Below are 71,516 nucleotides of genomic sequence, written 5' to 3' on the forward strand. Positions count from 1 at the left end.
CTTTTATAAAGGGTATTTATTTGGGGTAGAAGCTTACAGTTACAAGGTCCTGAAGAGTCCAATTCAAGGCTGCTTTCTAACCAAACTCGTTGCCACTTGTTGAAGCAAGATGGCGGGCGACCTCTGCCTGGTCTCTCCTTCCTTCTCCCTCCTAAGGCTCCGTGGGCCCAGCTTCCTCCCATCTCAGCTGTAGGCTACACAGGGCTCGTCTCTCTTCTTGGGGCATTAGCTGTTTGAACGATTTCCTTTCCGTCACATGGCAGGACCAAAATGACCAGGTTTTCTCCTTTTACATGTCTTCCATTAGTGTCTCTAGACCAATCCAATAAGGGGGCAGGGACTCAACCGTGAGTCATGCCCTACTGAAGTGGAATCAAAGCCCTAATCTTAACAGGTAATGTAATCAAAGACACCTCAGGTGAATCAAATACAATCAAAAGGGGATCACACCCAGAGGAACAGACCGGTTTGCAAACATAACTGTTTTCTTTTTGGGAGAATTCATAAATAATTTCAAACTGCCACAGAAGGGGGAAAAGCCACTGTGCTGCTCCTCTGAAAATCTGTGGAACCATTATCCCAGGGAGCCAAGACCTTTCCACCTTTCTGGCAGTTTACTCACATCCAGTATTTTCCAGAAACCTGTCCATTTACCTTCCCTGGGCTCTGGCCTTACGAGGTGGAGCGACTCACAGCAGGGCTACCCAGAGTGTGGGAGCAGACGTGCCGGTGGGCTGGTTACCAGTCTGTGACGAGGGAAGTGTGTCGATTGCGGGGAAGCCTGTAATCTCCAGTAGCTGAGCTGCCCCAGCCTGTGAAGAGTGGGCTCATCGCAGTGAGCAGAGCAGAGCAAGTGTGGTGTTATCAGGACTTCCAGCCGCACAGAGTAGGACCCCTACAGCCTGCACGTTGTCAAATGTACTCTGAAAGTGTACACAACTCTGAGAATAGGCAACCAATTATTTTTTATCATTTGTTATTTTTACAATCGTTTTCATTTTTAAGCAGTCAATTTTTACAATTTTTATGGTTACCATTTTTAACTAAAACAAGGAGGCAAAATCTGTATTATTTATTTTTCAGCCTGATTTACAGATAGACTTTTTTTTTTTGTCAAGAAAAGACACGTTTACTGAGTGCAGCTGCAGTAGTAAACCTGACAGAGATTTAAATAATATTAAAAAAAAGACTACCAAAAAGTTAGTACAAGTTTTCCCGAGAAATAGGATTTCTCATATACTGAGTTTGAGCCAGTATATTGGTGAAAGGCTAATAGCACAGTTCGTTTTCAGAATCGCACTGGCTAATGAAGCAGTGATGCCAATTAACCTAGCAGCATTTACAAACAAAACATTAAAATATTAACGTCAAAACCAAACTAACTCTTTGAAGAGAAGAATATAGAATTAAAAATCTAACAAGAAAATGTTTAATAGTTACCTATAACTCTAGTGCTTCAAGGACATCTTACAAAGTAATACTTGGAGTGACTAAAATTCCACATATAATTGCCAAGATGTTAGTGCAAAACAGCCTCAAAGATGTTTGCTTAAAATGTTGGGTGAATCATAGACAAAGAAAACAGCTCAAATCCCACTTTCCAATGACACTGTAGCTTGATGCATTCAGGAATTGCCTCATGTCATGGAAAATCAATTCACAGAACAAAACTATCAAAGCATTTCTTATTGCAATTTTTAAATCAACAGCTATTGGTAACATGGCAATTGTTCGGGGGTGAGTGGATTGCGATTTCCAGCTCAGCGGTGATGTGAAGGTGATGGGATTATTACAGCATCACTGCCAACAAACACAATGAATTCTGAATGGTTGAACACTACAAGGGATTACATGGGAAGGAATAAAAAAAAGTGTTTTGGATTTTAGGGTTGAGTAGACCTGTGTTCTGAGGGTAAAGCTGTAATAACAGGAAAACATTCTGTAGGAGTCACTCAGATTAAGAAGCACGTGCCAGAATGTAAATTAATACACAGCTTCTTTCACTGAAAACCTCTGGCTATGAAAAAATATCAGGTACATTTTAAAAAACTTGCAAAATGTGGAAAGGGGAATGTGTTAAATTCAAGACTATAATCTTTGCCTTGTGAAACCTTGAAAGCTGATTGCAAACAACTGTTATTGGCTGTTGAGATACATCAAGGGGGAAAGTACTGCTGAGAATGTTTGAACTATGCAGTGAAGGCCGCAGTGTTTCTGCAATATAAGAAACCGATTTGGTCACGATTTTGAAATATTGGAAAGTCAGACCCGCTTATTTATCTAATACCTTCGTAGTTTTAATGGGCTTAATACTTGCACTCATGGAAAGAAGGCAGTCTGTTTGACTGAGGGCACAAATGAAAGTGAGAAGCTTCTACAGATTGTTATGACATGTTCCATAATTAAATCACAATTAACAATTATTTAGAGGATGCCCTTAGTATTATACATCTGTAAAAAGTTATCATCAAGCTCTTTATACGTTTATTATAATGTTTCATTTGATGTAATGTTTCAAACTTAACACTCTAATTTCAAAAGAAGATCTTTGAAAAAAAATTTTTTCGAACTTTTTTTTTAAAGATTTATTTATTTATTTAAATCCCCCCCTCCCCCAGTTGTCTGTTCTCTGTGTCTATTTGCTGCGTCTTGTTTCTTTGTCCACTTCTGTTGTCGTTAGCGGCACGGGAAGTGTGGGCGGCGCCATTCCTGGGCAGGCTGCGCTTTCTTTCGTGCTGGGCGGCTCTCCTTACGGGGTGCACTCCTTGCGCGTGGGGCTCCCATACGCGGGGGACACCCCTGTGTGGCAGGACACTCCTTGCGCGCATCAGCACTGTGCATGGGCCAGCTCCACACGGGTCAGGGAGGCCGGGGTTTGAACCACGGACCTCCCATGTGGTAGACGGATGCCCCAACTACTGGGCCAAGTCCGTTTCCCCTTTTGAAAATTTTGTAGATCTGGAATAATTTCATTTAAATTTCAATTTAACTACAACTTTACAGACAAATTATTGGAACTGGCTACTCATGAAGGATGGAAGGTTATTTTTTGAAATTATAGTATCATTGCTTTATTTTGGATAGAAGTTAAAAACCGAATATCCTGAATATGTTGAAATTCTTCTAAAATTTCTTCTCTCATTCCTGTCAGCATTCCTCTGTGGGACTGATTCCTGTGGGTGCTATTAAAGCAAAACATGGAACAATACAGAAACATTATCTCTTGCAAATGGCCTTGTCAGCAATCTAATTAAATTAGAATAGCTGACAAACAGGAAGCAAGCTCCTTTGTTGGGCTGAAACTTTAAGTATTCATATACATGGTATTGATTCAAAGCATGCAGATAAGCATGTAATAGGGGAAGCATCATTCCACTCATGACTTTTTGTGCAGTTACAGCTGTGGAATGACCAAAAGTTACAAATGTATAGGTTAATTACTTATAAAAATACATACTTTCAATGGATATGTACAGTTTTTAAATTATTTTTTCCAGTATGTTTCTATTGATTACATTAATTGAAACATAATTTTACATCAAATGCCCTAATAAATAGAACCTGTTGGATGAATTAATAAAATTTGGGCCTTTATTTTGTGTACTTTCATTTAGTTTCCTTCCAGTTTTCTAGTAGTTCGTGTTATTGTGTTTTATCAAAAGAATTGTTTTGCAGTGAATTGGAAATTAAAGCTAGTTTGACAGACACTAACAGAAATCCCCACCTTTGCCCCCAGTCAAAAGGTCCCTTCTCTTCCTGCAGATGAATCAGATGACACGGCTGATACTAACCCGCTGCTCTCCTCCCCTTCCCTGCCCTCCCTGGGGTAGTGGACGTGACTTCTGTGACTCCTAACTGCGATTCAGGGCATGTCACCAGAGGGATGGGACTCCTGTTCCCAATTAAAGCAACCTCAAATCCCAAAACAGGGACTTTCTGTCGTTTAACTCAAGAAGCGGTACATGCTCTTAGAAGCTGAACACCCAGCATACAGCAGCCTGCGCCAGCTTATCCATGCGGATGGATCTTGGACAAATCAACACCCTCAGGCTGCCCACCTGTCCCAAAGAGCTCAGCGAGCCGAGCCGTCGGCCGTCAGCACAGGTGCCCGCTCCAGGAGCGCCCGAGCTGCGAGTCCCAGCTTGGGACCCCCCCCCCCCCCACATCTCCCAGGTGTGCCGGTAGGTTTCCCCCGCACTGTCGGGTGCTGACATATCTCCCCAACAATTCCTAGCGGGGGATCTAGCCCGGCATTTGTGCCCGGCTCCCCTGAGCAGGGGCCCGCACCTCCGCTTTCGGGGCCCGCCAGGCCCGGGGGCGCTGCAGTGCGGGCCCAGGCCCCCGGGGAGCAGCGGGCGGTCAGCCGCAGGCCGGGGGGGGGGGGGGGGGGGGGGCGAGGGGCCCGGGGGCTCGCCCCTGCAGCGCGGCCACGCCGGGGGTCTGCTTCATCAGCCCACCCTCGGACACCCCACCCCGCGCGTGCGTGGACACACGCCCCAGAACGGGCTGCGCGTCTGCTCGGCGGCTCACAGGACGGCGGGCGGCACGCGGCAGAGGGCGCCACGAGCCCGGCTGGGCCGTGCGTTCGGGAGGTGCTCAGCGACGTGCTCACGCGGCAGCGAGCGGAGCCGAGCGACGGCTCGACCCCCTCAGAGAAGCTCCCTCCCAGCACCGCGAGAAAAGCTGCCGGCAGTCGACCCAGACTGAGCTGAGCGAGAGCTGGGTCACTGAAAGGAAAGCAGGAGGGTGGGAGAGAAGCTTTTCCTTCACCCCTTCCCGGTATCAGCCGAGCAAGGAGCCTGTGAGCCCTGGAGCTACGGACGCAGCCCTGGCCCAGCCCCACCCCTACACGAGAGTCTCTTCCGGAAAGGACAGGAAAATACTTCTTATTTAAACATGGAAAAGAAAATCGTGATTTAACTCTGTAGAAAAACTTACGAATAAAAACATAGAAGAACATGACAGAACTGAGATTAAAAAGTCTTAGGGTAGTTTAAAATATATGTCTAATTAAACTACATGAAAAAAAGAGAACATAAATAAAACTAAGGTATTACAATATTAATTTTAAGCGAAGCGATTAAAGTTATAATTAAAAATATATTTCTTGGTGAGTGGACATGGCTCAAGCAGTTGCGTGCCTTCTTCTATTTGTTTCCCAATACCTGTGTTACTTTTTTCCCCCTGAGCATTTCTCTCCCAAGCATTTTTAAAATACAAAAGATTCTGAAGAGGAAAAACTAATTAAAGGCATCCATTGGCACGAAATTGCCCACCAGTCTCTGAGGAGGTCACCGTATTATTTTCCAAAGTATTTCACGTTATCTTTTTAACAACATCTTCACGTGATTCAGATGGATTTAAGTGCTTTTGCCACTGGTTTGCCACAGTACTTATTAAACGACAAGTCTTCATGCTTCAATACATCTCGTACTGAGATACCAGCAAGGGGAAGCTTTTAATGTTTTGTTAGTGCCTCATTCATTCCTGGCCTCCACCTTCCTCACGCTCACTGCCCTTACCTCGGGTGTTGCCTGACTGAATATTCATTTGGCTCAGCCAGTCCGTTTATAAAATCTTCTATCTAAAAGGCATGTTTTATAGTCAAAATACCTCTCAATTGTTTTATTCACCTCAGTTCTTCCAGCATATCCTTCCCTTTTCCACTTCACTCAAGATGGAAAATAACATAATTCTCTATCTACTCATCACCTGATTATTATTATTTTCAGATTTTCTTCTCTGCTTTTCTACCTCTTAATTGAGATTGTCATATTTTTTGTTCATCATTTCCCTGTTATCCTTTGATTCTTTGCATTTTCTTTGATCTCCTTGGCATATTGAGACTATTTTCTTTTTAAGTCTTTGTCTGATATGTCCAAAGTCCTACTAAGATAAAGGATTTAAAAAGACCCAAAGTCTCCTAACATAACAGTAAAAATTCCCAGGATGCAACAGAAAAGATCATCTATCATAGGAAGAAATGAAGAGATTCTCGACTTGAATGAGAAAAGACAATCAACTGACACCAACCCTGATACGGACCAGATGTTGGAATTGTCTAATGAGGATTTTAAAGCCACCCTCATAAAAGTGCTTTAAAAATCAATAGTATATTTTCTAGAAACAAATGAAAATGTAGGAAATCTCAGCAAAGATACAGAAGTTATTAAAAAGAAAGAAACAGATATTGTAGAACTGAAAAATCCTTCCTGACTGGGTGAATGGTAAAGTATAAATGACAGGGGATAGAATCAGTGAATTTGAGGCCAGTTTAATAGAAATTATAGAATCTGAACAAAAGAGACTGAAATAAACAATGAACAGAACTGTGAAAAATAACAAAATATATGATATTTGTATCATTGGGATCCCAAAAGGAGACCAGAAAAAAAGTAGAACTGAAAAATTATTTTTAAAAAAATGGATGGAGGAAGCAGATTTGGCTCACCTGATGTAGCAGCCGCCTACCATGTGGGAGGTTCAGGGTTCAAACCCTGGGCTTCCTGACCTGTGTGGTGAGCTGGCCCACACACAGTGCTGATGCACCCAAGGAGTGCCGTGCCACGCAGGGGTGTCCCCCGCCTAGGGGAGCCCCACATACTGGGAGTGTGCCCTGTAAGGAGAGCCGCCTTGCACAAAGAAAGTGCAGCCTGCCCAGGAGTGGCGCCGCACACACGGAGAGCTGACACAGTAAGATGATGCAACAAAAAAGAGACACATTTTCCCAGTGCTGCTGACAAGAATACAGGTGGACACAGAAGAACACACAGTGAATGGACACAGAGCAGACAACTGGGGGAGGTGGGAGGGGAGAGAAATAAATAAATAATAAATCTTAAAAAAATATATATGGATGGGAAATTGCAAATTTGGTAAAAGACACAAACCCACAGATTTAAGAAAGCATGAACTCCAAACAAACTAAATCCAGAGGAAATGTCAAGGCACATTGTATTAATTTCCTATTGCTGTCATAACAAATTACCACAATATTGGTGACTTAGAAATGACACAAATTTATTATCTTACAGTTCTGTAGGTTGGAAATCCAACACAGGTCTCTCCAGGATAAAATCAAGCTATTGCCAGGGCTGTGTTCCTCTGAGGAGGCTCTAAGGGAGAATGTGTGTCCTGGCCTTTTCCAGCTTCTAGAAGCTTCCTATGCCTCTTGGTTTATGGCCCCTTCCTTCACCTTCAAAGCCAGCCATGTTGCATCTCTCTGACACTTCTTGGGCTGTCACCTCGCTCTCTGAGCACAGCTGGGGAAAGTTCTACACTTTAAATGGCGCATGTGGTTACATTGGATCCACCCAGGTAACTCTGAAAACTAAATGTAAAGAAAACTATCTCGAAAGCAGCCAGCGATGACGGACACATTACCTCTGATTCCAAGGGCAGTGGACCTCGTGGGCCGCCAGAGAGCCCAGAAGGGAATGGCACAGCGCTGCTCAAGGGCTGACCAAAGGTACTGCCAACTGACACTCAGTATCTGCTGAGACTATGCTGGAGGAATAAAGGGGGAAAATACATTTCAAAGGCAAGAAACAGAGAATTTGCACTAAAGACTGCCTACAGAAATTCTTCAAACAAATTCCTTCAAACAGAAGGAATCTTGGAGCATTGGGAAGGAAGATGGAACAGAAATAGGGGTATATACACTAGATGATCCTTTTCCTAATGAATTTTAAAAATCATATTTGACGATTGAAACAAAAATTACAGCACTTTATGATATTCAAGACAATTATATTTTTAAATGGGGAGAGTAAAGGGACCTATATGGAAGTGATAAAATGTTGATTTCTGCAGAGTAAAAAAGTTACACATTACACACACACAGAGTAATACCCAGAACAACTACTATGTAAAGAGACATTCAAAAACACTGTAAATAAATCAAGATGGAAAATGAAGACATGATGTATCAAAGTTTATGGGATACAGCTAAAGCAGAGCCTGAAGGAAATTTATACTGTAAATGCCTATACTGAAAAAAAAAACCTCAAATTAATATCCTAACCATCTACCTTAAGACACTAGAAAAAGGAAAAGACTGACTAAACCTAAAGCAAACCACTTCTATTTAATCTTGTACCAGAGGTTCTAGCCAAGACAATTAGGCAAGAAAAGAAATAAAAAGAATCCACAATGGAAAGGAAGAAATAAAACTATCTTTATTTGTAGATGATCTTGCATATAGAAAATCTAAATGAATCCACTAAAAAACTATTAGAACTAATAAACAAGCTCTGTAAGGCTGTACGAAATAAGATGAATACACAAAAAATACTCAATTGTAATTCAATACATTTACAATTAACAATCCAAAAGGAAATTAAGAAAACAATTTAATGTACAATAGCACCAAAAAATAAAATATTTAGGAATAAATTTAACAAAAGAAGTGTGAACTTTGAAAATCATAAAACATTGTTGAGCATAATTAAAGGAGATTCAAATAAATGGAGAAACAGCCTATGTCCGCAGTTCAGAAGACCCAATATTGTTAAGATGGCAACACTCTGTAAATTAACCTACAGCGTCAATGCAGTCCCTACCAGAATCCCACCTGCTTTCTCATAGAAATTGACAAGTGGAGACTAAAATTCATATGAAACTTCAAAGGGCTCTGAATAATCAAAACCGTCCTGAAAAAGAACACAGTTGGAGGTGTCATACTTTCCAATTTTTAAAACTTTCTACAAAAACAAAACCAACAGTAACTAAGGCAGTCTGGAACTAGCATATAGGATAGACATATATGTCAATTAATAGAATTGAGAGTCCAGAAATCAACTCATAGGTCTGTCTATGGTCAACTGATTTTGACCAGGGTGTCAAGACCATTCAATGGGGAAAAAATAGTCTTCCCAACAAATGGTACTAGGACAATTAAACAGCCACATGCAAAAGAATGAATTTGGACACCTCTCTCATACCATATATAAAGTTAAGTCAAAATGCACCAAATATGTAAATATAGCTAAATATAAGAGGTAAAACCAAAAATTCTTAGAAGAAAGTATAGGTATAAATATTCATGATTTTGGAATAGGCAATGGTTTCTTAGATGTGATATCAAGAGTATCAGCAACTTGGGAGGCGGACTTTGGCCCAGTGGTTGGGGCGTCCGTCTACCATATGGGAGGTCCGCGGTTCAAACCCCGGGCCTCCTTGACCCGTGTGGAGCTGGCCATGCGCAGTGCTGATGCGCGCAGGGAGTGCCGTGCCACGCAGGGGTGTCCCCCGCGTGGGGGAGCCCCACGCGCAAGGAGTGCGCCCGTGAGGAAAGCCGCCCAGCGTGAAAAGAAAGAGCAGCCTGCCCAGGAATGGCGCCGCCCACACTTCCCGTGCCGCTGACGACAACAGAAGCGGACAAAGAAACAAGACGCAGCAAATGGACACCAAGAACAGACAACCAGGGGAGGGGGGGAGTTAGATAAATAAATAAATCTTTAAAATAAAAAAAAAAAGAGTATCAGCAACAACAAAAAATTATGATAAATTGGACTTTATCTAAATTTTTAAAAATCTAGCCTTCAAAGGGCATTATCAAAAAGCAAAAAGACAATGTGAATGTGAAACATATTTGTAAATTATACATATATGGCAAAAGGTTTGTGTCTTGAACATACAAAATACAATCGACAACAAAAAGACAAAGAAAAATGAGCAAAGAACTTTAATAGACATTTCTTTTTTTTTAAAGATTTATTTTATTTATTTCTCTCCCCTTCACCCCTCACCCCTGCCCAGTTGTCTGTTCTCTGTTCCATTCACTGTATGATCTTCTGTGTCCGCTCGTATCCCTGTCAGCGGCACTGGGAATCTGTGTCTCTTTTTTGTTATTGTTGTTGTTGCCTCATCTTGCTGCATCAGCTCTCCGTGTATGTGGCGCCACTCCTGGGCAGGCTGCACTTTCTTTCGCGTTGGGTGACTCTCCTTGCAGGGTGCATTCCTTGAGCATGGGGCTCCCCTACGTGGGGGACACCCCTGCGTGGCAGGGCACTCCTTGAGCGCATCAACACTGCGCATGGGCCAGCTCCACACAGGTCAAGGAGGCCCAGGGTTTGAACCGTGGACCTCCCATGTGGTAGGCGGATGCTGTATCCATTGAGCCAAGTCCACTTCCCTTTAATAGACATTTCTCAAAGAAGATACACAAATAGCCAGAATACACATGGAAATAGAAAAAAAAAAAAAAGAAATGAATAGTTGATCAATAAAAATCAAAAGCAAGTCATTTGAGAAGATCAATATAACAAAGAAATCTTTAAAAGTATAATCAAGAAAAAACAGAAAGAACATAGTAATGAAAAACATAAGGGAATAAAGGGAGGCTTAAGTATAGATACAGAAAAGATTTTTTAAATTAGGAATTCATATTACCATACTTCATTAAATTTGAAAACTCAGATGAAATGCCAATTCATAGGATAATGAAAATTACAAAAATTGGCCCAAGGTAAAAGAGAAAATTTGTATAGATCAATGACCATAGAGAAAAAAATTGAATTAGTTTTCAAAGAGCTATTTTCTCTGCCCAAGTTTGCATGCCCATTTGATTATTTTTGAATGTATTTTCTGAATCTTCCAGGGAATAAATAAACCACATCTTTGCAAACTGTTTTAGGGCACAAAAAAAAAAATTGGGAGCTAACTAACTCACTCATCAGCCTAGTAAAGCCCTATGCTCAGAGTCAAAGACCAACAAGAAAGTTTGCCATTCTCACTTTTGAATATAATTAAAAAAAAATATTCTAACTCTTACTTCTAGTTACTGTTTGCTTGATCTCTTCAATATTTATCCTCCTTTTAAGCTTCCTGTTTGTGGAGCTTCTGTTTCATTGTGCTGCTTCTCCCCCAAGTGTCTGATGCGATTTTTTTTTTTTTTAATTTCTCTCTCCTTCCCACCCCCCCGCCCCCCCAAGGTGTCTGCTCTCTGTGTCCATTCGCTGTGTGTTCTTCTGTGACCGCTTCTATCCTTATCAGCGACATCGGGAATCTGTGTTTCTTTTTGTTGTGTCATCTTGCTGTGTCAGCTCTCCGTGTGTACGGCGCCATTCTTGGGCAGGCTGCCCTTTCTTTCGTGCTGGGCAGCTGTCCTTACAGGGCGCACTCTTTGCACGTGGGGCTCCCCTATGCAGGGGACACCCCTGCGTGGTATGGCACTCCTTGTGCGCATCAGCACTGCGCATGGGCCAGCTCCACACGGGTCAAGGAGGCCCGGGGCTTGAACCGAGGACCTCCCATGGGGTAGGCAGATGCCCTATCCACTGGGCCAAGTCTGCTTCCCATATGATGCTTTTTGACTGTGTGTTTACTCGTTAGGTTTGAGATTCCCTCTTCACATGTTGATAGCTCCTGTTCTTGTTGACTGAACCCTGCTGCCCGTGAGTGCCCCTGGGAATGTATGCAGTAGGTCTTCTCTTGGGCATGGCTCTCTCTGTTCCTCTCTGTGGTCTCCAGCCCCATGAGTTGCATGAAATCTCCAGCCCAAAGGCACCCCTCCAAGCTGAGAGCAAACAACTTTGCTGCATCTACATGGCAGAAACTGGGCAGAGGGCCAACCCTGCCAGGGCGTCTGAATAAACTTCCCTAACTAATCACCTTCCAGGTTGCCGGTGCCCCTGTTTCTCCTCAAGGCTGTTGCACCTGACCCTGGAGCACAGCCCACTCTTGATGTACTTTGGAGATTATTATTTTCTTCATTAATCTGATTCCATCTGTTTTGTGTTTTTCAGGGACTACCCAACATTTATGCTTAACCAATGGCACTCTTTCTTTTTTGGATATTGCTATTAACTTGTTTTCTATAAAAGCACTTTTTGTTATTTTTCGAGCTCTTCGTGGGAAGGGGAGATAGGCCTACATGCTTGAGTTCCCATCTTGGTGTGATCTCTACTTTTTTTTTTTTTAATACCCTCCTTGCGGCTTTTTGTGTGCTGTCTGCTTTCTGTGTCCATTCACCGTACATTCTTCTGTGTCTGTATTTATTTATTTTTATTTCTCCTCCCCGCTTGTGGCTTGCTTGCTGTCTGCTCTCTGTGTCCTTTCGCTGCGGGCTCCTCTGTGTTCTCCCTTGTCTCCCTTCTTTCTGTTGCGTCACCTTGCTGAGTCGGCTGTCCAGGGTGTCTGTGGGCAGGGCAGTGCTCTGCAGCGTGCGGGGGAGCCTGCCTTCACAAGGAGGCCCCGGGACGCGAACCCAGGGCCTCCCACATGGTAGACGGGGGCCCAACTGATTGCGCCAAAGCCACCTCCCCCTCTACATCTATTTTAATTCCAACTACTGTAACCTCATCCCTCTACCCATGTAACCTCATCCCTCCACCCAGCCATAGTGCTTTTTGTTATGAACTATACATACTGACACTCAAGCAGCAAATTATATATATATAAATAGGCTATCGTACAGTACCCAAACAATACCACTGCTACTGCTGTGGTTACAGCTTGTCCTGTGTTCCCCAGCTGCCAGCTGGGTGCCCCCTGCCCCCTGAAGAGCTGCCGCTATCTCTTTCTCTCTTATGTGAAGCAATCAGCACTTTCTGCTCCTTCTGTCAAATCAGCTCCAGGTCCTTTACTACATCCAGCCCACCAAGACTCTCAACTGAATGGCAAGGTGATTCTGAGATGACCTCCTAGAAGAGGCCCGACTTCTTTATAAATGCGTTCATTTTCACTTACAGTTTTCTCATTTACCTCAAGGACATGTGTTCAGAGTGTGCATTCCCAGGAGCCGCAGAGCTCCTCATCACCAGCGACCAGCTCTTTGTGCGTCCTCTTATCTGGCTCTCCGAAGTGCCTGTCGCTGGACGGTCCCGAGGCGCATGCCGGCCGTGCTCCAGCCAGGCATCCTTCTGTTTCCAAGAGGGGCGCTGAGTGATGGGGTTTTAGAAAGCCCGGTGGTGCCCGTTAATCAAACTCTAAGTGACAAATAAAACCGAAATCTCCTACTTTCATTATTACATTAGATGGCTTCATTGTTTATTAAAATACCTAAGCTCTTCTTGAACATACACACTTTTTTTAGCCTATATCACCTTCTATACACTAAATTTGAGGAAATATCTTCAGCTTATATAGCACCCCATAAAGCGCTGTAGGTGGTGGTACTAATCCTACCGAAAAATGTCAGGTAAGGAACCTACAAATAACCTGAGGATGAAGTAATTAATCATATGCCGAGGCAGTGCAAGAACCCAAATAAGATGTTTTGGATGTGAAAATCCCAGGATGACCCAGTAGACTCTGATACCAGCTATGAGCATGTGGGTCCTTCTTCTCGTAATCGTACTTACTCCACAATTACACTGAGAAAAATGTGATGATGACCACAAATGAGTAAAATCTCTAAACTTTAAGCCAAGTGAGGGATTCGAAGATCATAAACAACTGTGCATGTGCTTCACAGCTCAGGGTCTATACTGCTGGTTGCTGCTATTACACCTCAGCCATGGCCAGAGAACCTTTTAAAACCAGGCACAGATTTTCCAGGATTCATAGAGTATAAAAACCACCTATAGGAAACATTCCATCTTAACAGATGCACAGGGAACAGGAGATGATTGCGATGTCTGCATAAAGTGACATCGGCCCTTCTACAAGCTCAGAATGGGTGGCCACAAGTGGAAACAAACCTTCATCACCATGAATGGATTATTGGCTGAGTGGTAACGAGGCTATTGATTTGGCAAATGCTCTGAGACTCTTCTCCCCCTTGAACCTGTGCACGGACAGCTTTTTAATAGAACTGTCTCTCAAAAAATCTTTCTACTACATCCTGGTAAATTTCCTTCCCAAAGTAGCCCTTAAATATAAAACTCAGTTTCACATACTTCCCAGCTATTGGTTTTCATGCCCCAGAATCATCTGATAAATGGCCAGCTAAAAATAAATTAAAGAAATAAAACCGTCCTATCCATTTCGACTCTGTCTGCATCTACAGCTCCTTCTGGACCCAAGACCATGTCTTGGGCTCCCTCATGACATTCAAAATTTTACCCACCCGGTCCTCCCACAGGCCACTGCACTGGTGGGCAGCTTTCCACGTGCATCTGCAAAGCCGTGTTCCCTTAATCCCGGAATGCAGAATCAGCAAGGGGCTGGGTGATCTCTGTATGGAAGAGAAATAGCTACCATGGTAGGTTGTCAGGGAGGCATGCGTGTACATGACAGGGGAAGCAAGAAACCAGTGCACGGGTGGAGCACAAAGCATCTAAAGAAGGAAATCGCGGGAAGTGGATTTGGCTCAATGGATAGAGCATCCGCCTACCACATAGGAGGTCCACGGTTCAAACCCCAGGCCTCCTTGACCCGTGTGCAGCTGGCCCACGCGCAGTGCTGATGCACGCAAGGGGAGTTCCAGGTGCAAGCAGTGCACCCTGTAAGGAGAGCTGCCCTGCATGAAAAAAATGCAGCCTGCCAGGAGTGGCGCTACATACACGGAGAGCTGACACAGCAAGATGACACAACAAAAAGAGACACAGATTCACACAGTGAATGGACACAGAGAGCAGACAAGTGGGGGTGGGGGAAGGGGAGAGAAACAAATAAAAAATGAATCTTGGGGAAAAAGAAAGTAGGAAACTGCCAGCAAGCCCATAAAGTATACTTTTTCTGTTTGCTAAAAATGGAAGCTGTGGGCATGCTGACAGCCACCTAAATTACATATAGAGGGACGTATGTCTTTTTCTCAATCTTGAGTTTACTGTGTTTATTTCTACCCCTGAGTCCTCCTGCTGGGATGTTGGAAAGCCTTTCTGTAGAATAATCCATTGATCTGCAAGTTTGAGCGATGGGTGAAGAGGAAAGTCGATGCTGAGTCCCGCAGGCCTAGCTGGGGACCGGGTTTAGGTGGCTGCCCCTGATGCTGCTGGTGAGTGTGTGGCCGGACAGGCATGGAGCAGCTGCCCCTCCTGCAGGACAGCCTGCTGAAGCCACGTGGTGACGGTTCTTTGGTCACTGGGTTGAAGCAGCCAGTGCCCGTCCTTTCGGAGCTCCTGTGCCTTGTGCCGCCCGTGCAAGCTCCAGCAAGTGGATAGCATGCCAAGACCGAGGCCAAGCCACGGCTGATGGCGACGGCCGAGGATGCGCCCCTTAGAAACACAAAAGAAGAGGGCCAAAGCAACTTTCTAGAAGGCAGTCGAGACTAGAGAACAATTCAACAAAAGCCCAATCAGAAGAAAAACAGCGCCGAAATAGAGGTGGGTGAGTCGGGGCCCCTCCGCGGATCTGCACAGCAGTGCGCACGGCTCCGGGGCGCTGCGCTGGCGCCACCCTCCTGCGGGTCCCTGACCCCACCCGCGCAGCAGGCGGCGGGGCAGCTCCCGCGCTCCAACCCGGAGCCCGACTGGCGCGCAGAGGCGGGCGGCCATGCTTGCAAGCGCCACTCCCTGAGCCGGGTGGACCCGCGGCGCTGCTGTGGTAGCGGGCCTGGGTCCCGGGGGTCTGGGTACTGGTGCACCTGAGAGAAAATATGGGGGTTCTCTGTCGGCCTCGTGTGGCCCCGAGAAAGGTGGGCTGGAGTCATGGGCCTGGTCCCCTAGCCCGGAAGGGACCAGGGACAGAAGCTGCAAGGCAAGGGGGCCCCAGGGCTGAATGCTGGAGAGAAGGGGCGATGAGAGGAGAGAAGGGGCCATCAGAGGAGGACAGAAGGGGTGATCAGAGCAAGAGAGAAGGGGCGATGAGAGCAGGAGTGGAGCGGCCATCAGAGCAGGACAGAAGGGGCAGGATGAGAGGAGTGGCGCTGTGCTAACGGCAGCCTTCAGGGAGGAAAACCCAAGAGCACAGCGCAGGATGCCCCGGGCGGGGCTGGAGAGGGAAATCCTCCCCTGGACAGGAACAGCTGCAGGTATTTGGGGATTCCGGAAAGTTGCTGTGCACACCCAGGGCAAGAGCAGGCTCAGAGAGACCCGAGAAGAGCCGGGCTGTTAGCCACCGGCCGCCAGGCTTGGAGGGTTCGGGCGCATGGTTTGTCTACACCACTGAAGAAACGAGATTGTTACAGATTTAGGGTGTTATATTTAAGCCCGTGGTAATCTCAAATCGGAGGATGTGCAAGTTTATGGAGACAGAACGTAGGGTACAGGTTTCCAGGAGTGGGAGAGACGGGGGATGGGGATTCAATGTATAATGGGTGTAGGGTTTCTGTTTGGAAAGATGGGAAAATTTTAGTAATGGAAGTCGGTGACAGAACTGCAATATTGTGAATGCGATTAATCCCACTAAATGGTGTGCTTGGGAGTGGTTGAGATGGGAAAGTTTATCATGTATATGTTCCCACAATTTTAAAAAAAGAGCAATTAATGACAATTGAACGTCATATGTTCAATGGATGGTTTCAAATAAGGGAGAAAATTCCCAAAAGGACATTATTGGGACATAAGAAAAAAATCAGAATAAGTCTGTAAGCTTTGTATCACTGTTAAATGTCTTGAACTTGACAACCGTACCTAAGGAAATGCACATGGCAGTGTTAAGTGAGGAGCATGATGTGCAACTTACACTCATTAGTGACTTCGGGCAATTCCCCTTAAGTGGCGCGGGCAGGAGCCAGGCTGACGGGGACTGGGACGTGAATGGGAGCTGCAGGTATTAGATGGGAGGGTAGAGGGTGCCTCTAGGAGTGGGGGGTGGTGAGGGCTGTAGAGATAGGGCAGCACCCCATCTGGGTTGAGGGACGTCAAGGGGGCGGCTTTAAGATAAGACAGCCCTAAATAGGTTCAAATGCTGCTGGAAAAGCCAGCTGGAGAGAAGGAAATGGGCGGAAAAGGCTAATTCCAGGAGGCGGGGTGGGTGGGCGACCCAAAGCGAAGGTGGAGAGAGGCAAACCCCACTGCGTGCTCTGGACCAGAGCGGGGTGCAGGGCTCTGCAGGCTGGCTGCCGGGGCTCCCCGCGCCTCTGCTCTCCTCTGCAGGGGGGAGGCCCATCTGCTGGGGGAGGGGGCAAGTGCCGGGGGACGACACAGCCGCTCCCTGGGCTCCTGCCCCCACCACAGACCCCGGGGCAGTTGGCGAGATGTACCCTGCTGCCCTGCTCCCCCCTGGAGCCCCCAAGACGCTGGAATAGGGTGTGACACGGCCAAGAGGCCTTGGCAACTTGAACATAAAAGCCGGCGAAGTGCCTTGGCTTAGGTTTTTCCCGTTTTATGTTCCCCTTCCCCCCCAGACTGCCGCTGTTCCCTGCTCTGGGGAGCGCCGTCGGGCAGCCAGGCTGGGTCTACGCTGGGGAGGGCCGGCTGGGGGCCCTCATCTTGGCCCTGGCAGCTCTTCCTCCCGGGACCTGAGGCGGCGGAGGGCAGCAGCTGTGCACCTGGCCGGCGAGTGTGCCACCAAACCCCACCTGCATTCCGAGCATTCCACTGTTGAGGCTTTCCACGTTAAACCAACCAAACTAAGAGGTGAGGAGGGCAGCCCACGGAGAGAACAGCAAGTTAAGACAAGTCCTGGAAGCCAGCCCACGTCTGGAAGCCTAGGACCAGCCCTCCCTGAACCACCTTTCGGAGGGAGAGATGCTGCTTCCTTTCTTTCACGTCGAGGCTCAATGTTCCCGCAGTTCTCACCTGCAGACACTTCCACGGGATCCTGCTCTCTGGGGCTGCCCCCGCCCCATGGTGGCACCAAAGGGCAGAGGCGGCTCCTGGAGCGTGCCTGGGCCGGGTGGAGGGCGCAACCCCGGAGGGCACGAGCCAGGCCTGCCAGGCGAGGGGTCGTCCAGGGCCAAGGGCAGGGGGCAGCGGCAGGGTCTGGGTGGGTGTTACTCAGCAGCTGTTTCAGGTTTGCATCTTTAGCGCCCCCTGGTGGCAGGTCGGGGAATGGACTGGAGGCGGCAGGGCTTCAGGCGCTGTTAGGAGATTGGATTCAGGAGACTCAGCTGGGGGGCAAGGGCGCTGCGGCGTGCTGGAGCCCCAGCAGGTTGGGGTGGTGGTCCGGGAGCATGCTTTGGACATATGGTGAGATGCCCAGATGTTGTGGCAGCGATCCCCACTTTTTTAGCAAAACAGGGGAGAGAAATGACCCAAATGCCAGATTTTTCGTCATTCAATAGGGAAAAAAAAAAAAAAAAAAAAAGCAAACATCAGCAAGCAGCCAGCCTTTTGTTCTGGAGAGGAAATGCTAGGTTTTTTAATTAGGACTATCTTTAAGGCCTTAAATTCACACACGTTGTTCACACTGTTACACTTCAAACAGGAAAGAGGCAATCGGCCAGCTCATGAGATCTGAAATGATCTTAACAAGATTTTGATAAAACTTCATATAAAAATAACTCGTGTTATGTCCTTCACGTGTCAGTCGGGGTGCAGAGGCGAGGGCACCGCCTGCAGCCCCGCAAGGCCGCCCGCTCGCACCGCACTTCCAGCCGGCGGCCCTGGCGCCGGTGGCGCGCCCTCCGTGCCTGGCCGTGGAGCACGTTTCTCCGGAACTGCAGCACATGTCAGGTTTGGCACGTATTTCTAATTTTATGACTTCCACATTCACAAGGGCGGGGAGCTTTGCTTCCCATGGCCACCTTGAGCAAAGGCGGGCTGAGGCTGCCGCAGGACCGCTTGGGCTGCGGGCGCTCCAAGCGCCACCCCTAGAGCCTCCTGCCAGGCGCACCTGATGGGACCTGCGGCTCGCTCCCCGGGGGGCCCAGCTCAGCGCTGGGAGGCTGCCTGCACCCGCGCTTTACTGCTGGTGAGCTCCGTGACCCAGCCCCCAGCCACTCAGCCCAGGAACGGTGGTCCAGGCCATGCATCGCGTAAGCCGTGCTGACTTCCGCAAGGCCGGCATGTCGCCCCTGCTGGCCTTCCCCCGAGAGGAGGAGCTGCCCTGGCCCCCCATCTAGGGGACAAAGCCAAGAGGCCAGACAACAACAGTCAAGACAGATGTGCCCAAATCCACCGCAGCCCGCGTGTGGAGGACTAACTGGGTCATCGTACCACCTGCCCTTTAAGATCCCCAAAGAGGATTCTTTCTGGGATAAGAAGAATGCACATCCCACCCCTCACTTTCCAAAACTGTTTCTGGGGCTCAGTGGATAACTGTGGGGCCAGGCAGAGGTTCAGAACCACGAGCCAGCGCTGCGCAGGTGTGGATTCTGCAGAGATGTACAGCCCGGCACTGCCCTTTGGTCATGAGTGAATTTCACAGGAAAAAAAGTAATCGTGGGGGAAAAACCCAGCTTGCCTCCAGGATTATAGCAGCGCCCGAAGGAAAGCCAGAGGTATCGTTTTAGTCCTACACCTTGATCCCGTTTTAGCCCCTGCCATTTCTGCAGTTCATTAACTCCGTCCTCCTGAGTGCCGGGGCCGGGCCCGGGAACCATCGAGAAAAGCTGTGGGCCGGCCCACCTCCTCGAGGTGGAGGAAATGACACTAACACGTGAAGTTCCTCCCGGCCTGCCAGGCTGAAACGCTTTCGTCTTTTCCCCTTGGAAAACAGTGAAGAGCTAGTGGCGCCCTGATGACGCGGCGGCGATGGGTTGGGGGCTCTTTAACCACCCCACCTCACAGCCGCAGGGTCCAGCTGCCTGAGCCCGGGGGCAGCCGGTCCACGGCAGACGTGGGGGTTAATCAAGGGGCTGTTGCTGCTGCGCGCGCCGCCACCTGGTCGGCCACTGGTCTAAGCAAGAGACAGCCAAATTCACAGGCCCCAGGCATTAGCTGAGCAAAAAGTCTGGTTTTTGGTACCCAAAGAGCTTAAAGTCGCCCTGGAAGCGCGCGTAGAGGCGCCGGATGTCCCGTCTGCTGATGCCCAGGAAGTACCTCTCCACCTTGGTCTTGTTGTAGGCGGTGATGCCCGGGGGGATGGTCGGGTAGGACACCAGGTGGTCGATGCCCGCCTCCCTCAGGATGTGGGGCGCGTCACTCTCCAGGGTCTCGTGGTGCCCGATGACGCTGTACGCGATCTCGCAGGGCGCGCAGAGCTCCGCGTACGTCACCCAGTGGATGATGTGGTCCCCAAATTGCAGATCCAGCCACCTGCGGTTGGGGTCGCCCAGGTAGCGCACGAAGTCCTCAAACTGGATGCCCCTGGTCTCGGTCCGGTTCCGCCGGTACTTCCTGATGATGCCGGGGGCGATCTCGTGCCGGTACCAGGGCTCGAACCGCGGGTTGTGGACAAACTTATCCTTGAAGGCGGAAATGAGTCTTTCGAAGGGGTCTCGGACGATGAAAAACTTGAAGTACGTTTTCAAGCTGAGGAAGAAACAGAAACAGGCAAGCGGTTAACGAGATGCTGCTGGCGGCGAGGGCGGCACGGGTGGGGGAGGCGAGGGCGACAGTGGCGGCGGCCGGCGCCTCTCGCGCACTGGCTCGTGCCGCGCGGGGTGCCAAGCCCTGGAGGTGGCCCAACGCGCTCAACAGCGCCGGGATGCAGGCCCCACACTAACCCATTTCACAGGCGAGGAAGTGGAGGCGGGGAGCCGCACCCGCCAAGGCCACAGCAGTCCTGCTAGGCGCTTATGGTGAGGAAACTGACTGGGTCTCTGCTTTGTTTGACTCGAATATTTTAGAACTTCAAGGTTTAAACGTTCTGTTCCTGGGCAGGAAATTTTAAGACAAGGAACTCCGGGTGAGTTAGGAAGTCGGGGCCGGAGGAAGTTACTTGAAGGGTATATCTTTTTATCAATTCCATTCGAAATTGCCAGGGGAAGGAAAAATTTTAAAAAAGAGGGAGAGGTGGGAGCAAATGAGAAGCAAGGGGCTCCACTGGCGGGACAGCCGGCCTGGGAGAGCGGCTGGCACTGGCAGTGGCAGAGCCGTGGCGCAGGGGGTGGCCCTTAAAGCAGCAAGACAGGGACAGGACAGGCCAGGTGCTTCACGCCTTCATTCATTCACGCCCCAAAGTTCCCGCCAGGTGGGCGCGGAGGGATGTACAGCAAAGCCGCCCCAGACGGGTCAGTGTCCTGGAGTTGAGCACCTGCATCTAGAGAATTTGTACAAGGTGGGAAGAATGGATTAACCAGGACCAGAAGTGAGGAAAGGCCAGTGGCTGGAAAGCAAGGTGGTCCCCGGTCAGTACCAGACCTGACATTTACTTCCCGCGTGTGCGTTCTTACTTCTCTTACACCTTGCTCCACTGGGCATGTCACATCTAACGGAGAACGTTTCCATTTATTAAAAATGGGAGGCAACACGGTGCACGCGTATCCCCGCTGTGGTCGGTGGCCCTCTCTGCTCTGCCTTTGCTGGATGCGGCCCACCCCTCCACGCCGGGGGCAGCCAGGGAGGCAGGCACGACTCTTTAGAAGAAAATGAAACACTGAGCGGGATTTCCTTGCCACCCAAATCCCTTTTTTACGAAGAAAAGGTTGAATTCAGTAAGGAATCTACAAAACTTAACGAAGAGAGCACATCGAAAGCGGCTGGCCGTTTCCGCTGGACAGCCCCAGCCTCCGGGAAGGGGGCGTCCTGGGAGCCACGGGGGGATGTGTGGCAGGCAGAGAACTGAGCCGTGGGTTTTAGCGAGCTTTCTTCTCCGGTTTTTAAAACCCCTCCTCGCTCTGAACAACCTGCTCTTACCGCCTCTGAATTTCTGCTTCACTGAAGGAGGACAGGCGCGGGAGGCCGTTCTTCTCGTGGTCGTGAACCACGTTCTCGGGGATCTCGTCGATGGAAGGAAAAGCTCCTGGAGGCAGACAGGAGAGAAGGACGTGCTTGCCACCTCTCCCGACCTGCTCGAGCTCCGCCCAGCACCCCTGCCAAATCCGGCCCCACCGAGCTGAGGTTAGGTCTTCCACGTCCGGCAGGATGAGAGGACGGCTCTGGGTAGCCCACAAGCCAACGGGGCGGGGGGAGGGAAGGACAGGTGAGCTGGGGGAGGGAAAAAGGGGTCGGCGTCTCTACTGACCAGCCAGGCTCCCCGGGCCTAAGGTGACCTCACTGCATCCCAGATTAGCAAGTGGCAAAGCCACTGAATCCTGGAAATACCCAGCTCATGTCCTGGGAGGTACGTGAGCACAAGGAGGACAAGGAGCACCTGAAGAGGAGGAAGGCCAGGATAAAGGGCCACCGTCTGTCCATTCGAGCCAAAGCGCCCATGTCCAAGGCCCTAAGGCTGGCGGACTGGGCAGGTTTCCTCTTTCTGGACTGGAAGTAAACTGTCGTCATGATGCGAAGGCCCTCGCCAGCTCCTGCCAACCTAGCACCCAGCTCTGCACGTTAAACCCGCAGTCCTGGCAAGGAAGGGTCTCCACTCGGCCATCTGAGCAGTGGCCAAGCCTTGTCGGTCTTACTCCTTCCTTCAAAAATATTTAAGCCCAAGCAGAGGACACTGTGCTAAGGGCGTACTCATCTGTACACCCATCCCACAGCCCTTGGCGCCATGTCTTCTCCTTCGTCTTCAAGGAGACTGAGGAAGAACAAGCCTGAGCAATGCACCTGGACAGAGGGCACACCTGTCCACAGTTCCGGTGTACCTAGAAACGACCGAGGTCGGCCCCGGGACCGCTTCTGTTTCCGTTACACGACCTCACAAACTCACTCTTTTTACCCTGACCTTTCAGGGGTATTTACCTCTTCCCTAAAGGATGATGCTTAGCCCTGCAGAGGCGGATATGTGAGGTGTTTGTGTATTTGCATTGTCTTGAACTTCTTGTCACCTCACTGTGGTTTTAAAAATCCAACATCCTGCCAACTCACTCAGAAGGTTCTAGAGCAACGTGCTTTGCATGTTCATTACAAACCTGGGAAACGGCCAAGGGACAGCGACCACCGACCACCAACTCTGAAAGCATGGGTAACGGGGGCTGCAAGTGGGGGAGCCGGGCTGCCCCAGGAGCCACCCTGCTGCCGCTGTCACCATGTGCCTTCTGAGGCTGGGTTCAGCAGACAGAGGCCGTGATCACCTTGGACTACTCAGAGTAACTGGAATTTAAAGAAACATGGTGTCTGGAAAGAACCACGAGTAGTCAAAAAATGTGTCTGGGGTCACTTTTCAACAATTCAATTGTTCCCAGGTAAATGTCCGAATTCCAGAAGCTAGTGGATGAAAGCCTCTGAACACAGATGTGCAGTGGAACGCGGGGACAGTTCTTCTCCCCGACTGGGACAGGGCACTTGGCCTGAAGACAAAGAGGCCTGAGGCCTCGGCCCCGGGCAGCGGGGCGCGGCCCCCTCCTGGTGGCCCATAAGAATCAGTGCAGTGAATCCGAGGAGGAGAAGGAAAGGGTCGGGGGTGGGGCCTCTGCCCGGGATGGGAATTCCGGGCCAAAAAGGTGATTGTAACATGGGCTGGGACCCTTTTAAAAATAATCAGTGTCCAAATGAATCCCCCGACTTCTAAGCTACAACCCTAAGTGGAAAAGTGAAAGTCCCCAGGCCATGGCGACCCGCGCCCCACACCAGTCCCGCGCAGGGAGACACGCCGGCACGCACCGTTGAGGACGATCAGCACCTTCTTCCACTGGGTGTTGCCCACCTTGGGGGTCTGGCAGAAGAGAATCTTGTGCTTGTCGCAGACGAATATCCGGTTCAGGACGAACGTGGAGACAGCGGTGTGCGAGAGGTTGCGCAGCGCGTCGTCCCTGCAGACGTTCCTCACCAGCTCCAGCCGCTCCAGGTAGACCAGCGGCTGGAGCAGCCCGCGGCCGGCCAGCACGTGTCCAGTGGGCTGGAGGGATGAAGCAGGCACAGGGCCTCGTGAGGAGGATGAGTCCAGACCACGGCGGGGCCGCGGGGTCGTTCCTCCCCGGGGCACGGGGACCACGCAAGGGGGTGCGGGGGGGCGTGGGTGCAGGCTGAGTGGACACGGGTGCTACGGCTTCATTGGGGACAGCTGCCCGGCCGTTTCTCCAGCCTCCACGTGGCCCGGTGGAGGAGGCAGGTGGGCTGCTTATCGCTTGGTAGACGGCACTGTGACTCAGTTCCCTGGAATGTCAGGAAACCTTCCATTTGGGAATTTTAGCAAAGGCCAGTTTCCCCTCAAATGATACTCCTTAGCATGTAGCTTCAAAAAAATACAATCCGGGGAAGCGGATCTGGCCCAACGGATAGGGTGTCCACCTACCACCTGGGAGGTCCAGGATTCAAACCCAGGGCCTCCTGACCCGTGTGCAGCCGGCCCATGCACAGTGCTGATGCGCGCAAGGAGTGCTGAGCCACGCAGGGGTGTCCCCCACATAGGGGAGCCCCAAGCACAAGGAGTGCGCCCCATAAGGAGAGCTGCCCGGCGCAAAAAAAGTGCAGCCTACCCAGGAATGGCGCCGCACACAGGGAGAGCTGACGCAGCAAGAGGACGTGACAAAAAGAGACACAGATTCCCGGTGCCGCTAACAAGGATACACAAGCGGACACAGAAGAACACACAGCGAATGGACACAGAGAGCAGACAACTGCGGAGGGGGTTGGGGGGGAGAAATAAATCTAAAAAAAAAAAATGGGAGTGGGGGATGTGGGTTATATGGGAACCTCTTATTTTTTTTAATGTAACATTCTATGTGATCTATTCACTTTAATTTTAAAAAGTGTTATTAAGTAAAAAAAAAATTAAGTGTCACTAAGAAGAAAAAAAAGGAATTCTGTGCTTTTGTGGTTAGAATGTGGCTGGAGACTGGCTGTCCACACAGACGGGGACTCTGCTGAAGACGCGGCACCAGGGCAATGCCCGTTACGGTCCACACTGGACTTCTCCATGCAGGCTGCGGGCCGAGTGGGTGAAGTCCCATTTGATACAGTGAAACAAGCAGAAAAGTGCACTCCAACCTATGTCCAACTGCCCTTTCTCAGCTGAGGCTGACACTCTCTCACGCCACAGGTGAAAGTCCCTTCTGTATCCTTATGTTCAAGCTGCTGCAGTGGAGGGTAATGAAGCGAGGCTGCCCCAGCTCCCCCTGACAGGTCTCCAGCGCCCTGGGATGACCGCGGAGGCAGGCGCGATACTTCATCGTTAGCACCGTGCTCTGGGGAAAGGGGTGCAGCCTTATGGGAGCCAGGCAGGCTGTCCCCAGCTGCAATCATCTGCCCGAAAAACCCGCCCCTGTCCCACAGTGCTTGGCACATACCCGAAAGGAGTAGGGTTCAATAAAAATCTGAATGCTAAATGAGAAAATAATCCTTTCTTTTCTTGCCATGTCCACTAGCATCTTTTTTTAAATTTATTTATTTCTCTCCCCTTCCCCCACTCGCCCCCTGCCCTAGTTGCCTGCTCTCTGTGACCATTCGCTGCGTGTTCTTCTGTGTCCACTTCTATTCTTGTCAGCGGCACCGGGAATCTGTGTTTCTTTTTGTTGCGTCATCTTGCTGTGTCAGCTCTCTGTGTGTGGGGCACCATTCTTGGGTGGGCTGTACTTTCTTTCGCGCTGGGCGGCTATTCTTACGGGGCGCACTCCTTGTGCGTGGGGCTCCCCTATGCGGGGGACACCCCTGCGTGGCATGGCACTCCTTGCGCGCATCAGCGCCGCGCGTAGGCTAGCCCACACAGGTCAAGGAGGCCTGGGGTTTGAACCGCGGACCTCCCATGTGTAGGCGGACGCCCTATCCACTGGGCCAAGTCCGCTTCCCTCCACTACCATCTCTAAGGTTTAAACTATTTTAACCATGACTTTTGTTAAGTAATGCATGCTCCTGGGGAGAAAAGAACAGTGTAGAAGGGGAAAAGGTGCCATCTCCCAGAGGGGATGGCAACAGCTCATTACGCCTTGTCTGTACATTCAGATGTTTAAGATCTTTAATTTCAAGAGGTTCCTAAAAGATCACTCTCTCAAGGGGTTAGAGATAGGTGGGGGGGTACAGCCTTGATAAGTCATTACAAAGAACCCGTGAAGGAGGGGGCTTCAGTTAACAGGAATTCTGCCCAGACACTGTGCACTGAGGAATCCCAGGGAAGGGGGCTGGGACTCTGTGCTGAGGAGTCCCAGGGAAATGGGGGGCACTGAAGAGTGACCTCTGGAAGGGAAGAAACATCATCTTGAAAGCTCAGCGGAAGAACAAAGCTCGACTATGACCTACTTTAGAAAACATGTGAGAAACTAGTCATGCCATCAAAGTGTAAGACAACACAGCCTTTATGGAACCAAAGCAGAAAATCTTGAGAGAACGGATAAAGATGGAATTTGAAGGGAACTAAAACGCAATGGCAGAATTTACAGCTTCCCTGCATGCTGTAATTGAAGTCGTGAATGGCGCACACGAGACCACTTCTCAGCAAGCAAAGGAGAAGGTCCAAGAGCTGCAGGGAGAGAGGGGGCCATAGCTGTGGAGAGGCCCCAGGGTCACAGACAAGCCCATTTCCGGGGAGACCCGAGTGCAGTGGAGCCGAGGCAGGGCTAGAAGCAGCATTCCCCAGCTCAGACGAGCCAGAAGGGCTCCCCTGCTGCACGGCACCGACCAAGAGCCCACACGGACACATCTGTCAAAGTGCTTAACGCACTAGTTATTAAAAAAAAAAGTCCTGCAAGCTCCCAGGTATTGAAAATGGGTTACTTTTGAAGGAGAACGTTCCAGGGCCACAGACTTCTCCGCAATATTAAATGCCAGAGAACCGTGGCGCTGAAGCGCAAGAATCCCGCAAGCACAACTGCCACCAGTGTTGTCGCTCAGCCGCACACATTTGTGTTTTATGTGTGACAGCAACAGACGACCTGTCCCAGCTTCACGGGGCTAGACTACACCTCCTACACAAAACTTTTTTTGGGAAAACTACTCCAAGACCTACTCCAGATGACGCCGATGATCAAAGATGTCAAAACAGAAGGCACAGGGAAGCGGATGTGGCTCAATGGATAGAACATCGGCCTACCACACGGGAGGTCCAGGGTTCAAACCCAGGGCCTCCTGACCCACGAGGTGAGCTGGCGCACGTACAGAGCTGATATATGCAAGGAGTGTCATGCCACACAGGGGTGTCCCCTGCGTACGGGAGACCCGTGTGCAAGGAGCGCGCCCCTCTAGGAGTGCCGTGCCACACAGGGGTGTTTATTCCCTGGGGAAGTCTGGACCCTGACTCAGAACCCAGCTCGGGTTTGCGCTCCCCACTGAACGCCATCGTCAGGGGTTGTTTGGGGCCCTCCCCCCTCTGCTTGGTTCTAGGCCCACTCTCCTGGCAGACGGGGGTGTCTGGCATCAGGGCCTCACCCCAGAACCCAAATAGAATTTTGCATCTGCTGTCAGGACTCCTTCAAGCAGAAACCAAAGGCATTCTGCTTCGACACGGCTCATGATGATTAAACTTCTGAAATGACTGGCATGTCTACAAAACAAAGCCTTCTCCCCATCCTAAGCCACACAGAGAAACACAATCAGGTGCTTATGACAGGGTATGGAGTAATGATTTTCTACATTTTTAAAACCCTTACAGAATGACTTAAGGTATTTTTAAAATTAAACCACCCAGTGGCACAATTGTCCCCAAGCTCCTTCTAACATCTTCCATGTAGGCTCTGGTTATTCCTGTTTGACTCTGCTAAAAAGCCTGCATATACGGCATACCAAATATATTAAAATACAAAGGAGAGATAAGTGTAAAAAAAACACCAATATTTTAACAGTGAATCTGATTTTTATTTCCCTATACTTTTATTTTCAAGAAGTACAGTAAGCATATATTACTTTTGTAATCAGAAAGGACTTTTAAAACATTTTTTATATATATGAACCACATAAAAACAGGTGCAGAGCAAATAGCTGTAAAAGAAAATAAACTCATTTTGCGACTATTCACTGAGTATTTGATCTATGCACTTTTATATCTCCACAGATATGTAATGTTATGTGTGTGCGTGTATATATATCTCAGTGTCCTTTAAAAGAAAATACCCTGAAATTCTACCACTGGTTGAGGAGGCTGACAGATTATGATGGTCCATGGTTGATGTTTTCCCTTTCAATTTTATATATTTATTAACAGTGGTAAGAATATACTGTGTTACTTCTTAACAAAAACTTGAGAATATTGGCCGTCAGGGAGTGGTGGGGAATCATGCCACTCCCCCCCGCCCCCCCCCCAAAAAAAACAACAAACCACCTGCTCAAGTCCCAATCCCTGGCTCTGTGGGCGTCAACCTATTTGTAAAAAGACCTTTGGAGACGTGATTAAGGAGAGGCCAGATGGGAAACGGACTTTGGCCCAGTGGTTAGGGCGTCCGTCTACCATATGGGAGGTCCGCGGTTCAAACCCCGGGCCTCCTTGACCCGTGTGGAGCTGGCCATGCGCAGTGCTGATGCGCGCAAGGAGTGCCATGCCACGCAAAGGTGTCCCCCGCGTGGGGGAGCCCCACGCGCAAGGAGTGCGCCCGTGAGGAAAGCCGCCCAGCGTGAAAAGAAAGAGCAGCCTGCCCAGGAATGGCGCCGCCCACACTTCCCGAGCCGCTGACGACAACAGAAGCGGACAAAGAAACAAGACGCAGCAAATAGACACCAAGAACAGACAACCAGGGGAGGGGGGGAAATTAAATAAATAAATAAATCTTTAAAAAAAAAAAAAAAAAAAAAGGAGAGGCCAGATGGATGAGGGTGCGCCCTAATCCAATATGGCTTTTAACCAAAGAAAGTGGACACACAAATAAAAGGCCAAAGCAGCAGCCAGGGAAGGCAAGACAGCCACATGATGGAGGCGGAGACGCGGCCACAAGCCGAGGGATGCCGAGGACGGCCGAGCCGGGGCCTGGACTCTAAGCTCCGGGCACACCCTGGCCTTGGCGACACCTGCCTCCAAAACAGAGAGACGATTCCTCTTGAGCCAACTGGTTTGTGGCAGGTCACAGCAGCCCTGGCACCCCGAGACAGGGCGTGGTGGTGTGGCACCTAGAAAGGCTTCTGGGAGGTTCTAGAAAACTCTTCAAAGTACTCCGTCTCCCATACTTGTCTCCCACACGTGAGTATTTTTTTTAAGATCCAAGGGCAGCCCTGCAAAGACGCACGCCACTTTTCTTTTTCCTGCAGTACGGTCTTCCTTTATGTAAAAGCCGAGCCTTCGACGAGAGCCCCTCTCGACTCCCACCCAGGGCTGAGCTGGGCCTTCCTGGCCTGGAACCTTCCACAGGCCCCTTCTCTTCTTTCCTCCTCTCCCTTTCTACACCAACCACCACTTCCAGCCCCTTCCCGAAGCCTCTCCAGAGCCTCTCCACCACCCAGATCAATCAGTGCAGTGGGCAAGAAAAGCGGCGATGTGGGTCTTTTGACTTTCCTTTACTTCCCTTGAGACAAGGATGGCTTAAAATTCCCAAAAAAGGTGGGAAAGCCGAAGCATGACGTTATGGGCCATACAATCTGGGGACATTATAGAACCTAAGAGGATTCTAGAAGCCCAAGCGACCTCAGTTAATACTCAGTTCAGAATTCTATGCTTTGTTGGATGGTGGGACCATTCATCTGACAAGGGTGCTGGATTCACATACCGCACCTGCAGCCTCCAGGAGAGCCCCGGCTGCGTGAGAACACGTAAGGCACCGCGTGCGCTGGCGGCTGGAGAGGAGGGCGGTGAGGGACAGAGGCAGCCTCCCCGGCACACTCGGGGGTCCGGCGCGTCCCCAGTGCGCCCGTGCCCTCCCCACTGCCATCCAGGTGCAGCACCTGCCTGCGGCTCTCCCGGAGTCGGGGGGCCCTTCTGGAAAGGGCGGCTGCTCCGCTCCACCTCCCTCCTCTGGCTGCCTCTAGCTGTGCTCCTGTTTCTTGGCATTTTGAAATGTTTCTGCTGCCAAGAATGGGGCTGTCTATTTATTCCCATAAAGCTACACGGGACTCTCGCCTAATATCTCAAAGCAGGCGGTCCCTCTAACCGAACCTTGGTGAGTGGACCTAAATAACCCTGTCACGTCTTTTCCAATGGACGACAGCCTGTCCTGAGGGCTGGGTCACTTACAAAGTGGGGGAGGGGGGAGAGGAAGCAAGCTCCAAAAACACTGAACACTGGCTGCCAGCAAGGCGGGACGCAGAGGCCCCCCCATCTCTGCTCCCCCTTCTCGGATCTAACAGAAACCCCCGGCACCCCCACATCCCCGCTCCCCTTCTTGGATCTAATAGAAACCCCGGCACCCCCACATCCCTGCTCCCCTTCTTGGATCTAATAGAAACGCCAGCACCCCCACATCCCCGCTCCCCTTCTTGGATCTAATAGAAATCCTGGCACCCCGGCACCCCCACAACCTGCTCCCCCTTCTTGGATCTAATAGAAACCCCGGCACCCCCACATCCCTGCTCGCCTTCTTGGATCTAAAAGAAACCCTGGCACCCCCACATCCCCGCTCCCCTTCTTGGATCTAATAGAAACCCCGGCACCCCCACATCCCCGCTCGCCTTCTTGGATCTAATAGAAACCCCGGCAGCCCCACATCCCCGCTCCCCTTCTTGGATCTAATAGAAACCCCGGCAACCCCACAACCTGCTCCCCCTTCTTGGATCTAATAGAAACCCCGGCACCCCCACATCCCTGCTCCCCCTTCTTGGATCTAATAGAAACCCCGGCACCCCCACATCCCTGCTCCCCTTCTTGGATCTAATAGAAACCCCGGCACCCCCACAACCTGCTCCCCCTTCTTGGATCTAATAGAAACCCCGGCACCCCCACATCCCTGCTCCCCTTCTTGGATCTAATAGAAACCCCGGCACCCCCACAACCTGCTCCCCCTTCTTGGATCTAATAGAAACCCCGGCACCCCCACATCCCTGCTCCCCCTTCTTGGATCTAATAGAAACCCCGGCACCCCCACATCCCTGCTCTCCTTCTTGGATCTAATAGAAACCCCGGCACCCCCACAACCTGCTCCCCCTTCTTGGATCTAATAGAAACCCCGGCACCCCCACATCCCCGCTCCCCCTTCTTGGATCTAATAGAAACCCCGGCACCCCCACATCCCTGCTCCCCTTCTTGGATCTAATAGAAACGCCAGCACCCCCACATCCCCGCTCCCCTTCTTGGATCTAATAGAAATCCTGGCACCCCAGCACCCCCACAACCTGCTCCCCCTTCTTGGATCTAATAGAAACCCCGGCACCCCCACATCCCCGCTCCCCTTCTTGGATCTAATAGAAATCCTGGCACCCCGGCATCCCCACAACCTGCTCCCCCTTCTTGGATCTAATAGAAACCCCGGCACCCCCACATCCCCGCTCCCCTTCTTGGATCTAATAGAAACCCCGGCACCCCCACATCCCCGCACCCCCTTCTTGGATCTAATAGAAACCCCGGCACCTCCACATCCCCGCACCCCCTTCTTGGATCTAATAGAAACCCTGGCACCCAGAACTTCTGTCCAGGACACTTTCACCCTCGTGTCGGCCTGAAGCCTGGATTTCTCCCAGGAGGGAGTAATGCCTTGGGGACCCCAGGGGCACACTCCCCAGGGGAAGGCACCACCCCGCATGCGTTCTGCGGTATGAGCGGCTCTGCAGCCTGGGCTCAGCACAACCCAGGGAACTGCCCGGGGGCATTATCTGAGGGGCTAATTCAACCTCACTGCCTCATCCATCCCAACTGCTGCTCCCTTTTCCCAAGAAGGCCTCTCTCCTCCTTCTGATTCAGTTCTTTTCAATGTCACTTCTAACCCCAACCACGGATGTGAACCCCAGTTGAGGGCTGTGGTATGGGAGAGCCACCTCAAGACGAGTGTTCTTGAGAGAAATGCAGAGAAGTCTCTACTTCATTGTTCAAGTTTGCTTTACTTCAAGGTGAAGCGCTGAATAGAGGAAAACAATTTCTTTTTCGATTGTTTTAATTACTTGCACCACCGTTTCTATTTTCTCTGTCTGGAAATATACAATTTTCAATTGCAATTACTGATATTATTTTATACCAATTTTCATTCAAACGTTCGTCCACATTCCACACGAAATAAACTTTAAAAGGTAGCCTCCAGAACCTGATCACATTGCCAACTGCAAAACGAAGAGTGCAAGTATTTACATCTCACAGGTTTGTCATGAGGCCAAAGGAGATTAAAACCCAGGAGAGGGCCTTGTAAACTGTAAAGGGCACTTAGGTGTAAAATTTTCAACTGTGATTGCTCCTTTAGGCCACCAGTTTCTACAGAAAGAACATTCTTCCACTCCTAAGGAGAGTGAAAACACGAGGGCATGTTTTCCTTTCTACAGTGTTGCACATTCCGACAGCACTCTTGTCTAAAAGAGAACTTTCTGGGAAGCGGACTTGGCCCAGTGGTTAGGGCGTCCGTCTACCACATGGGAGGTCTGCAGTTCAGGCCCCAGGCCTCCTTGACCCGTGTGGAGCTGGCCCATGTGCAGTGCTGATGCGCGCAGGGAGTGCATGCCGCGCAGGGGTGTCCCCTGCGTAGGGGAGCCCCACGCACAAGGAGTGCTCCCATAATGAGAGCCGCCCAGCGTGAAGGAAGGTGCAGCCTGCCCAGGAATGGCGCCGCCCACACTTCCCGTGCCGCTGACAACAGAAGCGGACAAAGAAAGAAGACGCAGCAAACAGACACAGAGAACAGACAACTGGGGGAGGGGGGAATTAAATAAATAAATTAATTTAAAAAAATTAAAATAAAAGAGGAATTTCTTATAAAAATATTAGAAGCTGAAGCTTCTACCCTTTGTGTTATTATTTATCTAACTAACCAGATCTTCATTTCCTGCACTCTGTTAAAGCCACCCTCCCATTTTCTCTAAGTTTTTGGGATCATCCAAATTCTTTGAGGTGCTGGAGGGTTTCCACCTAAAAGCAACAATCTGGGGACATCGCAGAGTTGAGACTTGATCTCCATCACATCACAGCACTTTACTTTGACCGAAGTATGCTTTCTAGATTTTACTGGGTCAGTTTGCTGGTCCTTTTGCTGGGACCCACAGACAGGACCTGCCCCTTTCCCAGTGTTTAATCCTGGGCTGATCAAACATCCCGAGAGCTTGCTCTACCCATTTCCTTCCTTCCAGCACAATTGCAACCTAAACCTTCCAGACTCACATGGGGATTAGAGAGAGAGAGGAAGTCTCTCATTCCGGGTCAGGAGCTATTAGGAACTTAAGTACCAAAGGAACCTGAAAAGAAAGACTTGGAATCAGCACGTCAAGGAAGGTACATGCTCAGCAAAAGTCAGGAACTTGGGCTGTGCCAGGACCTGCCACCTGAGTTGGGGAGATTACCCTTTTTCCTAGACTCTGTCCTCTCTCATAAATTCAGATGGTCACGTCCTGCTCTGCTGACCGAGGCGCCCTTGAATTCTAAAGTTCCACGATTCTGGGACACGTATCTCCTCCCACTGCCCTGGACAGCTCCGGAGCTCGTCCAGCACACTCCATTCCCTGAGCAAAACGCATCCCATCTGTCTAGGACTTCGACACCAACAGTGTCCACAGAACCTCCGTGATGTACAAAGTGCTGCAAGGATCCTACAAGGGTGACCGTGGGCCTCCCCAAAGGAGAAGCTACAGGAACGAACAGAAATGTGCAGCAGTAACAAAAGCAACTCCTATAAAGCAGAAAGTGATGACCTGCCACTGAGAGCACAAAGGGGAGCTCAGTTCCTAGGCGATGGAGAGGAAGCCACCTCTGCACTTGGGCTGAAGGTGCTAAGGCAGGTGAGGAAGACACCTGAGGTGAGATTAGGTGAGATCAAGTAAGAACAGGTGAGGCAGTGGCCAGCCAGACCACAATAAAAGCATCACCATGCTGCATGCGGAACAGGCAGGTGTGTGTGCATCTGAAAAGCAGTGAATGATACAAAGTCAGACAATATTGGGAAAATGATTTGGGTAAAGGCGAGGCTTTCTAGTGACTTGTTGGAGAAACAGGGAAGCCTAAGGAACTTGGTTTTCTCCGAGTGATGGAACTGCCACAGAGCACTTCCATCACATCTCCCAGCCTCCCCCGTGACCCGAAGTCACACTCCTGCCCTCTAGGATGGCCCTGGACAGGTGGCTCCTGAGCCCATCGCCCACCCACGGAGGGCAGCTGGATGGCCTCCTCTCCAGGCCACTAACTACGCATGGTTTTCTGCTCCTGAAACGGGCTCATCTCGTAGCCCAAGCCTTCCCACTTCCCCCTCCCACACCTCCACCCAGCTCCAGGACTAGCACAGGGCTAGATCCACGGAGCCACGGCATTCAAAGAGCTGCCCTCTCTGAACTCAGAGCCTAGCGCTTCGACACGTGTCCTCGTTTTTCCTCACGTGTTCCTTTTGTCTTTGCAGCTACAGCACCAGCTACGAGAAGACCAAAGTCATCTTATACCCTTTTTATACTTTCCCCTGAGATCATGGCACAGCTGAGGAGTAACTGATTGGTGGTATCACTCTGTGCTCTCAACCTGCGAGACCTGATCTTTTTTCTTTTTTGCTGGCCTTTTCCTTCTCTTTCCCACCCACGTCCCTCCCTGTTAAGATACTCTTATTGTTAGTTACATCATGTTGTCAACTTGGCTAGCTTATGATGTGCAGTGATTTGGCCAAGCTCTGCCCTGTTCACTAAGGTGAGGTTATTTCAAGATGCGATTTGCATCTACCGTGCGTGGATTGTATCTACAATCAACAAAGGAGTTTGCTCTCAGCACTGAGGGGAGTCTCCTCAATCAGATGGAGGCCTTGAAAGCCAGAACCGAGGACTCCAGAGGTAGGAGGGGAATTCAGACTCAAGCACTGGACTGGTGCTGGCCAGCGTTTCCAGCCGGGCAGCCTCCCTGGGGAACTCAGCCTTGGGCGTTCAGCTTCATCCTTACCGGCATCTCTAGCCCGTGGCCTGCCCTATGGAATCCATGGACGTGTGAGTCAACTCCGTGTAATAAACTTCTGCACGCATGTATCCTGCTGCTTCCGCTTCTCTGCGGAATGCTGACACAGACGCGCTCCTTCATAGAGGTACGCGTAAGTTATATTAAAATAAATGTTGGCGGCGGACTTGGCCCAGTGGTTAGGGCGTCCGTCTACCACATGGGAGATCTGTGGTTCAAACCCCAGGCCTCCTTGACCCGTGTGGAGCTGGCCCCAGCGCAGTGCTGATGTGCGCAAGGAGTGCCGTGCCACGCAGGGGTGTCCCCCCCCATAGGGGAGCCCCACGCACAGAGCGCGCCCCGTTAAGAAGAGCCGCCCAGCATGAAAGAAAGTGCAGCCTGCCCAGGAATGGTGCCACCCACACGGAGAGCTGACACAGCAAGATGACGCAGCAAAAAGACACACAGATTCCCGTGCCGCTGACAACAACAGAAGTGGACAAAGAAGAACACGCAGCAAATGGACACAGAGAACAGACAACCGGGGTGGGGGGGGGAAGGGGAGAGAAATAAATAAAATAAATAAATCTTTTGAAAAAATAAATAAGTGTTAAGTTTCTGAAGGGAAAAGACCCTCCTGAAGGGGGCCCTGTTTCTGGAAGGATCTATCCCAAATCCTTCCTGAAAGCACGGCGTTTCTGTAAGTGAAGGGTGACCCGGGTCCGTCCCCTCAGCAGCGCACTTGCAGCCGCCCGACGGCCCCTCTGGAGCGAGCTTCCCGGAGCGAGCCACCCAGAAGAGGGTGCCACAGCCCCCTCAGGGGCAAAACAGCACGACTGCGTTCCACCTCCTTCCCAGATCCACCGCGCAGCACCCAGCAGAGCCGGGCTCCACCCAAGGCCCGGGCCCTCCTGGCTTCCCATGGGACGCACAGGGCCCACTCTGCTCAGGACAGCTGGCACGTCGTGCCAAGGGAGGCCCCGCGTCGTCCTCCCTCGGGAGCCGCCCACGGCCCTGCTCCCCAGGGGGCCAGCGTGGGCGGGGGTCCTGGTCTCTGCCTGCCTGTGCCCACCTTCGGTTCCTCAGGAGACCGCTTCTCTTCCGGCACCTTCCCCACCTCTGGCATGGTTGTCAGGACCAGAAACTCGTGCTTGGCACTGTACCCTGGAAGACAGAGAGGGGAAGAGGTCAAGACACATGGGGAGAGACAGACAGATGAGAAGAGAAAAACCAGAGACCCACGCAGGTATGACCGAGTGATTTCTAACAAAAGTGCGAAAGCATTTCAATGGCAGAAGAGCCCGTTCAGCAGGGAGTGCCGGAGAAACTGGACAACCACAGGGGAAAACGAAAAAAGAACCTTGACACGAACCTCACACTTGACGCAAGAATTAACTCCATGTGGACCACGGATGCAAATGAAAAACACAGAACTACAAAACTTTCAGAATAAAACACAGGAGAAAACTTTCAGCATCTAAGGGGAGGCAAAGAATTCTTACCTGACACCAAAAGCACAATTCGACGAATAAATTGGGCCTCATCGAAATTAAAAGCTTTGCTTTGTGAAAGACCCTGGGAAGAGGCTGGAAAGACGAAGGACTAGGATCTAGACTAGAGAGAGAACTCGCACACACAGCAGTAAAATCAGCCATCCAGTCGGAACCCGGGCAAGACAGGAACAGACGTCTCACTACAGAGGACGCGCTTAAAGGACGCTCAACATCGTTAGCCATCAGGGAAATACAAACTGAGCAGCAGTGGAAAATCACCACAGGCCTCGCAAAATGGCTAAAATGCAAAACAGCACAACCCCACGTGCTGGCAAGGCTGCGGAGAAACTGGATCGATCACTCACACATGGCCCGTGAAAGAGTGAAACGGTGCAGTGACTTGGAAGACAGTTTGGCAGGTTCCTAGAAAACTAAGCATGCAGCTACCCCAGGACATGCAACTGTTCTCCAGGGCGTTTATCCCAGAGAAACGAAGGCTTCTGTTCCCCCAAAAACCTGTATGCAAATCTTTGCAGCAGCTTCATTTGTAATAGCCAAAAACTGGAAAGAATTCAGATACCCTTCAACAGGTAAATGGTTTAAGAGTGGCGCATGAGTGCCACGGGGTACTGCACGGCAATAAAAAGGAGCCAACTATTGAGACATGCAATGAGTTGGAGGAATTTCCAGGGCGCTGTGATGACCGAGAAGGCCGATCCCAAACGGTCACGCACCGTACGACAAGAAGGAGGGTAGTGGGTGAGGCTGTACAAGGGCACCACCCCGCGCAGATGGAAACGGCCCATGTTTTGACTGTGTCGACATCAGTACCTGGCTGTGACATCACACAAGGTGTGACCAGCTGGGAAACTGGATAAATGCTATTCAGAACCTCTCTGCTGCTACGATGGCTGGGAGTCTACAATCGTCGCAAAATCAAATGAAAAAAGTCTTCGCAGCAGCCGAGTGAGCGCCTGGGCATTAGTTAAAATGCCCATGGGAGTCCAGAGCAGAGGATGACGGGAACCTTCAAAGGCCTGTCTGGAACCATTGTTTACAATGAATTGTTTTTTGGAAACCTTTGGGGTAGAGCTGAAAGAGAAATCTTTGTATGTCTGTGAACAAAGAAATATTTACTTGCAAGATTTCTCAGGAAGAAAGGGTAACTACTAAACAAAAGCGTAAAACTCTGTTACACAAGGGCAGAGTTAGGTTCCAGAGTTTTTTTTGGAACCTAAACCTGTTTTTCTGGGATGTTAATATGCTTTGGACGGGACAGCCCTCCTCCAGCACCGCGGCCGCAGCGCCTTCGTTCCCGCACGGGGGGACGGGAGAGACCCCTGCAAGCCCCGACGGTGACCCTCATGGCCCCGCCCCACCTTACACTTGACTTACACACCTCTATGAGCCCCACTACAGTCTTTCTGCCCTTTTTCTCTTACGACCGACATTGGAGTCCAAATGCGAGTCTAACCTGGGCGTGTGCCGGGGCTGCTCTGTACCTGCGCTAAGGAAAAGAACACTTCTGATTATGTAAAAGTAGACACGAGCGAGCGCCACCGGCCCCTAGTGCTCCCTGACGCACCCTGAGGGCTCTCGGAGACCTGGGTCAGCCTGTCCTCCTCCCTCACCTTGTCATCTTTGAGCACTGGCATGCTATTTAAAGGAAAAAATACACATGCCTCTCTGATCAGGCGACTCCTAGTTTTCCAAAGACAGTTCCTACTACTTAGCACGCAAGTACATAGCTCTGCCATTCACCCAAGGGTTCTCGAGAAACATTCTGTACAGGGAAATGTATCCCGAATTCTAAGCCACGGCGTCTAGGTGAATTTTTGGAAGCAACCTGTGTCACGTACTAGGAAGCCACAGAAATGGGCTCTGGCAGCTGTGGGGCAGCTCACCTTCCAAGACCACACATTCTGCACCAGTCGTCTGCCAATTTTAACCTTCCTAGCATTTGCTTCCCCCACCCCATTCGACTACATTCAATTAAGACTGATAGCACCATTTACGCTCAGTTTTTTGGTAGATTTGCAGACCACTATTATTTTCAGCACAGTGCCATTATCACGTGATCAGAGTGGTCTCTTGGTGGTAGGGTAGGTCTCCATGACATATTACCTTACTTTACTTAAATCGTTATACTTCTAATCATTATTATACTTTCTTACAAAAGGCTTTGTGATGCACCCCTTTATTTTTCTGAACATGATCACGCCCATTCATTTGTTAGCTAGAGATTAATAATTGCAGCAAATACTGTATGAGTCAGCCAAAGAGGTGCTGATGCAAAATACCAGAGATTGGTAGGTTTTTATAAAGGGTATTTATTTGCGGTAGGAGCTTACAGATACCAGGCCATAAGCATAAGTTACTTCCCTCACCAAAGTCTATTTTCACGTGTTGAAGCAAGATGGCTGCCGACATCTGTGAGGGTTCAGGGTTCCTGGGTTCCTCTCTTCCAGGGTCTTGCTTCTCTCTGGGCTCAGGGTTCCTCTCTTCCCGGGGCTTGCTTCTCTCTCCTTGCAACTAAGCTCCTCTGTGTGCTTACTTCCTGGGGCTCCAGCTCAAGACTCCAGCATCAAAACTTGAACATCAAAACTCCAACCTTGTTCTTTGCCATGTCTTTTATCAGTGAGTCCCCACTCACCGAGGGGCAGGGACACAATGCCCTACAGATGTGGCCCAATCAAAGCCCTAATCATTATTTAATCATGTAAGAGTAAAACCTCCGAATTCAATATACTCTAGTATGCCAAGAGGAAAAGAGTAGTTTATGAACATAATCCAGTATTTCTTTTTGGAATTCATCAACAATATCGAACTGCTACGAACACCAATTACGGCTCCACTGCTGAACTGCAGAGACCACAACACGATAAAAAAAAAGGGCAGTGTTGCTTCAAATAGCAGTTTAAGAAAAATCTGCTCTACCTGCGCCAGTGGTGGGGAAGGTGGGAAGAGCCACCAGGTGGGGTTCTGCACCGAGAGGACGGAGCCTGAAGTAGGAGCCCCGTGACACCGGGGCCCCGGCTGCTCTAGCGATGGCCCAGGAGTCCCCACCCGCTTCACAGGAAACGAACCGCAGCGCACGGGTACCCCTGGGCTCTAAGGTCAGGACCGTGGAACGCTGCTTCCAAATGGGCTTGGTTCAAATGCAGAAACACGGAGAATGAGTGAAATAAACCCCAACACACACGAGGACCCCCTTACCCCAGGACCCACACCCTAGGGTTAACTGTCTCCTCCGACAGGAGGGTCCATGGAGCCTGGAGGAGACACTTGCCACACCACAGTGCCTGGTAGCGGGGACAAAGGCCCCGAACTCGCTTTGCCCCAGAGGGCACCCCTAAACCGCCCAAAGCTCATGCTCTTCCCAGTGGCAGTTGAGCGCCTCTTGGCCCAGCACTCCATCGTCCAGCTGGCGAGGAGCCCTGTGGCCTGAGCTCAGTTCCCTCCATTGGGAGCCCTTCCAAGAGCCACCACCTCTGTGACCCTGACCGGGTGCTCAGGGACGCTAAGCGGGGTCCTGCGTGAGCTCAGGCAGGCTGGGCCACGCTGCGGTAACCAGTTTCTGAGGCTCCGCCAGGGGTGCTCTCCTGGCTTCCCAGGGTGGGAGCAGCAAGAGGAGCAAGCTGAGCACCGGCTCGGACGTCCCCCTAGAGGCACTCACGCTGTGCCCACCACGGCAGCCACCACCACGCAGCCACCACCACGGCAAGCTGCGGCGGGCGGGAAGTGCCTCTTCCACTCACCTCAGGAGGGACCGGGAGGCTGTGAGTAGCCCTAAAGCCTCGAACGGTGTTTTCCTCCAGGGTCAAAATCCTAAAGCCTTACCCCCTCCACAGGTTCTACTTTCCATCCCTCTACTGCTCTTGCTCCGTTTTATAAAATCCTCTTACGCTTTGACCTTTTCTGAAAACATTCAGCGTAAAACTTGCCACGTTGGAAGAGACAGACACCTTGTTTACGTGACATCACAGGGGGATGAGGTGTTCTTCAGGTTATTCTGGCAGATAATATTAAAACCCAAAAGAACACATATTTAACTATTTTGATGGAATTCTAAAATATATTATATATACTCTGTAGTAGTTTGAAATTAAAGAATTCCAAAACGAAATACTGGATTATGTTTGTAAAACTGATCTTTACCTCTGGGCATATGAGATTATATTGGATTCAGAGGTTTACTTGATTACTTAATCAAGTTAGCCTCTTGTGTCAGTAGAGTGTTGAGTACCCACCCCTTGGTGGGTGGGGACTCGCAGATAAAAGGCATGGCAAAGGACAGAGTTGGAGGGCTTCTCATGTTGGAGTTTTGATGTTGGAGTTTGATACTGAAGCCTTAAGCTGGAGCCCCAGGAAGTAAGCTCACAGAAGAAAGAGAAGCAAACCCCAGGAAGGGAGGAACCCTGAGCCCAGGAAGAAGCAAGCCCCAGAAAGGGAGAAACCCAGGAAGCCTGAACCCTCGTAGATGTCGGCAGTCGTCTTGCTCCAACACGTTGATAGAGGCTTTGGTGAGACAAGTAGCTTATTCTTTATGGCCTGGTATCCATCCGTAAGCTCCTACCCCAAATAAATACCTTTATAAAAACCACCCAATTTCTGGTATTTTGTATCAGCACCCCTTGGCTGACTAATACATACTCTTATCTTTTCAATACAAAATAAAAATAACTTAACCTCCCAACCTCAGGTTGACATGCCTTCTGACAGCCTTCCTCAGGTGAAATTTAAGGGAATCCAGAATAAAACATCTATTTCAGATTCACAGCAGCTCTTTATCTTTCTTTCAATTTCCCAGCTATGTTTTATGTTTGTGGTTCTCAACAAACTTCCTGCATGGTAGGATCACCTAGAAAGCTGTAGACAGCTGGCCCCACCCTAGAGGTTCTCATTCACTCGTTCTCAGGTTGGCCCACAGAGCACAATGTTCAAAAAGTCCCCAGAGGGCTCTAGGGGCAGCTGGAGATGAGAACCACTGTGCTAACACTTAGCAAGGGACCTCGTCAGTAACGCAACCGTGCGGAAGCAACAGGAGCCGCTTCCCAACGCTCAGACTGAGCCATCGCCAGCTAGCTCCCCACGGCTGGGCTCGCCCCTCCTGAGCCCCGGGGCCCCTGGGTTTCTGGGGTGCGAGACGTGGTTTTCTGGGGTGCTCCTGACACCAAGGTGCCTGCAGGTGTGAGGCCACCTTTTCAAGGCTGTGAGAATCTCCCAGGTTTGCTCGTTGGGCTCCAGGAGGGGAGGCAGGAGTTCAGTGAAAGTCAGTCGGGACTGCAGCACTTAAAGCCCAGTAAACGTCTCCGAGTGGAAACCGTGAAGCTGGGGCCACCATGAAGCTGGGGCCACCGTGAAGCTGCGGCCACCGCTGGCGGCACCACCACTGCTTTCCCCTCCTCCCTGCAGCTCTGCCTTCCTATCTGGCCGTTTCTGTGCAGACTGGGCAGGAAATGGTGGCCCGGGCAGCAGACAGCCCCAGGGCAGCAGACGGCCCGAGGGCAGCAGGTGGCCATTCCCGGGGCTCCCGCAGGCGCAGCGGCTGTCCACCATCCACGATCACGCAGGGGCACGGGTGTGCACAGCCCCTGGGAATCAATCGGGGAAACTGCCAGTGCCGGAGTTTCTCAACCCCTCTCTACAGGTCATCACCAGCTGCAGGATGTGCAACGCACCAGGCAGAACAAAGGTTACCCGTGCTCACCCACACTCGCTCACCCACGCTCGTGAGCTCCTTTCCAAGCAGGCAGAAGCATTGGCCCAACCCACAGCTGCCCCTGCACCACGTTCAGCACCACCCCAACCCCCCACCGTGCACCCTGCACGCTCAAGTCTGCCACGAAAACAGCCACGACGCAGGGTCCCAGCTCACGGCTGGCACACCGCCCTGCACAAACGCAGCCTTTTACAGGTTGCAGTGCACCACTGCACTCACAGCAACCTTGCGTGCTGTCAGAGCAGGGAGTGTGTCCACTGTTACACCAGGGCTTAGGTGACAGAGGACAAGAGCACAGACCCGAAGTCAGCGCTTCTGAGTCTGTTGCTCTTACACATCCCCAATGGAACACCCACGCTTAGTAAAGGTGAACTAAACCCTCGAGACAATGTGAACACCTGCTGCACCAAGGGTGACCCTCAGACGCGCAGCCCCGTGCGTGCGGCACAGCGGCTGACCAATCACGACTGCCGCGACGCGAAGCCCGGGGGATTCCCACACCAGCCACCCTACCGGTGCTGGGGGAGGCCTGCTCCTCTGGCAGCACCCTGGCTTCCGCCCCTGACGCAAGCAGGCTCCGCCCCCACGGGGAGGTGCTGGGGGAGAACCTTCCAGGCCTTCCCACTGCCCTCTGACCGCTCGTGGGACTTGGGCACCACGACCTCAGAGCCTCTGCTGCTGTGACAGAGGCCACCCATGCGTGGACCCAGCAGCCTGCAAGGGCCCGGGTGGGCTGAAACCCCCCTGCTGAGACACCCACCGTCCGGGTCCCTGAAGGTCAGCGTGATGAACTTGCTAGCCACCATGAACATGAAAATCACCCAAAAACACGCGGCCAGCAGAAGCCACTGGTGGTGCATGGTGTCAGGTGCCGGTCATCCGAGGTTCTTCCTGGAAAACACAAGCCAACTCCTGCTACTTAAAAACCAGTTAAACAAAGAGCGATGATGACAGCTACCAATACCAGTTAACAAATCAGTTAAAGTACTAACAGCAAGTTAACACTATTGATAATATTTAACCTTTTTCCATTGATACACTGACATTTTAACTGGCTCTAACACTCGGTTTTTAATTAATAATTTTAAGTCGTCAATAATTACAGCAAATTTCAAATGCCCTAGTGGAGGGGAACAACGATGCGATAACGTCACTTCTGCTTGTTTCTGACAGGTAAGGTTTCACTTTTGCTGGGCTGCGCTCTGTCCCTTTCTAGCCTGGACTGACCGCATGACTTCTCTGCACATGCCAGAGTTGGGAAGCCAGAGGGCCTGCTGTCACTAAGTCTGAGTACAGAGGCCACACCTAGGCACAGGCTGAAAATCCCGACTCACCAACCAGGTACAGTCAGTCACACCTAGGGAATGAAATCAATAGAAAAACAAAGACATCGCCCCGGGGCACGCCCACCTCCGGGCACTCACCTGCGGAGGCCTGTGGGGGGAGTCTCTCATGCTACCACGTGCACCCGGAGGGACACAGGGCACTTGCAGTCCTCGGCACGTCACAGAAGCCCGGATCTGGAGCAGGAGACAAAGAGAACCCAGACGTGTCCGTCGATTCGTGGCAAGCAGAACCAAACAGGGTTCCATTTCACCGTTAGCACAGTGCTTCTCCGAGCCACACCCAACCATTCGGAGACCCCACGCTGGCCTGGGTTGGCTCCCACCGGCTGGTTGAGGCCCCCGACCGCTCCTGGACATCTCAACACGGTGCTGACCACAAGTGACTTTGGAGAGCGCTTCCGGATGGTAGCGCGCGCAGGGAGGACGGTCCTCGTTCCCACAATGCTCATTCCTTGGGTCTCACTGGAACCAGCCACCTCTGGCCCCTTCCCTCTACAACCCCCAGCAAGCAGTTACCCAGTCTACCCCCAAAGACCCCACCCGCCAAGCTGGCCTGTGAGCTGCCCTGTCACCCTCAGGCCACACAGTAAGCCCAGTGTGTCTTCTGGGGCCTCTAAACTAGGGTGGCCAGGTTTAACAAACAGAGACACAGGACACCCAGTTCAGCTTGGCTTTCAGATGAGCAATAAGTATTTTTAGTATAAGCGTGTCCCAAGTATCGCATGGGCCATACATTAAAAAACTGTTACTTGCCTGAAATGTGAATGTAACCATCCGTCCTGTCTTGTCTGGCAACCCGACCCCCAAGGGGACCCCAAATCCTTCCTCTCGCCTGCAGCCCGCTAGGGTGCTCTGAGGCTGCTTCTTGGGAGGCTTTTACGGCTTAAAGATCTAATCTTTCCAAATGGAGCTAGTCTCCTGGAAGGGAAGTAATGTCAGCCACCCACCAGGCTCACCCCCAGATGGAGGAGGGAGGCAGTGCTAAAAGCCCCAGCAGTAAACAAGGGCCACCCCACCTGCTCTCCAGGCAGCCAGCGGGCTTCGGCGTAGGATTTCTACACCTGGGCTGTGAAAGCGGAGACCTGCACCATTCCGAAGCCACGTCTGCCTTCCTAAGGCTGGATTTTCATTTAAGGCCAGGAGTCAGGCAGGGGAGAAACTGGGCGACATTCTCCCCACCTGCCATGGCCATGAGCCAGTGACTGAGCTGCTCTCTGCATTCTCCAGCGTGAGGCTAACAGCAGCCACCTGCAGACCCACCTGTGCAAAGTGAGGCCGAAGGCGAGGACGTCTGCCAATTACCTCCCCAACCACCACTGGACTTACGATCTAGCATCTGATGGGAATTGTATTTTCAGGTGTGGGGGGGGGTCAGAAGCAGGGGGGCCGGGAGGCTCCCAGCTCCCTCCCATCTCCTTCCCAGCGCACCTGCTGCATCTCTGTCACTGCAGGGATGGTGGCCCAGACCATGGGGCGACTCCGATGGGAGCTGCAGATTTGAAAAACTTCATGGGAACAAACCCTATCACTGCCAAAACCATTCTCTTGATGAGTGCTAAGCCACACACCTTTACCAGTGTCTTGAGCACAGCTTCTCAGACTGGGCTCATGCCAGCCAGTGAGACCCCCACATCCTCCCCAGTGTCTGGCTGCAGACCTTCTAACGGGCACGGGGCCTGTGCACAGTCGCAGCTGGAGGCCTGCGCGGGACCCCTGGGCACTCCCAGACGGTGGTATGGGCACAGCGCTCTGCTGAGCATTGCCCCCTGGTTTCATGTCTTCCACTGCACTCACCACAGCGTGCAGGTGTTTGCTGGTTTACTGTCCACTTCCACAGGAGGACATGAGCACAGTCCCCAAGGTAATGAGGACAGTGCCCGGGACGTGGCAAGTCAACAGTGATTGTTTGCCATTCGCCCGAGTCAACAAAGCGGTTTATTAGGAAAACCCATGAGGGCTGGGTGGCACTTTAAAAAGCACCTCGTCCAACTCTACCTGAGAGTTTAACTTTTATTAGATTGTAAATGCTGACCCTGAGCTTGAAATACGCTCCATTCCAGCCCAGCTGACCCCGAGCTCAAGACAGGCTCCATTCCACCCTCGCTGAGCCAGAGAACACTCACTCCCTCAACTGACACAGGAGTTCTCAGAACGAAGCTCCCCAAGTGTTCCTCCCTACCCTGGGAACTGCAAACCCGGTCCTTTTCCATCCCAGATCTCTGCATCGCCCTCCAACCCCGCCAGTTCAAAAGGTGCTCCCCAGCTCAGTCAGATGGGCTGAGGTCTCTCTTCAGACCCCCGCCTGCCAGCAGGTGGGCTGAAGTCTATTCTTCAGACCCCGGCCGCATCCCCGTGGGCGCCGTTTCTCCAATGTATGCTGCTGAAACCCGGGACTGGGGTCATGTTGAGACCGACTGACTGGTGAGGCATCTCCACCCTGCTGCTGCCAAGCACCCGTCCAACACCGGACACCGAATCACAGCTGGGTGAGTTAAGGATTTCTCCACTGGAGGATCTTGCTCTCTCTCTCCTTTCTCTGTTGTCCAGAACAACCCGCTGAAAATTCTAGCACTAGGTCAGTGATCCTCGCTGTCCCCAACGGCCACAGCAGGCAGGAGGCCTGACTTTGTGGGAAAAAAACCCCTGGCTGTGGAAATGTCTGGCTTCAAGCGTGGTTTCCTGTTTCCTTGGGTGATTTCTGACTGATTTGGGGATGCCTGTTTCACTTGGACCCTCCCCTGTCTTAGAGATCCTTAGTCTCACCCAAGCTACCTAAAATGGGGAATTTGATTTCGTGCCCTACCCCCAAACTACATCTTGAGTTGTCTCCTCTATAACCTTAAAACTCTGAATCCAGAGGGAAGCATCAGACCCAAATAGCTCATTTTCTAGCCAATCTGTGTGTGGCCATAATACAAACTGGACAATGAAAGTCCGTGGCAGAGGAACGGCACTTTTGATTTCTAAATTCTCTGAAAATTAGAGGATTTCATCCAGCACAACAGCAAATGGCCTGAAATTCCTTACGTTTCCACATTCCTTTTCCTTCGTAACCATCCTCCTCTGCCATTCCTGTACCACGTACTAAATCCTCCTTCTGCACAAGACACCCCCTTCTGCACGCAGAAAATGCTTCCTCCAACTTCAATCCCTCCGATCATGCCCCGCCACCACCATGCGCCCATCAGCACCTCCTGCTCTGTCAAACCTGAGTCCTGTTAAAAGATAATGTTTTCCCACACCACAAACCCAAAACAATTAATGGCTTTTTGGGGGTTCTTGGGGTACTGAAAACCCTTCATCCCTCATTTAGCCCAGGTATTAAAAGCATTGTATGTATTAATCAGAAAAGGTCATCCATGGAAAAAAAGAAAAACAACCTCCAGCAGGCTGCTTTTAAAACAATAACATAAGTTCTAGCAGAAACTGAGGTAGACTTTATCTTTAAATTAAATGTAGCCAGCACCAACATTGGCTTTAAATAGAGTTTGTAGCGGAAGAAACATTCTAAACAAATACCCTTTAGGTTGTAATCACAACTGTAAAAGGGGCCAAATTACAATATAGATTCTTAAAAAAAAAAAAAGCAACTGTGTGTAACATAGCATGCCCTTTGCAAATAGAAGGCACTACAGAAACTGCCACCTCTATCCAAAGGTGGATTGCAGATATAAAAAACAAAACAAGAACAATGAACTGTCATGAATCACCCTCTGCGGGGAGAAATCTGTGGAAAAACATCTGAAATGCCTGTCCACAGCAAAGCTAACTGATGGGATATTAAGTGTGGAGCTGGCCCACATGCAGTGCTGATGAGCGCAAGGAGGGTGCCCCACATGCAAGGAGTGCACCCCTCCAGGAGAGCCGCCCAGTATGAAGGAAAGGTCAGCCTGGCCAGGAATGGTGCCACACACACCGAGAGCTGACACAACAAGATGACGCAACAAAAAGAAACAGATTCCCGGTGCTGTTGACAAGAATAGAAGCGGTCACAGAAGAACACACAGCGAATGAACACAGCAGACAGCTGGGGGCTGGGGGGAAGAGTAGAGAAATTAAAAAAAAATAAATCTTAAAAAAAAAAAATCACGCTGCAGTCCAAAAAATTTTAAGTTTAAATAAAATTCTATACTGAAAGGCAATCCACCTACATAGATCCAAAGTGTCAAGATAAAGCAGTCAACTAAAAAGTCAAGGTGCAGAATTATATGTATGATCCTACTTGTTAAAAAAAAAGTTCTATACTTGTGAGTATACCTTCATGTATACACATACATATGGAACATAGAAAAATGTCAAGAGGATGGGGGGGTTGTTTTTTTTATACAATTTTGTATTTTTAAAATATTTTGCAATGAACATTTTTCTTTTTGTAATAAAAATAAAATGCCACCTACATATATGTAACCTGTTTGGGTTTTTGGGTTTTTTTTTTTCTTAAGGCTGTTGAATGTTTTCTACCTCACTACTACCAACTGCGTGTCTTCCTTACCTCTTTGTGAAGGATGGTAAATACTTGCCTAGCCAGGAAAAAAAGTGTGGTGAACTGACAAAGTCAACGAATATCTGAATATTCACTAAATACACATCCGTTTTCATTAGTGAGTTTAGTTTTTAAAAATGTTTAAATATTTGAAACAAAGAAAAGCACACAGACCTATACAACAAACATCTGTGCATATACACTCAGCTCTATTATTTTGCCACACTTGCTTGGTTTTGCTTTCGTCTTTAAGGAAATAAAAGTGTTACAAAGGCGGCTGGAGCCCCTTCCCACTCCTGCATGAACCCCTCCACGCCCCCCCAGTGACCCCCACTCACCTGGAGGATTGCACGTTTACTACCTAAAATACAACTCCTTTCACAGGAGCAGCAGGAGGGGCTTTAGGTAAAGGCTGGGCAGATGGAGAAGGCGACTGGCCGGCTCAATTCTGGACCCCAACAAGCCATGCTCCTGACCTTGGTCTGGTCCCTTGGTGGGACCCAAGGACCCTCTGAAGCCGTTACCCTTAGTTAAGGTGTGGCCAAGGGAATCAGAGTGGGTCTCAATGCTAAAAGAGAAGGCCCCGGGAGAAGCAGCGAGCAGACAGGAAGAGCAGGCTCGAGGAGAAAGGAAGTGCCACGTGTCGGAGGAGAGACTCCGGCCATTGGCCAGGGACGGCGGCGAGCCAGCGCCTGACCCCTGCAGACCCGGGAGAAAGCCAGCCCCGCCGGTACCTTGCCTGGCGTGACCTCTAGCTCCAAAAAACCACGAGCCAGTACATTCCTGTCGTGAGGCCCTGCCCACGTGCGGCATGTGTCACAGCAGCCTGGCCAGCTCAGCGTGTTTACCCGAGGCCCGCAGGGCCTGAGGGCGCTTTCGAGAGGGCACGTGCTGCGTGGGAAGCCCCGAGTAGGGGGGGAGGCCCGACTAAGAGCCAACTCTTTTCCTCTGGTCTAAAAGAACTTACAAATGACTGGCAGGCTCAGCTGGAAAAGCTGTCCAGGTATCCTGGCTAAAAATTTGGATAAACCGTGCCTTGTTCTCCAAGGCGCTAGCGGTACAAGTCGACCGGAAGGAGTGGGGTGCCTGCTCAAGACACCCACCCCCCTCAGGTCCAGCATCTGTGATGTTCACAATTTACAACCCACAGACAGGAGGTTTAGATTTGCATAGGCTTGTAGGTACAAAAGAACCTACACCATGCTCACCATGGAAGGATGGACTCATCCAGCAAAACAGGAGCCAGGAATACAGAACAGGTGAGCCCCAGACCAAAAACAGGCACCCACACGCCCACACAGTTCTCGCCCCGCCAGCACGTGTAGCCAAGTGGGGACCCCACATGAGGCAAAGAATCTCAAAGAGGCCGGGGGGGCGGGGGACCATGTCAGAGGGAGACGGGGGAGACAGGTGGGCATGCCGAGTTACCCAGGGGAGGGCTGGAACCCGGGCCAGGGCACAGCACCCTGAGGCCACTCTGCCGGGCGGAGGCAGCTGGGGCCCTGGGTGGCTGAGCAAAGGGTGGGGGCACAGGTCAGACGACAAAGGGCCTCCTGAGCCACTTAGGGGGCTGGTCTTTACCGAAAGCACCATGGAGAGTCATCGAGGGGTTTTAATTAGGAGAGAGGGGGCTGTGTCCTGTCACCATCTGAAACTATTTCTCTGGCGGCAGAGTCAACGATGGAAAGAGCAGCTTGCCGTCAGCGAGACCCCAGTCTCGAGGTTCTAATCAGGTACTGTGATAATGACCACCAGATCACTGCTGTTGCTTAGAAATCAGTAAGCCAACTAGCGAGACCCAGAAGATCTGAGGTGTTGGCATCTGTGCCCCGTGGAAGCTGCTGAGATCACACACTCTGAATGGGGGCATCCACGTGACTGGGCACGCCCAGGGCAGGGCTCCCAGGCCCGGCTGTGGATTAGAATCACCTGGGAGCTGAACCCACTGATTCATTGCCCCAGGGCCCAGAAACACCCAAGCCAACAAAACAAATGTCTGGGCATCCTCTAAAAGCTGTGCAAAGGATTCCCAGCCAGGACTGAAAATTCAGGTCCAGGGCCTCCCTACCCCCACCCCTTTTCAAATTTTTATGCCCCCTCAAAATCTTCTGGGTAGCTTGTTAAAATGCAGATTCTAGCATTCTAGCATAAAAGTCATTCTCCCCACGACCTCCTCTCATTTCAGGAAGGAGAATTAGCAGCAAAAGGGTAGATGGTCAATTAGAGGCTAACAAGACTGAGTTACATGTGTTCTCAATAAGCAGTTTAAAGAGGTTTAATTGGAACCTAAGACGCCCCATCACAGTTCCGTTTCACTTTCTTCAAACCTCCTATCTCCCAGTACTCACCTGTGAAATTAGATTCTGACATTGGGGGCGGGGGGAGAATCAATGATAATTTATAATTTGCCCTATTTGCTTAAAAAAAAAGGTCATTCCAAACTCACTTGGCCCCCCTTCTCTAGGCTTACCCCGTTTTCTGCACATTTCCGTGAGTACAGAAGTTATCCATGGGGTTGCCTCCTGTCCAGAGAGGACCCCATCGAGCTCACTAGCTCTGCCCACAGGTGGGCTGGGGGCCTGACGTGGACACACAGACCCTTCTCCCTGGTTCTGCTAAGGCCACCATGCTCCCTGCAGCCACGTGGCAAATGGCCTTTGAAAAGCCTGACACTCCCTGTAATTAACTCCCTTTTGTTCAGTGAGCCAGGCCAGCTCCCCAGGTGCCTCCTCCAGCTCTCGCAGCACACCTGAGTGAGCTGCCTGTGCTCACAGGCCCCTCTGGTCCTGGGGGGATGCATGGAACGGAGCAGCCCAGCCTCCGGCGCGGGCACACCGGACTTCAGAGGGTTCCCATTTCCGTGACATGGATTTTCACAGGTCAAGAAGTCAGGATCTGCAACCAGGCCATGGGGTCTGGCTCTCTGAAAACCAGGCAGAACCGGTGGTTAAGGAGCTGAAGGCTTGGTGGGGAATTCAGGGTCAGGGAAGCAAGAACACGACTGGCCCTGTAAGAAACCCTCACCACGTCTTAGAAAGGAAAGACAGTGTGCATCTTCCACGGTCTTAGCGGCTGACACCAGGTGTGGTACTGTTACCTCCTTTTGCTGTGACATCTCCCTCCCCTGCATTTTCAGACAACATGCTTGAAAATGTGCTTTGCTCTCCTGCCAAGTCCACTGAACTCTTTAAAAAGCTTTTTCCAAATGTCACTCATTCATTCAGCAAATATTTACCAAGTGCCTGCTCTGAGCCAGGGGTGCTGAGGGCCTGGGGACCTGGCCACCTGTGCTCTCAGTACTTCATTCCAATAGCGGCAGACAAGCCAGAAACAAATAGTGATGACTGTCTGCAATCACTCCAGCAGCTAACTGTCATGATCACTAATAGATAAGGGGTCAGAGGTCAGGACCTCGGGCGAGAGGATGACACTGAGAAGCGGCAGAACCGAGTGAAGGAGCAAGACAGGCCAGCACCTGGGCCAAGAGCTTGCTCTGGGAAGCAGCAGACCAGTGTGCCTCGTGCAGAGTGAGCAGGAGAGAAGCATCTAGAAGAGGCGGCAAGGTTAGCCAGTAGCCAGGCAGAATGGGGGAAGATGCTGAGGCTCGTTCCTGGTGGCAGAGGGCTGCGTGGGTGGGGGGGACAAGTGGGGCTGGGGACGGACACGGGATGCAAACTTTGTCGTGCACGCCTACCAGCGGGCCAGTTAAAACAGGAGACTCTTCTGGTGACATGACCTTGCCCCAACCCAATACACTCAGACACACTCACTAATTTGTCAACATTCCCCTAGAAATTCTGCTGAGACTTCAACCCCACCTGAGTTCTTTCCCTAACTCCCCACCACCCCACCTGGGTGGAAGGAGAACCTTCCTTCCCAGTGAGAAAGGCACCAGCCTTCCTCAGCCTGGGCCCGTCAATGGCTCTTCACCCAAATGGCAACTCCTTGAGTCCCAGCTCCCATCACACAGCGGGGAGAGGATCAGTCTCGAATGTTCGAGTTTTAGTTTTACCATACTTTCAAAACATGCCTACCCGCTGGAGGAACGTCATGGAAACCCCTGGTAAAGCACGAGGACCTGGGACGGTTACAGGCAAGAAGGGAAAGCAGATAGCTGGGGTTCCAGGGGGCATTTCACCACCCACCCTTGCATACCTTTTGATTTTGAACTTTGTACATGCATTACCTAATCAATAAGATGATTCACGAACAAATACAATAATGTGGCACATGAATTTGTTATGTAAAGTTCTGATATTGTCACAGGTTTTTCCATTCATCGTAAGTCTTGCTCTAAGTTCAGAAATTTCCTTTGTCTGCCCTGCTGTCACAATTCACTGTCCTAAAATGCTTTACCATCAGTTATCACTTTAAAAAGACACTGCTCACTATCCATCCAAGGAACACAGCTAAGGTTAAGAGATCTTGTGCATAATAACGAATAGCAAACACCTGCACGGGGCGGGTCAGCTCTAGGTAGACAGAAAGGCCAAACTCCGTTTCTCCTATCACTAAGAAAACATTTATAGATATCTGTGCACAGAATCCTACCCCAGAATTTAAGTTTCCTAAAATCTACATAAGAGCACAAAAGGTGGCAGTATGAAAACCGAACGAGGAGCGCAAGCAACTGGTGAGTTCAGCCTCCGGCACATACCTTCCCAGGCCTGGGGGTTCACGGTTCCTTCTCGAAATATTTGCCCCAGCTGAGGTTCTTGGCTCTTCTTGTCACTGTACAGGAGAAGTGTAAAAATAGCTAAGAACCATTAAAAGTTTTAAGATCAACCTATTTAACACAACTTGGCTTATAAGTAACTGAACCGTTTGGATTATTTGAGCACATTTTACACACGTCTTTAGAGAGGTGGATTATATTTGGATTTCTTGGTAACGGATATTCTAAGTATATCAAAAGAGCTAACTGTTTGAAAGACTCTTCCATGTAACTTATGGGAAAAAAAACACATTTCTGTAAGAAAAATAATCCAGACCTATTATCTGTTTTACAGGTTCCGTAGTGAGCAAAGGACTCCAGTACAATATGAGCAATTCTTCCAAAGCAAGGTGTTCTCTGGGTTTTGTATGCCTGCATCCCATTCTCAGCACCTGGCAAATTCTAGTCAATTGTCATCTAAGGCATGACTAAGTGGAAACGAGCCACGCTCGTGGAATGCGAGAGACTGCAGAGATGGCAGTGCTAGCTGGCGAAACACACCCCAGCAAGGCAGCGAGGGGGGCCCGGGAGGCCGGTGGCGGGGGACGGAGCTTCCCTCCCAACGGAACCCACAGAAGCATCTTCATCTCCACTCTGGACCTTTCACAATGACGGGACTGAAAGCTTCCACTTCAGGGACTCGCAGCCAGATTGCTCCAGGTCTGGGCCGGGAGAACACGGGCGTCTGGGTGTCTGCGATGGGAAGGGTCGTCTCCCACCTTTGTATTGTCTAAGCTCCTCCCGCCACTGAAGAATGATCTGCACTGCAGATTGCCCAGGGGTTTTCACCACTGCTTCCCTCTCTCTGCGCTCAGTTTTGCAGTTTTTAGGGAAGGAAAGACTTTGGCTCGGGTTCCTCTCAGGGTCTACTCTTCAGCGTCAAGAGCAAAGATGGCAAGAGTCTTCTGTCCATCTTGAAATTCCAATTTTGAGCCAAGAAGGAAGGACTATGCCCTAATTCTAATGGGGAAGGGAGAGATTCCCTCTCTTAGCCTCTCACTGCACAGCGGCTGAGTGGGTGCTGAGCGCGGCAGGGTCCCTCTTTAGAAATCCGGGGCTCCCCCGAGCTGCCTAATTCTCTTTTGGGCAAATCTAAGACACTTCTCACTTTGGCATTTAAAACTCGCAACGCGACACCCAACTCAAGGCCCAAGGCCACAGAGCTCGGGGGTGCGGGCTCACCCCCTTTTGGAGTCCTCCCGCCGGCCGGCCAGGGCCGCCCGCCCTCCCGCCGTCGCTGGCGTGACGACTCCCGCGGCAGCGCCTGGGAGGCCGGCTGGCTCGGGCCCAGGCGCACGCCCGCACGCCGGCCTCGGGTCCCGCAGCCTCTCCCCGCACCCGCCCTGCTGTGCGCGCACCCAAGGTCGCACTTCCCTCCGCCCCCAGGAGCCAAGGGGGCATTTTCTTTCTCTTCCCGCCCCAAAGACAAAGGGGACTTCCCAGCCGGGGTGCGGGAGGGGATTCCAGGTCCCCGCGCCCCATGGCCCCCGCAGGGGCCGCCGCGCGCAGCGCCAGGACGCGCCCTCGGGCCGCAGGACCGGCCCCGAGCTCACCCGCGCCCGGCGGCGGCTGCGGGTCCTCCCCGTCCCGGCGGGCGGCGCGCGGGGCCCGGCCGGGCCTGGCGAAGCGCGGGGTCCCGGAGGCCGCGGCGCCCCGAGGCCTCCGCCCGCCCGCCGCCTGCACGCCGCCTGCTCGCCGGGCCCGCGCGGGGATGTGGCGGCGGCGGCCGGAAGGAGGAAACGCGGCGCGCGGGGCCCGCTCCGGGGGGCGAGGCCCGCAGCGCCCCACGCGGCCCCGGCGCCGCCCGCTCGCCCGTGCGCGCCGCCCGCTCGCCCGTGCGCGCCGCCGCCCGCTCCTGGCCGCGGGGACGCGGAGGGGCGGGGAGAGGCGGGGAGGGGGGAGAGCAGGGAGGGGGACGCCCGGAGTGGGAGGAGCGGGGAAGGAGAGGAGCGGGGAGGGGGAGGGCGGCGAGAGGAGCCTGGGGCCGCCGGGACGGGGAGGGGCGGGGGGGAGGCGGGGAGAGGGGACAGCGGGGAGGGGGGAAGTCGGGAGGGGGAGGAGCGGGGAGGGGAGCCGGGAGTGGGGGAAGCCAGGATGGGAAGGAGCGGGGAGGGGGGAGGCCGGAGGGAGAGGAGCGTAGGGCTGTGGGGAGGGGGGGAGAGCAGGGAGGGGGAAGCCGGGATGGGGAGGAGCGGGGAGGGGAGGGGGTTGGGGGAAAAGAGAATGGGGAGGGGGAGAGCCGGGATGGGGGGGGAGGAGCGTGGGTCCCGGGGGACGGGGAGGGGCGGGGAAGAGGCGGGAATGGGGGAGAGCCCGGGAGGGGAGGAAAGCATCAGGGGTGGGGGTGGGGGGGATCCCGCAGCCGGGGGTGCAGCCGAGGGCCGGAGCAGCCAGGCCCCGAGCCCCCAGGCCCGTGCAATCCTAAACCCAGCGCTGGTGGCCCGGGTCCCCCCTCCCCCGGGAAATGACGGGATGATGCTCGGCCAAACCGACTGCCAGAAGAACGGTGTGCAGACAGCAGGCCTGGTGTTGGCGAAAGAACCACGAGAACCCCAACTGGGGAGAAGGCAGCGCGGGGACCGCCGGCCCGGGCCACCTGCCCGGTCTCCCAGGAGGCCTCCCTGGGGGCAGCGGCCGTCCGGGCCTCCCACAGCCCCCTCCACGGCGGGCTGGCCCGAGGGAGCCCTCGCTGTCCCCGGCCGTCGATGAGCCCGCGGCGGCTGCTGGAGACCCGGCCGTGTCGTGACCGGGCGCTGGCTGGGGTGCCAGGGCGCCAAGCGGGCGGCGAGCCAGCGCGGGCCTCGGGGCCCTCAAGAGGCGCCCTGGGTTGGCGGTGAGCCACCCTGCCGTGCCCGACTAGCTAGCGATGTTTACGTCCACTTCAACGCGCGAGGGAGACGGTGGGTGCGTGCGTATGCGTATATCCGTGTGTCTGTACGCATATGGGACATCCACACCCGCGCAGGCGCACTCAATTTTCCTTAAACTTTCAAGAAACCAGCCTTTTTTTGTCTCCCCTGTGGTTCCCTCATAATGAATTAAACAGTATTGAGGGGTTCACTGAGGATTTCGCTGTTCGGTGATTGCTTATCCCCGGGGTTTACAGCCTGCGGGCGCTGTGCCCCGGCCTGGGATGGCCCTTGGGAGGTGTTTATTGAGTGCTTTGAAGGGCCCCCGTGGCTGACTCGGTGAGGATTTGCCTGGACACAGACATGGGAGAAAACCAGTCACTAAACTTGCCGCTGGGCTGTGAGGACGAAGCAGGGCTTAATAAAAACTCCAGAGTCAGATGGCCTCGTTCCAGTCCTTATCCCCCCACTGATGGCTTGTGACCTTGACAATTTCTTTCATCTCTCTGCTCCCAGTTTCCTATCTATAAAGTGGGGATATTGTATTTACCTCAGAGCTTAGTCCTAAAGAATAATGGAGAAAATGCATTTCAGGGGCACAGCGCAGCTCTTGCCCAGTGGTAAACATTGCAATAAACACAAACTATTGCCATCTTTCTAAGACGCTCTTCAAAATATTCAAAGATAACATTTTTCTAGAGGCTTACACATGGGCGACTAAGGTAACAGTCTATTTTTTGGAGTTTTACAAAACCATTGTGGTTCCTTTTTGGTTTGTTCCTATTAAGTGAACTTTCAGGAAAGTATTAGATTTAGTCTTATAACAGGGAAATATTTTCTAAAGCTGGTCTTTTCAGAGTGTGCCCTGTGGACCCTTGGAGACCTCCAGCATCCTTTTGGGGGGTCTGCGACGTCAGAACTGTTTGTATAATCATACAGTGATGTAACTCACCTTTTGTGGGGGTGCCGCCCAGGCATCCATTTTACCTCGGCTAAGCCACTTGCCTCAGTGCTGATTTCTGGCCTAATTAGTAAGTGGTTTTCTAGCCCTGGGACAGAAACTCCCCCAGAGCCCAAGCCACCACCCACACACTTCACCCCAAACTCAGGGCGGGTCCGGAATGATCAGCTTGCCACCCCCACCACCCTCGGACCCCCCAGTTCCTCTCCCTTTACATGTGCATTTGCTTTAAACTAACCAATCATGGGAAATCGATTAACTTCCACCCTGGACCACAAAGGCACAAGCCCAGGGGTCCTTCTCGCTCTGCCTGGGTGCTCCCCACCTGCAGGAGGGGCCACCCCTCATGGCTTCCACCCCCACCCCAGGGACCTGACGCTTTATGGCCTGGGTGTCCAATTGTGTCACAGCTGACCCGCCCAGACCTAAATTTTAAATCCACCTTAACTCATTTGAAACGCACTAAGATGCTGTTTTCACTGTGTGGACATTTGCTCTGATGGTCCAAAATTATGATGCTTAATTAGCATGAATCCAGGCAGGGAGACAGAGCTGTACTAGCTGTCACTGTGTTCTCCACTATGCACTTGAGTAAAAACAGTTTCACTGAAGAGTGTCCTCCAGGAAGCGGCTGTGCTGTGTGGCCAAGTGGGAGAGTCCCCAAAGCACTTCTGCAGCATGTGTGTGACGTGCTTGGGCAGTGGTTTGTGCTGCAAGATAGACCCGCTTTTTTCATTAAAGAACAGCTGAAAGACTAGGGTTACTCAGATTTGGCTACTTGGCAGACATTTTCTGGAAAATGGAAAACATGAGCCTATTGCTTCAAAGAAACAACTGATAGTATTTGTTGCCAATGATAAAATTTGAAAAATTCTGGCTTTCCTGTGAAGATTTGCACTTTGGAAAACCTGTATCTACCACTGTGAGTTTGACAGCAGCCTGATATTTAAAGATTTTTCTGGTGAGAACAGTGGTGAGGCTAGCAAGCATGATGTTTTTAATATGGTATAATGAAATGGGTCAACGTTTGGAAGAGCTGCATAGCTCAGTGAAACAAAATTTTCCATATAATTAAAGGCTCTGTTAAAAAATCATGCATGTGAAAAAGATCCATTGGAAGGGCAAGTTAGACCAGTGAGTTTTAAAGTCACTGGGTGTGAAATCTCACATTCTACTAACCTTTAAGAAACTACCTCTTGTTGAGTTTGGGTGTACTATAAAAAAATACCCACAACTATCTGAGAAGGTTCTTAAAATGCTTCTTCTTTCTACTTACTTGTGTGAGGAAGGATTTTCTTCATATTCTTCAACCACAATAACATTGCAACATAATGAATGCTGAAGTGAATACAAGGATCCAACTATCCTCTACTGAGCTAAACATTAGAGAGAGGTGCAACAAAACAATGGTTACTCCTTGGCATCCTTCTTACTTTGGCTAAGCTCTTGCCTCAACATTGACCTTTGGCTGGTTATTAAGCGGCTTTCCAGCCTGGGCCAAAAATTTCTCCAGAGTCCAAACCCACACCTGCGACCACCACCCACACACCTCAACCAGAACCCACAGGTGCGTCCCAGATGATAAGCTCGCCATCCCCACTGCCCCACCTGCCGACCCCCGTCCCTGGCCCTTTTCATGCGTGTTTGCTTTAAACAAACCAATTCCTGACTGCTATGGGAAATCTACCAACCTCCACCCCTGGAACACAGTAAAGGCCTAAGGCCAGGGGTCCTTCTTGCTCTGCTTGTGTGCTCCCCACCCGCTGGTGGAGTCCCCTGAGCTGATGGCACTTCCTGTGGATCCCTCAGCCCCCCCCCACCCCTGCCCCGGGACTATCTTTTCTCATGCATTATGGCCTCGGTTTCTCATTGTGCTGCACCTGACATTCACCTGAACCCAAATTTAAAATCTAGCTCAATAAATTTGGAGCAGTAAACAATGCCACATTTTCTGCCTTGGAAAAATAGATTTATTTTCCTTAAAATATGTTATTTATAATATTATTTTAATGAATTAATAAATATTGTTTCAAATTTCTGCTTTAATTTCTAATAGTAAATAGACACAATAGACATAATTCACATTAACAAAAGTTTTTTGAGATCTTCAGGAGCTTTTAAGGGTATAAATGACCCTCAGACCAAAAAGTTTGAGAAATGCTGTTCTAAAAGAAACCCAAATTCTTAATGATAAGAGAAAAATGTACCAAATTCTGCTGCCCCTTAAGAACAGGCTGGGTAATCCTGTAATTTTCTTCAGTTGACATTGTGTCATGTTTTTGTCATTGTTGTTATTGTTTGTTTGTTTTTTAGGAGGTACTGGGGATTTAACCCATGACCTCATACATGGGAAGCAGGTGCTCAAACTACTGAGCTATACCTGCTACCCTGTGTCATGTATTTCAGAAGGCAGGCACAAAATGGAAGTAGCTGTGATCCCTGAGTCACTACTTGGGGCAGTGTTGCATGACCTACATAGAATGACATGAGCAACAAGTAAATATTCATTGTATTAAACTACAGATAGTTAAGGATCTAGTGTTACACAGCATAGTCTACCCTATCCTGACTATTACAGCATTCTATTGCAATGATAAGAAAAATGAACTGAAAGTCAGGAGACTTAGGTTCTATGAAGTTGAATTAAAAGAAATCGCTGATATTCAATAGTTTATGATCTTCAAGAATGAAAGTTTCATATGATTCTCCCTAACAGCTCCACTTCTGTGACTAGCTAGATATGTGATGCTGGATAATCCATTAATTCCATTTGGATCTCATTTTTCTCATTTATAAAAATCAAACCTAGTGGACATCTTCAGAACTTTACCCAACAACAGCAGAAGGTACATTCTTCTCAAGGACACAAGGAACATTCTCTAGGAGATACTATATGTTAAGCCATAAAACAAACCTCAATAAATTTAAAAGGTTGGAAATCATGCAAAGTATGTTCTCTAATCAAAATGGAACTAAATTAGAAATGAAAACCAGAAAACATTTGGGAAACACCAGACCCCCTAAATAACTAATGGGTCAAGGAAGAAATCACAAGTGAAGTTAGAAAATAAATACTTTAAGTTTAATGAAAATGAAAACACAACATACCAAAACTTATTGGATGCAATGAAAACAGTGTTTAGAAATTTGCAGTGTAAATGCCTACATTATGAAAGAAAAAAATTCAAATCAATAACCTCAACTTCTACCTTCAGAAACTAGGAAAAAGAGCAAACTAAACCCAAAGCAAACAGAAGGAAGGAAATAATAAACACTAAAGCAGAAGTAAATGAAAGAATAGAAAAAGAATAGAGAAAAGCAACAAAACCAAAAGCTGGTTTATTCAAAATGATTAACAAAATTGCCAAACTTTTAGCTGGATACAAGCATAACGAGTAGCTGCTGCAGAGACTAAGTTCCAGCAATAAAACACTAAAATATCAAAATGCCTAGATTTCAACAAAAGATTACAAAACATGCAAAGAAACAGGAAGTGATGGCCCAGGCAAAGAAGATTGAAGCCTTAAAAACCATCAGTGAGGAGGACGAGACCTGGGGCATTCTAGACAAAGACTTTTAAAAAGTGACCCTAGATATACTCACGGAGCTAAAGGAAACAGGGACAAAAAACTAAAGGACATCAAGAAAATAAAGATAAGCACACAGAGAATATCAACAGAGAGATGGAAATTATGAAAAGAAGCCAAACTGGCAGAAGAAACAATCAGAAAACTCAAAGATAAGACAATTGAAATCATCCGGTCTGAGATGCAGGAAGAGGAAAGAATTAAGGAAGTGAACTGGGCCTGAGGAACAGGTGGGACACCATCAGACATACCAATATGTGCACTGGGAGACTCCCAGGAAGGCAGAGAGAGAGAAAAAGAGCAGTGAGAACATTCAAAGAAACAATGGCTGAAAACGTCCCAAATTTAACAAAAGATGTGACTATACACATCCTAGCTGCTCAACAAAATCCAAACAAGATAAACCCAAACAGACCCACTCCACATCATGTTATAATCAACCTTTCCAGTGCCAACGATGAAGAGAGAATTCCGAAAGTTACAAGAGAGAAGCAACATGTCAACAAGGGAGCCTCAATAAGATTACGTGCTGGGGAAGTGGATGTGGCTCAAGTGACTGGGCTCCCCCCTACCATAGGTCCCTCCTTTAGAGGACAGTGAGCTGGCACGACAAGGCAAGTGCAGCAAGCTGATGCAACAAGATGACACAACTAGAGACACAAGAAGAAAAACATAGTGAGAGACACAACAAAGCAGGGAACGGAGGAAGCTCAAGCAATTAGGTACCTCCCTGCCCCATTGGAGGTCCTGGGTTCAGTTCTCAGTGCCTCCTAAAGAAACAAGGAAGACAAACAGACATAGCAAGTGGAAAACAATGAGGGGGTGGGGACAAATAAAAAAAATAAATCTTTAAAAAAAGAATTAAGTGCTAATTTCTCATGGGAAACCACGGGGATAAGAAGGCAGTAGGAAGACATATTTCAAGTACTGAAAGCAAAAAATCATCAACCAAGAATTTTTTATCCCACAAAACTGTCTTTCAAAAATGAGGGAGGGATTAAGACCTTCCCAGATTTAAAAAAAAAAAAAAAAGCTGAGGGACTTTATCAACCTACGAGAGATGCTAATGGGAGTTCTGCAGGTTGAAAGGAAAGACACTAGACAATTGACTGAAGCTGCGTGAAGAAATAAAGATCTCCAGTAAAGATAATGCCATGGGTAAATATGAATGCCAGGGTCATGGATGTATGGTTGAGTGCCTGCCTCCCACCCCACATACAAGGTCCCAGGTTCAATCCCTTGTACCTCCTTAAAAATGTGTGTGTGCATGTATATATATATTTATATACACCAGTGCTTGTATATGTAACTCCACTTCTTACAGGATCTAAGAGGTAAATGCATAAAATGTAGTGATAAATCAGGGGTTTTGGACTCATAATGTATAAATATGTAATTTGTGAGAACTAAATAAAGGTGAAGAAACAGAGGGGTACAGGAACATACTTTAGGTATGCTATTGAAGTTGTTATCAAAACAAACTAGATGGTTAAGAATTTGGGTGTTAAATCTAAACCCCATGGCTACCATAAAGAATACATCAGAGAATGTACAAACTCACAGGGACAGAGAGTAGTGTACAGGGCGTAGCAGTGGGGGCAGTGGCAAAACGAATGTGGGGTTTCTGTTTGGGGTGAAGGGGAAGCTACGGTAACAGACAGTGGGAGGCCCTGCAGCGCTGTGGTGGGACTGACCCCACTGACCCCTGCGCTGGGAGGGCTTGGGAAACACCTTCCAGACCTTGCTTTAGGCAGTGGTTTCTTTGACTTTAAACTGAAAGCATGAGTAACCAAGGAAAAAATAGATAATTGGGACTTCAACCAAATTAAAACCTTTTGTGCGTCAAAGGACTTGAAGAAGAAAGTGAAAAAACAACTCACAGAAAGGGAGAAAGTATTTGGAAACTAGGTGTCTGATAAGAGTTTAATATCCAGAATATATAAAAACTCCTACAACTCAACAATAAAAAGACAAACAACCCAATTAAAAAATGGGAGAAAGACTTGGACAGGCATTTGTCCACAGAAGATCTACAAATGGCCAATAAACACATTAGAAGATGCTCAGTGTCATTAGCCAACAGGGAATTGCAAATCAAAACCACAGTGAGATGAATACCATTTCATGCTCATTAGAATGGCTATTATTTTTAAAATGGAAAATAATAAGTATTGGTGAGGATGTGGAGAAATAGGAATGCTCATTCATTGCTGGTAGGAACATAAAATGGTGCAGCCACAGTGGAAAATAGTTTGTGATTCCTCAGAAAGTATGGAATTACCATATGACCTACCAATAACACTTCTAATACATACCCAGAAGAATTGAAAGCAGGAACTCTAACAGATATTTACACACCAATGTTCATAGAGGCATTATTTACAACCGCTATTGCCCAAAGGTTGATGCAACCCAAGTGTCCATCAACAGATGAATGGATAAAAAGTTATGTACATACAATGGAATATATTCGACTATAAAGAAGAATGGAAGTTTTGATGCATGTGACAACATGAATAAACCTGGAAGTCATTATATTGGGTGAAATAAGCCAGACACAAAAAGACTAATATTGTATGATCTTGCTTATATGAAATAGCCAGAATATACAAATTCAAAAAAGTCAGGAACTAGAATTCAGGTACCAGGGGCCGGGTGGGGGGTAGGGAACAGGGGATAATATTCAATTGATATGGAGTTTCTGTTTGCCATGATGGAAAAGTTTTGACAATGAATGATGGTGACAGAGGCACAACTTTGTGAATGTAATAAAACACCACTGAATTGTATATTTGAAAATGAATAGAATGGGAAATTTGGGGTTGTATGTAAATTGCCATAGGAAAAAAACACAACATAAAGCTGTACAACACAAAGAATGAATCCTAACATATATATGGGCTATAATCGAATAATTATAATATCTTTTCATCAACTGTGACAAAGGTGCTACTCTAACACAAAATATTAATAATGGGGAAAACCATGCATAAGAAAGAGTTTATAAGAACTCTATTTTCTGCATGATTGTTCTATAAACCTACAACTGCTCTAATAAAAATCAATATTTTAATGATGTAGTGACACAGGCTACAACATGGATCAACCTTTAAAAAAACACTGTGCTAAGTGAAAGAAGCCAGTCATAAAAGACCACATTAATTAAATGATTCCATGTATATAAAATGTCCAAAATAGGGAAGCGGACTTGGCCCAGTGGTTAGGGCATCCGTTTACCACATGGGAGGTCAGTGGTTCAAACCCCGGGCCTCCTTGACCCGTGTGGAGCTGGCCCATGCGCAGTGCTGATGCGCGCAAGGAGTGCCCTGCCACATAGGGGTGTCCCCTGCGTGGGGGAACCCCACGCGCAAGGAGTGTGCCCCGTAAGGAGAGCTGCCCAGCGCGAAAGAAAGTGCAGCCTGCCCAGGAATGGCGCTGCACACACGGAGAGCTGACACAACAAGATGACGCAGCAAAAGGAAACACAGATTCCCGTGCAGCTGACAACAGAAGTGGACAAAGAAGAACACTTGCAGCAAATAGACACAGAGAACAGACAATTGGGGTGGGGGGAGGGGAGAGAAATAAATAAGTAAATCTTTTTAAAAAAAAAGTCCAAAATAGACAAATCTATAGAGATAGAAAGTAGATTAGTGGTTGTCTGGAGCTGGGTGGGGATCAGGAATTGGGAATGACTCTTAACGGTTACAGAGATTCTTTGGGGGGGTGACAAAAATACTGATGTTAGATTGTTGTGATGATTGCACAGTTCTGTGAACTAAAAACCATTGAATTGTACACTTTAAATGGGTGAATTTTATGATATCTGTTATATTTCAATTAAGATGTTAATTAAAAATTGTGGATGTATGGTGATATAAAAAGTACCTAAATACATACCGCAGTTCATTTCATCATATATATTAAGTGAACAGAATGGTAGGTAGAAAGAACCCTCAGCAAACAAGGAATGTAGACTCTATTTTGGCTTTGCTGTGGACCCTGGTAAATCACTTAATTTCTTAGGTCTCAATTTTCTGTTACTTTGAATGACTGCGGAGTTCCATTCTTATTAGTTTATGGCAGCTAGACCTGAATCTGTGCAGTATTTCTGTGGGGAATACACATTTATATATGGGTTTAACCCCTGGAACAAAATAGTGGAGTTTAGAAGGAGAAATGTACAAGTAGGGAATATTTATCTCAGAATAAAACATGCAAAATGAATAAGTAAATTTGCATGTGTATGTGGTTGAAAGTATAATTCCTATTTTCTCTCCAATCATAGAAAAACAGGGTCTATTTCTGTAAGTCTTTTAACTTATAATAAGGACAATGCTGATGAAAATAAAGAGGCTGTTATCTTTTTTTCATGCAGAGAATGTTGTTCAGAATGCAAGGGAGGGACCATTGCTTATAATAAAGTAATGTGCTTGCTTGGCACTTTGAAAAATTGGTCCTATCTCTCTTCTAATATTGCGTTCACATAGCATGGAAAAACGGATTCCTCTCAGATAAGACCTTTTTATAATAAAGCATAAATAGATTGTGAGTATCAAGGAATACTGTGAGGCCATAAGCCAGAGAAGCCATAAATTCTTATATAAGACAAAACACCCCCCTCTGTAGATGCATCTTAAAGCTCATGTGCGCATTCCTAAGCAGGATAACTCTGTTCGCAGCTGTTCCTGCTACATATCAGTAACTTCAAAGAAACATGTTTGCAGCCTTGCCAATCCTGCCTTGGCTCTGTGCCCCCTTATTCTTGCCCAAATAACCCCCTGAGGCTCCTGCGTGGACGGAGTGCTCTTCTGACTGTCCTGCAGCCGCCCAGGACCGGCTTCCCAGTCTGTAAGTTCCCTAATAAACTCTTTTGCTGTAGGGAGTGGCCTACTTTGTTTTTCAATCTTAAGTGTCCATGGAACTTTGGCAGGACCTATTCCAGAGGTTTGTGGCCAATTCCTGCTGTCTTATTGCTAAAATTTTTTTAGAAGAGCTCTCAGAAATGCCCCACATCAAGTAGAAAATTGGAAACTCACCATGCCTGTGCTCTATTTTCTTTACCATCCAAATCTCCTTCTAGTAGTAAGTTAGCAGGGCCGGAAGTGCAGCAACTCTTTCAGACCACTTGGCTCCCATCTACTATTGGTTCTCAAACTTGGCTGATCATCAGGGAAGTGTGTAAAGAAAATGCAGATTAGGCTCTGTCCCCTAGAGATTCTTACTCAAGTGGGTCCAGGTGAAGCACAGAGATCTACCTTTTTAAAAACTCCCCAGATGATTCCAACTGGCAGTCAGGCTTGGGACCACTGATCTAGCCAAGGCCCTAAATTATTGGATATCCTCAGTTCTAAGACACTACTCACTGTAAGGTACTATGTTAATTTAGGAACAGCTTTTGTAGGGAGAGGGCAGAGAAACACTACATTAATTGTCCTAAAACTCTTTTTGTGAAGTGAAAACAGTGATCATGTATTTGTACAATTCCATAACCTTTCTTTGTCAGAATTTCAAAGGTTTAGCCTTAGTCTTCTTTGCTTTAGGAGTCAGAGTCCCTTGATTCCCTGGTGAATATGCACAGCATTTTGTAAGCAAACTTGAGCACTCCTATGACTGAGTGACTGATTCTGAAGCGTATCAAGGAATTCTAGCTTTCTAGATTTTCCATTTTGTTCCCTCCCCTTAATCTAACCACTTATTACTCGATGTTCAACAGCTCCAGCTCTTCAAAGTTGGCTAGAGGCTTTGACAGAGAGTAGTTTGGTGCATTGGCATAGAGTCTTTGAAGCTAGATATTGGCTGCAATAACCTAGCTTTGAAAATCCTGTGATCCTAGAGAGTTGATAATTCCCCTTTTAATTGCCTTTAATTACTTTGCCTTGTTTACCCAATGACACTGTTTCAATGTTGTATCATAGCTGCAAGCCTTTTCTTTGTTAAGACATTTTAAGTGAAAATTAGGAATCCAAATTCAAGTTAAAATGTACCCACATATGGGGCCGCCAAAGTTATTTCCTTAACTGAGATAACAATAGGACCAAGATGCCTTCTCTGCATGAGCAAGTGTGCCTATGTGCAGCAATGACAAATACGTTAGAGGCCTCTCTTCCTTCTGGAGGCTGGCAAATTTCTTTTGCTACCTATTGTAGGAAACAAACACTCGATCTGGGTGATACCCTAGTTCAGAGAAAGAATCAAGGTAATCAAGTGTCTTAAGCGGAGATACTACTCACAACCATCTTTTGAAATCACTCTATTAAAGTCCACTGATCACCAAATTCTTTCATTCATAGTTATTTATTAAATGCTTACAACATGCCAGGCACTTCACAAGATGCTGGAGATACATAGATGGATGATAATATAATTAACAAAAACTTATATAACACCTACTATAGCAACCGATGCTTTTCAAACTGACATAGCATCTTATTAGAGCATCACAAAATCAATTTAGCACTTCACAACCATTGTTTAAAAGAATAGAAGGGAATTTAATAGGAAATCTCAGAGTACTTCCCTCCTATCAAGGGTAAACATTGTTTCATAAAATTTATTGCATGCACATACATATTCACACATCTGTGTGCACTGCGTGGCAATATCAAAGGAATTACCTGCTATCTTGGTCAAAACAGTTTGAGAACCACTGATCTAAAACATTATTACAGGAAATATTAGTGTACATTTTTTCACATTTTAAACTCTTCTCAAATCAGTATGCATCTTACATTACAAGAAAGGCAAAATATAGATCATCATTTCTTAAAAACAAAATTATAAAAATCCAAAGTAAAATAATAGCAAACTGCATCCGTCAGTATGTAAAAAAGATAATGCCTCCTAATGAGTCCAGCTTCCTCTAGACTCTTGGCTATGTTGCATAAAAGGACTTAAGAACATGCTGGTTTAGTTAGGCCAGTCATTTATTGAGAAATGGGAGAAGACAATAAAAACAGGAGAAAATAATAGATTACCCATTTCGAGGTATTGGTCTGGGCTGCTCCAGACAGAGAGAGGGATGTGGCCTGTGTGTTCACCTTTTAAGCTTTTAGTTATTCCTCCCCTGGCTAATGTTTGGGGGAGGGGCCGCAGCTGTTTGTTGTTTGCTTGATTACCCCACCTGTCAGTTCCCCAGAGGGCACAATGATGAGGCCCCGTGAGGGTATCCGGGCTTGTCCTTGACACTGAATGAGATCTCTTTCCAAATGGGGTTCTCATGGGGTCCTTCCAGCAGGCTTCTTTTTTTCCCCTTCGTTTTTAAAAAAGATACATAGATTACACAAAATGTTACATTAAAAAATATAAGAAGTTCCCATATCCCCCACTCCTGAATCTTGAGGACCTGATGTTGAGTGGAACAAGCCAGGCATTGAAGGACAAATATTCCATGACGTCTCTGATATGAATTAAGCAAATCAGGCTGACTCAGAGAGGGACCAGCAGCCTTCTTGGTGGCGGTCTTCCCTCAGGGGATTTCCAGGAGGGGTTCCATGTGGCCATGCTTTTCTGCCAGGTCTCGGACTCGCCTTCAAAAATGGCGCTCACTGGGACAGGGAGACGGACACGATGCAGGCAGGAAGTTTATTGGGAAGCTCTTCTCAGCAGAAGGGGTCTGATTAGGCTTCAGCCTGCTCATGGAAGATGGTGGAGATGACTTTATACGGTACTTCAATAGGTGGAGAAACGTTAGTCCATGGGGGGCGGGTAGAGTCCGAGTACAGCCTGTAGTTAATAAGGGGCTGTAATAGTGAATTCTTCTCTGCATGGCTTGGGGGTAGTGGGCTAGGAGGTAGGGTATTCTTGGAAGGCAGGGGTCTGGTGGTCTGGAAGGGATGGGTCTTGGAATGTGGGGGTCTGGAAGGGATGGGTCCTTATCTGTTCCATTTCCACTGTGAGATGGCTCATCCTGGGAGGAATACGTGCTGTCCTTCGCAATCAGGCATCTTGCTTAATCCATCGGAATGGAGTCACAGTCTTTTGACCTGTTAGTCATTGCAAACCTTGTAAGGAAAATACTCTAACATTCCTAACTCTTTGATTATACATATAGGATGAAGGACCTAAGTAATGGGAATACTGGGCAGAATGGAAGGGTGAGGGAATTCTGGACGGCTACTCAGTGTGGCTAATTTCTGCTGTCATGGGGTGGCAAAGGGTTTTCTTCCGTCCTGTCCAGTGGGTTCTGATTTCTGGTTCTGAAGAGGCTGGTATTGGCATTCCTGTAGCAAAAAGATGCTGTCCACGTATTCTTGAGTTGGTGACTGTCTGATTTGGTCTATGAGTTGGACGAGAAGCTGTAAGGACCAGCACCAAAAAGCAGCAGCAGCAGTGATACTATCAGTGATGGTGTTAAAATGGGTGAAAGGATTGACTTTCATGTTTTTCTTTCAAGACTAAGATTTTTTTCTTCCTGCCTAGTTTGGTTAATATAAAACAACAAGTTTCATTCATGGTCGCACAGGTGCTTGGTACATCCTGTTGGATTAGGGACAGGGGTGGGGTTTGCAGTCATCTGTTATTGGGGCAGGGGAAACCAGTCGGCACCAACGAGGGTCATGGGGCTTATTTTGCTAAATGGGGCTAACATTCCCAACTCTTTTGATATGGCTGGGTGGAGAGGGAGAGTGGGAAGGCGTTGTGGGATTCAGTTATTGTTCCCCTTTCGGCGTTGAGGTATTTTGGCTCCTGGCTTGGCAGCGGGCACAGTATTTTTGCAGCAGGAGATGACCATGGGTGACATTTTGGATGGCTGTCTGGGTAAACTGAGTTATTGCATGGAAGATGTATGGATCTGCTGATAGGAGGAGAATGAGAGTTATAATTGTGGTAAGGATAGGAATTAACCAGGAAATTTAGAGTGGGCTGTGAGGTTACCGTTTCCAGGAGTCTCAGGAGAAGGAATAATAAGATTATGCGGGAAACGGACTTGGCCCAGTGGTTAGGGCGTCTGTCTACCACATGGGAGGTCCGCGGTTCAAACCCCGGGCCTCCTTGACCCGTGTGGAGCTGGCCCATGCGCGGCGCTGATGCGCGCAGGGAGTGCCGCGCCACGCAGGGGTGTCCCCCACGTAGGGGAGCCCCACGCGCAAGGAGTGCACCTGTAAGGAGAGCCGCCCAGCGTGAGGGAAGGTGCAGCCTGCCCAGGAATGGCACCGCCCACACTTCCGTGCCGCTTACAACAACAGAAGCGGACAAAGAAACAAGACGCAGCAAATAGACACAGAGAACAGACAACCGCGGGGGGGGGGGGGGGCGGGAATTAAATAAATAAATCTTTGAAAATAAAAAGATTATGCATTCAACATTCAACATTAATGGCATTAATGGCTGACAGTGAAATTACATGATTTGGGCGCTCACACACAGTTTTAGCAGGGGAGTAGGAGACTCTAGATTATTAACTGTGGTTTCATAGCACTGTTTTTGAGTGATTTTTCATTTTCATTTCAGCAGAGCTGCATAGACCAGTACGGTGATCAAAATGACCACATTTTCCCCAGTTTATATAGTTTGAAGCATAGGCAACAACAATTATTATTACTTTCCCTTTTGGGCTTGGGGCAGCTGGCACTTAAACTTGTAGGTTAAACTTAGTCCATTGTAAGGATTCGATTACAAGAGTCCCCTTGCAGTGTCTGCAGCACTGAAAGCGCACCTTGCCCCTTCTGAGAGCGGGAGGGGCCCGATGTCATCCACTTGCCATCGTGCTACTGGAGTCTTGCTCGACCAGTGTGTCTCATCCAGTGAGTTAATGGTCACAGTCATTGGGTGAGCACGATGGACACTCGTGGGTGATGTTCATGAGCTGCTGGCAAGTGACAGGCAGTTGGAACTGCTGGCCTCGGCACCACAAGGTCTGGTATCCACGATGTTTGCCTTTTTGGTGGAGCCACTCTGCTGCTGGTGGGACTCAGTGGCATGGCTCTGGATCTTCACGAGGGCATCTGCCTCAACAGACAGATGTTAGAGGAGGGGGCAGGGACATGGCAGACTGTTACCTGTCTCTGCTGGCAGGCGTCCCCGGTGTTCTTCCACAGATTCCTCTTCCCCACAGAGGGCAGCCCACAGCAGTTCCCTGTTCCTGTCTTGCACTTGGCTTCTTCTCCCAATTGTGACTAAAACTCAAGGGGTATTTATTTAGAATGTTGCCTCTGCCACAAACCCCACCCAAAGCCAATACTGGTACTGGCTACATCCACTTCACAGGGTAAGTTCAGGTCCACCCCCTTACCGCTTGAGCCTGTGTTATTGTTTTATAAGCAGCCTGGTGTGTGTGTGGGGGTGACTCTCATTTCCATGCACAACTTTTTCTGATTGACACATGATGGTTTTAATATCTGAGCTAAATGAGGGATGAAGGGTTTTTAGTATCCCAGCAATATTATAAACTTTATTAATATGAGAAAACATTGTACTTTATCAATTACAGTAGAGGATACAGTTTTTATTTTGCTCAATAAACACCATTTAAGAATTTGAGAGACAGCCAGAACTTTGTAGCGTGTCCTAATTGTTTACCAATCCCAGGCTCTTAAGATTATATACCTTTATTCCTAATGTTTTTTTAATTCTGAAAAAAAAAAAGGACTACTGGTTAACAAAATATGAGATCAAAAGGGTTACAGCCACAAGTATTTTCACACAGCCAGATTTTTTGCCACCAGGCTAGGACAGATGGTTGGGCTATGCACACAGCCTTGGGAACACTGCAAAATCCATCATTGGCCTTCTCATATGAAGGTGAAGGCAGGCTGGATTGATTTGCCTAAGGCGATACTAAAGAAAGGCTTAGCAAGTTTTAAAACAAAGTGATAGTGATATAACTGGATATTAATTTTTATAACACAGTTGCAATATTTAGGACCCCTGCAGATAGCAGTGGTGTTACTTTAATCTATGATCATCTACTGTTATGGACCACCCCTGGCAGCCAGTGGTCATTCTTCTTCTGCAGCCATAGAGCTTCTGCTTTAGTGAAGGTGGGGCAAATCAGATGGACATGAGCTAAAGTATCTGTTTCCTGATTTCTAGGCAGAGAGGTTGTTTCTGTGACACATAACCATTTTAAAAAATAATGAAAGCCATGATTAACAACACTATACTTTATCTAATATTATGCCAAAACATTTTTTAGATTTTTAGGAATTTTATGCACTCTTTTAAGTATTCATATGAACATTTTACTGATATTACTTTGATTAACAGAGGGTTAAAGAATCCCTTTTAATTTCATAACACTTTCAAACACTTTTCTATCAACTTATATATATTAAATGAACTCAACTATTCTACTATTTTACTTTTTCCCAAGGTGAAAGATACTTCTCAGGATTAGACTCTGAGAAGACATGTTTGAACATTATGTTCTTTTAAAAGTGATAAGATTAATTTTTCTTAAGGAGCCAAGGAAATGATAAGGTTAAAGTATAAGAAATTATTTTGATAAAAGAGATTTTCTTTTGTATACTGATTAGTCAGGAGAAAAACTTTTTGTAAACTTTTGCTGAAACAGACCACTGATTTGGGGAATTTTGTTATTTTAAAAGAGAAAGAACAAAATTTTAACTTTGCATTAATATATGATTTGATATTACAGCTTTTAAAACTTTATAAATATGTAAAAAGATTACTGCTGTGGAAGGGAAAAGGTTTTATGTTGGATATGTGGGAGTGCTGTATATTGTATATATGAATTACTGTGATCTAAAACTTTTGTGAAGATAAGCTCAATAATTAGAAAAAGAAAAAAGAAAAAGAAAGGGCATAGACACTGAGGA

The 71,516-nt window shown here is 49.1% G+C and overlaps 1 protein-coding gene across 2 annotated transcripts; it reads right to left on the bottom strand.

Moving 5' to 3' along the window:
• Positions 1–18,099: 18,099 nt before the first annotated feature.
• Positions 18,100–54,006, bottom strand: CHST10 (carbohydrate sulfotransferase 10). Of its 2 annotated transcripts, none has more exons than XM_058278195.2 (8): positions 53,893–54,006; positions 52,283–52,356; positions 43,221–43,316; positions 42,557–42,687; positions 35,654–35,745; positions 23,364–23,598; positions 21,510–21,615; positions 18,100–20,183 (listed from the first exon to the last, which is right to left on the bottom strand). In XM_058278195.2, the coding sequence occupies exons 4-8, from the start codon at positions 42,654–42,656 to the stop codon at positions 19,646–19,648; spliced, it is 1,071 nt and encodes a 356-aa protein (XP_058134178.1). In that variant the 5' UTR covers positions 42,657–42,687; positions 43,221–43,316; positions 52,283–52,356; positions 53,893–54,006; the 3' UTR covers positions 18,100–19,645. The 2 variants fall into 2 exon arrangements, with proteins under 2 accessions (XP_058134178.1, XP_012385799.1); XM_012530345.4 differs by lacking the exon at positions 53,893–54,006 and adding an exon at positions 52,617–53,569.
• Between the last annotated feature and the right edge of the window lie 17,510 nt (positions 54,007–71,516).

This window comes from Dasypus novemcinctus, chromosome 17, assembly GCF_030445035.2.
Source record: "Dasypus novemcinctus isolate mDasNov1 chromosome 17, mDasNov1.1.hap2, whole genome shotgun sequence".
Lineage (NCBI taxonomy): Eukaryota > Metazoa > Chordata > Mammalia > Cingulata > Dasypodidae > Dasypus > Dasypus novemcinctus.

Bases quoted from the DNA above. Each gene is read 5' to 3' on its own strand.
- CHST10 (XM_058278195.2), bottom strand. From the start codon at position 42,656: ATGCACCACCAGTGGCTTCTGCTGGCCGCGTGTTTTTGGGTGATTTTC. The intron at 23,599-35,653 runs GTGGGCACAGGC...TCATCCCTCCAG, and splicing joins GGTCTCCTGAGGAACCGAAG to CCCACTGGACACGTGCTGGC. The intron at 20,184-21,509 runs GTAAGAGCAGGT...TTTCTTCCTCAG, and splicing joins GAAGCAGAAATTCAGAGGCG to CTTGAAAACGTACTTCAAGT.